The sequence below is a fragment of the Acinonyx jubatus genome, chromosome C1 (assembly GCF_027475565.1).
Source record: "Acinonyx jubatus isolate Ajub_Pintada_27869175 chromosome C1, VMU_Ajub_asm_v1.0, whole genome shotgun sequence".
NCBI lineage: Eukaryota > Metazoa > Chordata > Mammalia > Carnivora > Felidae > Acinonyx > Acinonyx jubatus.
Window position 1 is genome coordinate 37262245 of NC_069381.1, and position 70838 is coordinate 37333082.

The 70838-nt window shown below is 50.4% G+C and overlaps 1 protein-coding gene and 1 long non-coding RNA gene across 2 annotated transcripts; one reads left to right on the forward strand and one right to left on the reverse strand.

Annotated features, from left to right (window-relative positions):
• The first annotated feature begins 35288 nt into the window (after nt 1-35288).
• LOC128312022 (uncharacterized) lies at nt 35289-42223 on the forward strand. The gene is made up of 3 exons (XR_008290782.1): nt 35289-36092; nt 40656-40738; nt 41433-42223. It is a non-coding gene; the product is annotated as an uncharacterized LOC128312022 (long non-coding RNA).
• Nucleotides 42224-54924: 12701 nt separating this feature from the next.
• LOC113599103 (uncharacterized) lies at nt 54925-57842 on the reverse strand. The gene is made up of 2 exons (XM_027058178.2): nt 56541-57842; nt 54925-56155 (listed from the first exon to the last, which is right to left on the reverse strand). The coding sequence occupies exons 1-2, from the start codon at nt 56893-56895 to the stop codon at nt 55614-55616; spliced, it is 897 nt and encodes a 298-aa protein (XP_026913979.2). The 5' UTR covers nt 56896-57842; the 3' UTR covers nt 54925-55613.
• Between the last annotated feature and the right edge of the window lie 12996 nt (nt 57843-70838).

A 70838-nucleotide genomic window follows, 5' to 3' on the forward strand; every position in this document is an offset into this window, starting at 1 on the left:
GTCATTATTCATGTGTCCTTGTTGCTTATAGGGAAGCAGACTGGGAGAGGAGAGGTGACTTGCCCAACTTCTCACAGCTAGGGAGTATATTTGAGGCATCGATAATCCCCAGTGCCTGTACTGGGAAGTGGGAGAAAGGGAAGAATAACCAGAATGGGGACCGGCCCAAGGGAGGTCTGCTGCCCTACCTGCTCGGCCCCTCAGTGCCTCCACACTGGGCACGCCGGTGGGGCTGAGCTTGGTAGGCAGGCTGAGGCTGTCCTCCGAGTTCTTGCCGCCTACAGGTGCAACCCACATGAGCAGGTGAAAATGCAGAGGTGCTGACAGCTCTCAACCCTGCACGCCCGGGGGCATCTGGTTTGGATTTGGTCAGGGTTTTTACTAGTTGTTTTAGAGACACTTAAGCCTGCACATTACACCTTTAGTCCACCACATGGCTCCTCCAGGGCCTCTCTGAGCCACCCAGGGGCAGGGAGAGGGCATCCCATAGATCTGCCACAGGGAGAGTAGAGGTCCCTGCCAGTGCCCTGTTGGGGATCACTGATCAGCAATCCCTGCTGGCCTCTGGCTGTGCCACAGGCCACTCCATCACTCCATGCAGAGATATGGCGGACATGTGCAGGGGCCAGCCCCGACTCACTGGGACCTCTGTCATTTGATCCTAACATCACATTCCAGCATTATCTCTCTCTCTCCCTCTCTCTCTCTCTCTCTCTCTCTCTCTCTCTCTCTCTCTCCCTCCCTCCCTCCCAGTGTCCCTCTAGGTCCTTGACGCCTGAGGTGTCCACCCTGTGCAAACATGCCCTGTGTCTCCAGCTTCTCTGCCTTTGCTACATATTTGTCCCTGTCAGGAGTGGCCTCACCAGTGTGGGACAAAGAATCAGGAATCCTCTTTTGTTAGTGAGGCGCTTGCAGAAGGCAGGGTGGGGACTTGGATTTCAGCTCCATCCAAGCAAATTCTTGCTGTTAGAGCCACCTAGCAATGGGCCAACCTACCTCAGATTCACCCACGGCCAGGAAAGCCTCCATCAGTAGGAAGCAGGGCCAGTCTGGAAGGCCTGCTTCCAGCTGTGGCCCCTTCGGATCCCATCAGGACCCCTTTTGCCCTTGGTCTGTGTTTCAGGGGGAGATTCGTGCCTCACCTGAGCTCCTGCCATTTGCCCCAGTTCTCATTCTTCTGGCCGAGTTCCTCTCCCTGGCACATGCTGTCACTGCCCGCCCTGACATTATAGTGGGAACGTCATCCCTCCTCTGGACCTGGTTGCCGGCCACAGGGCTGGGCTGGCCTGGCTTCACCAGAGCATGAGATTTGGAAACTTCCAACAACTCCTGTTGTGTCTGTGGAACCTTCAGCTTCTGGGTTTCCAAGGGCCTCTGATTCTAGATTTCATTTATCCAGTGCCATATGACTCTATTATTCGATACTTTTAAGGATTCTAGCATCCCAAGAATCCATGACACTACGTTTGTAGGATTCTCTGACTCGAGATTGCCCTGAACTTACAAGTCTCCAGGGCCAACCCCGGCCCTCGTACACATTCCGTGAATGTTTGCTGGATGATTCTCTTATTCTGAAATTCTGTGTATTTCCAAATGTCCAGGACTCCCTGAGTCTGTAATTGATCACTCCATCCAGCACTGACAGAGCCTGAACTTCCCCCTTTCTAATCAACTGTGGCAGAGACAGCTTAGAAGAGTCAGTGTTTGGGGGTGAGAAGGAGAGGGGGTGCATGGCACACAGTTGGGCCAGTTTCCTTTAGAGCTCATTTCCTCTACTTAGATGGTGGGAGTCAGCATTTATGGCTCGACATCACATATACACCATCCCATGCAGCCTGTGTCTTGTGTAGGGCACAACTTGAATGCATTTGGTGCCAGCACAGGCCTTGGGAGAGTGGCTAGGTACTCACCACACCCTTTGGGACTCTTGGAAAAGGAAATGGGAGACTTCAGGGTCTCTAGCCCCTCAAGGGATGGGATCCCTGGGTGTTTCAGGGCAAAAGGGATTTTATTGCTTTCTCTAGGGAAAAGGCATGAGTGGCTTCTAGGTTGTCCATTCCTTCTCCTGCAGCAGAGGTGAGCTATGCCCTGGACAGGTAGAATGTTTTCTTAAGGTTCAAGGTGCATCTGGTGTGGCTTGAGGCTGAGCATCCATGAAGGAAGACAAGGCCTATCTCTGAGGAGTAATCCCCCAGGGCAAGAGTGATGGGGTCGGCATCCTGAGGACGACAAACAGACTCTGCCTGATATTCATGGAGACACCCTTGGAAGGAAGATGGTAGCCTGAAAATTAGAGCCATTGAATCATGGCCACATGCAGAGAGCATGGAAGGGGCTGCAGGAATCCCAGATTGCTTCGGAAGGGAGGTTGGTCACATGACTTCAAAGGTCCCTTTCTGGCGAAGAGTCTATAGTCAGATTCAGGATGTCAGAGCAAGAAGGAGCCTTCAGTATAACTCAGGGCCACCTCCCTCATTGTACATGTGGAGAAACTGAGGCCCCAAAGAGGAAATGACTCACTGTGTGAGTTGATTGCAGGGGTGAGACTAGATGCCTGTGATTCTGTCTCTCATCACTGTGGGCTTTTTGTTATTAGCAACACACTGAAGTCGGATATGTGACTCTCTTGGCCTCTGGATTAGAATGATGGTAAGTAACAGGCCTTCAAAGTAAGTAGGACCTGGGTTGGAGGACCAGCTAGGCCACTTGGATCTGTGGGCTTGGGCAAATTACTCACCCTGAACCTCAACTTGTCATGTATAAAATGGTAATAATAAGACCCATCTTAGAAGCGACTGTGCCCCCTCTCCTCAAACTATTTGTGGTGAAACACTATTTTTTATTTTCAGTCTTTTGCTGATCAGTGATACTTTTGTGGAATATTGTCATGCCAATGCCAACTATCTGTAAACATTTCTAATTGCTCTCTTTCAATTTCTGTAAACTCAAACTGGTAACCAGTCAGAGGCTGGCTGGTACCAGACCCTGGGGTGCACCTGTAGTGGAGCAGATCTAAGGTGCTTAGAGAATTTCTTGAATACATTCAAGGCAGAGAAATGAATCAGCATGATTCACAACATTATCATGTATTAAACACCTGCTCAGCACCTGGTGAGCTACATACATTATTTTGTGTGAAATCCCTCCCGCCTGCCTGGGTAGCATGATGACTTCATTCTGCAGGCTTCTCTTGATCTCTCTGTTCCTTCCCCTGAGAGAAATGCCCTGGATGATGATCAGATTGTATATTCTCTGTTCTGCTCTGCTCTGGAAGTGGCCTTGCGAGGGTTATTCAGGTTGACAAGATGAACATTTCCTGTTGCTGCTTGGGAAAATGCCTGTCTGGCCCTGCTGAGAAGCTCTGGCCCCATCAGAGCAGATGGCACGGGCCGGGCATCTCCCCCAGCATCTCTGGTGAGGGGGCCTGGCATGCAAGAGGCTTCCGGGTACTCATCCCTTGGGTGGTTGGGCGTAAGACTCTTCAGGTTGGCAGGAGCAACAAGTCTATGTCTTGCCGTGCCATTCCGAGCACATGTTGGAAAGGAGATTTATGGCGGCAATCTGGGGGAAGGGATAGTTTATCTTCTAAACGAAAACTTTGGGAAGCCTCTGCTTGGGACCCAGACCTCACAAGGATCTAATTAAAGGCCTATTAGTCAAACTAATTCCTGACATGACATCGGTTTGCATTAGACAAACATCTTTGACTTTTCAAACACTCTCTTGGGAGCCAGGACTTGATCGTGTGACATCTATTGATACATAATCGGGGAAATGGCTGACAAGGAATTGGGCTGTCTGATGCCAGGGGGGTTGAGTGCTGGAAAATCACAAGGGCTGGTTTTATTTGGTTGGCAGGTGTTCAGCTCCTAAACCCCGTGGGGCACCATTTCTCTGCAAGATGATCCCTCGTATTGGTTTGTTGGTTAAGTAAATAATTAAAGATCTAATAGGGCCTTTGCTGGTATCTGTGCCAGGCCATAGGCCATTGGTCCCTGGGTTCCTGTGACCAGACCAGGACCCAGCACACGGTAGGTTTTCAGGAGTTGGGGCCAAAGGAAGGTTCGATTACAGCAGCCTGGTCACAGCAAATCAACATAGTCTCCATCCTCTGGGAGAGCAGAGGCCAGTGCGGTGTGTGTGCACATACAGTGACGTGGTGACCGAGTGCTGGGACAGGGCGAGCATGGGCTGTGACGGCGTGTGGGGGGAGTGTCTACGCAGGCTTCCAAAGGCAGAGGCCGTGCCTCACGCAGTTCTGTGTCTGAAGTATGTCTGCCTCAAGCGTCAAGGATTTGGGCGTTGTTCAAGCGATGCTGGCCCATTTATACTTTCTCATCTGCCTTCTCCCTTGTTCCATAATAATAGGTACCTGTGTGTGAGGCCATGGGCCGGAATCAGGGCCCAGGTGTGACCAGGAGCGGGACTCAGGCTCTGAAAGCAGCAGGACCCAGCCTGCATCCAGGCCCCGTCTGAGCTGGGCCTAGGACTTAATCTACAACTAGGTTCAGGGCTTACTTTCCTATTCATGATTATGGCTGAGTCTGTAAGAGGATTGGGGCTCAGTCAATAGCCAGGGTCAGGGCTCACTCCGTGGTCAGGGCCAGGGCACAGTCTGTTTTCCCTCCTAAGAGTTCCTGGAGGCGGGAGCCAGCTTTTCACAATCTCTCATCTCATAATCTTGTTGCACAGTGAGCTCTCAGACAGTGTTTATGGAACTGAACCTTGCTGATTTAAATCAAGAACGATCACAGTCTTTGGGATTGTCCTGTGGCGAAACAGACAAAGGGCATTTTCTGAGGGGCCCCCTGTGGAGTGCTGCCCCATAGCCCTAACAGGTAGTGAGCTTCTCGTTATTGGAGGTGTGCAAGCACAGTGCCACATCAAGCTGAGGGAGCAGGGGGTTCTTGTCTCGGCAAGGGATGAGCCACAGTTCAGAGATTTGGACTGTGGGCATCCGGCCCCGGGACACCAAGTGTTATGACAAAGAATCTGCACAGACAGCAGCTGCCCAATCCGCAGCTGGGGGCCAGTCCCCAGCTTCCGATTGTTCCCCATGTCTTCAGCTCGTTGGGGTCAGCCTCATCCATCAGCGATGCTGCCTGTCCTCGGCCCTCTGACAGGCCTCTGGCCGCCAGGGTCTGCTGCTTGGTGAAAGCCCTTATTAAAATTAATCTCATTTTTACGACGGCACCATCTATCTTCCGTCTAGTGGGAACTCAGGGGTCACTGTATTTTTGTTTACTGTCAACCGACTTCCTTTGGCCATAAATTGCTTTCCTTCCCAGCTGAGCTGGAGCCCTAGAGAATAACGCTTTTTTCTTTTTCTTTTTTTAAAAGTCAGCCCTGCTTGGGCTGCCTCGTTTCTCTGGCCTCTCTGCCGCTGCCCTCCATCTGCTCTCTATTTAGGGAGTCTATTTCAGTTTTTCCTGTCTCTAGGTGGCAGCCACCCACACTCCGTCTCCTCTTCCTCTCTTCTTGTCTAGGGAGTACAGTGTTTCTGCAAGTTTAAGAGATAGCCGCTAAGCGTCTGTCAAAGGCAGAGAGCCTTGCGCCGAGGCCACCGGGGAGCACAATCGGGCAGGAGAGACCGAGGGGGTACACACGTGGTTCTGCTCTTCCTTCTGTCTAGACTGCTCTTTCTCCCAGAGAACTCTTACTCACCCTTCAAAACCCAACTTTCATGGTGCCTGCTCTGGGAAGCCTATCCCGATCCCCTTCCAGGACTGACTTACTTGCCTTGTTCTCTGTGTTTGCACAGAAGGACTTTTTTTCCCTAGGGCAATCCCATGCTGTTTCATAATTACCTGTTGATGTATTGTTCCTTGAAAGTGGACAACATTTCTGTATTAGTTTCTTAGGGAAGCCATAACAAAGAACCACAAACTGGGTGGCTTGAAACAACGGGAATTTATTCTGTCACGGATCTAGAGGCTGGAAGTCTGAAATCAGAGTATTGGCAGGGCCACACTCTCTCTGAGGCTTCGAGGAGAAAACCTTCCCCTGCCTGGTAGTCCCAGGCGTTCTTGGCTCGTGGCAGCCTATCTCCAGTCTCCGTCTCTGTTGCTACATGGCGTTCTTCCTGTGCGTCCGTGTCTCCGTTCTTGCAAGGACACCAGTCATGTCAGATTAGGGGCCCACCCCACTCCACCATGACCTCATCTTAACTAACTACATCTGCAATGACTCTGTTTCCAAATAAGGTCATATTCTGAGGCACTGGGGGTTAGGCCTTTAACTTGTCTTTTCTGGGGGACACAATTCAGCCCATAACAATCTCTTATTCATTACATTCCCAGCACCTCGCCCAACCCTCGGCTTGTAGGAGGTGCTCAGGAGATTACGTCAAATAAATTACCACTTTCTTAAGTGATTAAATGAATATGTAAAAAACAAGGTAGCAAAAGATGTAAGCCCCAGCGAGAGAGGTTAAGAAGTGCGCTCCCCATACTGCGCAGAAGAGAGGCTGACTCTACCTGGGGGCCCCCGGGAGGGCATTTCGGTGGGCTTTGAGGACTAAGTGGAAGTTCAGCTGATGCAGAACCTGGGGCAGCACAATGAAGGAGCAAAGCCGTGGACACAGAGTGAGGACTATTCACCCGGACCTGATGGGCCAAGTGAAGCTCGGCAGGTAGACTGTTCTGCAGTCATATGGCTAGGAAGCGGAAGAGCCGGCACCAAATCCGTATCCCTCAATTTCTAGGTTTTCTCCCCTATGGTGTTTCTCTCTTGCGTTAAAAATCAAGTTCCCTTTGTGACCCCGGAAAGACCTGTGACTCCTTTCTTGGGAAGACCTGACTCACCTCAAATAGGCAGATCGCTGGTGCCTCTCTTCGACCCTTGTTTAATTTGTGTTCTTATTGTGGGTCTGGGGGCCTATGTTAATTCCCACAGTGGAAGCCCATTCTTCAGACTGGCACGTAGAGGCAGAGAGCGCATCAGTGTCTGGTCCCTTCAAGCGGTTGTGGGGTTTAGGGAGCAGACGGACCACAGAGAGCTGCTACTTACCTGCCCTCCAGAAGTGCCTCACAATTCGACAATTCCTCCAGCGTTTAAAAACAAAATAAAATATGTATCCATTGGGCTATGGCAGGCATGTAAACACACCCATTTCCCTTTTCCTCGTGAAAGCCTCGCGGGCGGTTAACCCCACCCATGCGGCCACACATCAGTGAGAGCGTGTGAAGGAAAGAGCTAGACCTCAGATGACGGGCAGGCAGGAGGAGGGTTGAGAACACGGGCTCCAAGGGTGGACGTCCGGGCTTCTACCTTGGCTTCTCCGTTCACCGGCCAAGGGCTGTGCTTCCGTTCCACGATCTGTAAGTGAGAGATCTGGGGTACCTGCCCCCACGGGGATTTCTAGGAGCACTGAAGGAGTTCATATGTGCGCGGTTCTCAGAGCGGGTACCGCCAGGAATGGGAGCGCTGTGGTTGTTCCTGTGTTGCATGGAGCTTCCAGGATGGCGGCTCCAGGCGACGGTGGGGCTGGAAGCTTCGTACTGCACTGCCTGATCCGTGACCCCGCTAACTGCTGGCCGGAGGCCTTTAGAAAACTCCACTGCAGGGGAAGGCTGCTTCATGAAAGCAGCTGTTGAGAAGGAGGGGTAAGGCTTCAGAGCCTCATCTTCACGAACAAAGGCCTTGAGGCGGCAAGGGGAGGGCGCTCGGGTCTCGGAGAAAACTAGACTCAAGAAGACTCAATCCCTGAACACCCATGAGACTGGGAGAAAAGCACCACCTTGCACCTATCCGTGTATTTATTTCAGTCTTGCTAATCTTCTTACCGCCTTTTATGTATTCTTATAACCGAGCGTGATTTAATCTTTAATTTTGTTTTTAACTTTTTATATATATATATTTTTTGTTTTTATTTTTTTTAGAATAAAGAATCATTTTCATTTGTCACATGCATTTTCGGCATTTGTTTTTTTTTAACTTGTTTTATTTTTTATTTTTAAAAATTTACATCCAAATTAGTTAACGTACCGTGCAACAATGATTTCAGGAGTAGATTCCTTAGTGCCTCTTACCCATTTAGCCTGTCCCCCCCTCCCACACCCCCTCCAGTAACCTCAGTTTGTTCTCCATATTTATGAGTCTCTTCTGTTTTGTCCCCCTCCCTGTTTTTATATTATTTTTGTTGCCCTTCCCTTATGTTCATCTGTTTTGTCTCTTAAAGTCCTCAGATGAGTGAAGTCATATGATTTTTGTCTTTCTCTGACCGACTAATTTCACTTAGCATAATACCCTCCAGTTCCATCCACGTAATTGCAAATGGCAAGATTTCATTCTCTTTGCCGAGTAATACTCCATTGTGTATATATATACCACATCTTCTTTATCCATTCATCCGTCGATGGACATTTGGGCTCTTTCCATACTTTGGCTATTGTGGATAGTGCTGCTATAAACATGGGGGTGCATGTGTCCCTTCGAAACAGCACGCCTGTATCCCTTGGATAAATGCCTAGTAGTGCAATTGCTGGGTCGTAGGGTAGTTCTATTTTGGGTGTTTTGAGGAACCTCCATACTGTTTTCCAGAGTGGCTGCACCAGCTTGCATTCCCATGATTTAATCTTTTAAAATTTACTGTTATTTGAATCTAAAAACTTGCCGGTGAGTCAGGCTGGGGAAAATCAGAGGATCCTCGGAGGACAACTCCTTCCCCAGCAGCCCCCATGTGAGCTCCCTTGCCCTGCTTGTTCCCCTTCCTGCCCTCACGTCTGTCTCCTTCCTCCAGCTGCACCTCAGCCGATCTCCGCGGGAGCCCTGTGATGGGGAGGCCGTCCCTTCTCCCTCTCGTCCTGGGGCTGAGCTGCTCTGTTGCTTCAGGACTGGAGATTGGCATTCGGGGCCCCCCAGGATGTGACCCAGCCTCTCTTTCCAAACCTCTTTCCCACCCCTGCCTCGAACATATCCTTCCCTCTCGCCAAACTGGACAGCTTGTATGGGAAAAGAAAGGAAAAACCGTTAGGCCCTTAATGCAAAACCACAGTTAAAAAAATGTCCATGTGTCTACAAAGTTTGTGATTCCTTTTTTTCATCATGTTTCCTGACATGACTTCCCAGTTGTTCTATGTGCTGGGCTCCCCGGCATTGCCAGAGAGACTCAGGTCTGCACAGAGCCCCTCCTGGCCTTCACTTTCCCATCCCTTTTGTCCTCTATCATTTTATGCTTCCTTTTTCTCCATCTCATCTACTGGGCTCTGGATTCTTTGAAGGAGTAAGCCATTTGCCATCCATCCATCCATTCATTCATCCATTCCATTGAATGTCCAACACACTGGGCCTTTTCCTGTGCTATGACAACACCAAGATGAATAAGACAGGCCCTTGCCCCCAGAGAGTTCAACTCTCAGTGGAAGAGTTAAATCAAAAAGCCAGTGGTTCTTAGCCTCTTGGGGTCTTTGACCCATTGGAGATTTTAGTGAGTGCTTTTGCCAGCGAGGGAGGGCACACAAAATATCATCTGCCACGCGGGGTGCTTCCAGACCTTCCAAAGCCGTAGAGTGGGTTCAGAAACTCCAGATCTAAGGGAGCAGAGGTGAACAGAGCACCCACTGTGCATCAGTCCCCGTAGAAGTTGCTTTACCTGTTATGTCTGTCGACCCTCACACCCACCAGCCTCCCTTGCTGCCTGGCATATGGGCTGGCACAGCCGGAGACTTGGGATGGGCAAGCCAGTGCCTGTGTGAGGGGCCCTGACTTGCCCAGAGCATTTGGCCACTGCTCGGGCCACTCCAGCCTTCCTGTCCTTGCCAGGCTGAGGGATGGAGGAGCAGAGTAGAGGCTGTTCTCAAAGGTTTTGTGTTTCTCTAAGAAATAGTTTCCTATTTTAGACTTGTCACTGGAACAGAATGGCCTCTGGCCAGCCAGCCTCACTTCGGGACGCAACTGTATTTGGGAGTTAAAATGTCACAGGCCTTTCACGTGAGAGCCTCTGTCTGGGCGCCCCCCTGACATTTATGCCTGTGTCTGCCCAATAGAGCACCGGAGCAACTGGAGTGGGTGAGGATAGTCGCTCAGATTCACCCTTCCAGAGCCTAGAAGTAAGGAGAAGGGACAGCTCAGAGAGTGGGGAAGAGAGAACTCTAGTCTCCAGGGGATGTTGCCCCTAGGTCTCCCCACTACAGCACGAAGGCTGGACGCTGGTCCTTGAATGCAGCCATCTTGGGGTGTGTTTGCATGAAAGAACAATCTAGAAGTCTCTTCTTGGTCGCTTTTTCTTTTTTCTCCCTCCAGCAGAAGATTTGTGGTATCTGGGAAAAAAAAGAAAGGAAAAACTATTAGGTCTTGAATGCAAAACCACAGGACTTTTAAAAAAAGTGTTTATTTTTCTGCAAAGTTTGTTTTTCTTCCAATGGGAGCCAAGACGCTCTCTAAGGCCGGCCTCTGCTGGCAGCTGGGAGCAGTGGAAAAGATTGCTCTGTGTGGAAGAAGTTTGCTGACTGGGGAACAGCAGGCCCAAGTTGACCGGGGGTCTGACTCACACATCTTCCTGAGAGTAGCTTGTGTGTGGGAGAAGAGGTTGTGTCTGAGGGGGGGGGGGGGGGACCAGAAGGGACGATGCAAGCCATGTGTGGCCCATCATCACTGGAAAGAGAGCTTTCTGGACTTGAGGGCAAAAGTGATGGCTGCTGGTTCCTGAGTCCCTGCTGTGCACCAAGCACTGAGATAGGTGCTTTCCATGTATATCCTCTGCTTCTCACCACAAAGCTTTGAAGTTGTTACTATTACTATTTCACAGATGGGAAAAGTTGAGGCTAGAGAATATAAGTCCCGATCCCGCGGGGGCTAAGTGACACAGCTAGGATTTGACTCTGGGTCTGGTCTGATTGCACGCCTTTGCTCTGAAGTTCGGTTCGGCAGTGTGTCTCTCAAGTGACCTTGGGCAAGTTACTTAACCTTTCTGTGCCTCAGTTTTCCAATCTGTGAAATGAATATAATGGGATTTTTTTGAGGGTTCAGTGAAAGGTTTCTGCAAAGCTCGCAGGGGTCGTGCTTTCCAGCCAATCATTATGTGTATGCTATACTAATAGTAATGGTTATTATTGCAACGTTCACAGGCTTGTGCTTGGCAACTCAGTGTTGGAGGACAGGAAGGAGAAGGAGATTGGCCCCTGTCCTCAGCAGGTGCACAGTCCGGTTGCACAGACAGGCCCACCCTGGGGAGTTGCCTCACCTGGTGAGGTCCCGAGTGCCGAGTCCTCCATGATGGAGACTTCCGGCCATCAACACTGTCATTCACAGGTGTGTACTGGGCCAAATGTCCTGTCATTGAGGGGTTCACGGGGGAGGGTCACATGTACTTGCTACCCTGGGGGTGTAGGTACCTCATCGGGGAGAACAGATGGGTCAGCAGATGATGACCACACGGTGTGATCAGAACCATGATGAGGGGACACACTGTGACCGTGTCCACCCTGCCCTCACACCCACCCTGCATTCCACCTGGGCTCTGACCTCGGCTGTTTCCTCTTCTTAGAATGCTCCTCCACCCCTTCTTTCCCCCCCGGAGCCCCCTCCATCTCTCAGGACTGAGTCAGCTACCATCTTGCGGTTGGGGACCCCCTCTGCTCTCCGTGTTCCTCGTGCTCATTCCTGGCAGCCAGGATCTCCATCGTAGCCTTGCCCTGGTCTACTCCTGGGCCACGCCCTACACGGTCTGGCCTGGAGGGCCTCACCCAGTGCCTGGCACATGCTCCGAGGTCTTCGCTGAACTTTTAGGACACTGATCTGTTCCCCTCGAGACTTTTTGTCGGTCATGCCGAAGGAACTTCCAGAACTGGGTGATTTCCGGCTCTGACTGGAGGAAAGACGGAAGGGTTGGGTGGGCCCTTGCTGTGGCAGCGAGCCCAGGCACAGTGTGTACTTCTCGGAGGCTGACAAACATAGGTCAGAGACCAGGCTCATCGACACTTTCACTGATGCCTTACCAGAGTTATTTAACCCCAGTTTCCACATCTGTAAAAGAGGTAACAATTGTATCTACTTCATAGGCTTGCCAGGAACTTAAAGGAGATTTTATTTTATTTTTTTAATTTTTTTTTAACGTTTATTTATTTTTGACAGAGAGAGACAGAGCATGAACAGGGGAGGGGCAGAGAGAGAGGGAGACACAGAATCTGAAACAGGCTCCAGGCTCTGAGCTGTCAGCACAGAGCCCGACGCGGGGCTCGAACTCACGGACTGTGAGATCATGACCTGAGCCGAAGTCGGACGCTTAACCGACCGAGCCACCCAGGCGCCCCAAAGGAGATTTTAAATAGAAGGCACTTAGCACAAGGTGTCTGGCACGTGGTCAGAGCCCAATAAATGTCAGTTGTTGTTGCTGTTGTTACCATGGCAATGATGAGGCCGGCTCACCCCTGCTGGCCTGGTTGAACCGGCAGAGGTCAACTAGTTTATCTCTCCAAGACTGATTTCCTGCAGAGGTGGTAAGAGAGCCATTGAGGGAGCCTCTTCCTTGCTGGGGGAAGAGAATGTGTGTCCCTATGTAATAGGCACATTTTAGACACACAGCCCCTGTGGGGGGCTCCTCCTCCAAGAAGCTTTCCCTGACCACGCCCGCGCGGCTCTTCTCTCCCCTTTTTGAGCTCTCCCGGCACGTAGCATCCGAGCTGCCCAGTTAGCACTTGATTACAGACTGTCTGGGTTGCTCTCTAATTGCTTTCTCTGTGTATGGGCTTGTCTGCCCGGCGAAATCACAAGATGTGTAAGAATAATTATTGCATCTCATTTGTGGCTCTCAAACACCTAGCTCCACACTTTCCACGTTGCAGGAATTTAACAAGTGATATGCCGATTTGACCTGCCTAAAAACATTTGGTGTTTACCCGTCATAAGAGAAGCACTAATAGTAGAAAGGCAGAATTCACAGAAACAGAAATGCAAATGGCCGAGAATATGAAAAATAATGTTTCATCCGGCTTATTAGAAATCAAAGACATGTAAATGAAATTGGAATCCCATTTTCCTTATTAATCGGCACTCATTTAAAAATTGTAACAGTGCTGGGGAGGGGAGGCGGAGCTCTCTCAAACATCACTGGTGGGAGGACAATGTCATCCTTTTGGTGATAATTTGCAGTATACAGCAAGAGTCTAAAAAAAAAGGCCCATGCTCTCTGACTCAGTAATACCACTTTAAGAACTATTTCCCAGGAAATACTAAGAGATATGGACAAAGCCTTATGTGCAACGATGGTTATTACACTGTTATTTTTATTTATTTATTTTTATTTAGTTTTTAATGTTTATTTTTTGAGACAGAGAGATAGAGCGGAGCTGGGGAGGGGCCGAGAGAGGGAGACACAGAATCTGAAGCAGGCTCCAGGCTCCGAGCTGTGAGCACAGAGCCCGATGCAGGGCTCGAATGGACAAACTGCGAGATTATGACCTGAGCCGAAACAGGATGCTTAACTGACTGAGCCACCCCAGGCGCCCCTCACACTGTTATGTGAGGGGTAAATAGGGTAAATAAATTACAGCGTAGTGGGGAGTAGTAAGGCTCAATAGAATAAGGTTTTTATTTGAAAAGATGTCAACTCTTCTCCTCATGAAAACAATGAAGTTTAAAATATGATACTATCTTTAACTACAAAAATTTAAGAGTAAAAAATGTGATAAAACACAACCTCATAGAACGGACTTTTCAAAATACTGTTGAGGATTTTTGAGGCGATCATCATCAACAACAATTTTGCAAAAGCAGAATTTAAGAACTTTCATGCAAATTTTAAAAATGCGCATACCTTTGACCAAGAAATTGTGCCCCTAGGAATCTAATCCATAGATATGCCCACCTGGATCCTCACAGATATTTGCACAAGGTTATTTATTGTGGGGTTGTTTGTAATAGCAAAAATCTGAAACCAATTCAAATGCAGATCAGTAGAAGACTAAAGAATGAGGTGGAACTTAGTTGTGCATAAGGAAAGCACTTAAAGTAGGTTAAGGGGAAGAAAAAACAATGTGCAAGGGAAGATCTGTAAGCTACATTGCTAAATGAATAGTCACGATTGGTACATACGACATACTTCCATTTGTGTAAGATTAACGGAAAGTCTGAGAAGAAGATATACACATAAATATTAATGAAGGGCTCTGGGAGAGGCAGTAGGTGTAGCGTTTAAAAGCACAGATTCATGGGATGCCTGGTGGCTTAGTCAGTTAAGCGTCTGACTTCAGCTCAGGTCATGACCTCACAGTTTGTGGGTTCGAGCCCTGCATCAGCCTCTGTGTTGACAGCTCAGAGCCTGGAGCCTGCTTCAGATTCTGTCTCCCTCTCTCCTCTGCCCCTCCCCCATTCACGCTCTGTCTTTCTCTCTCTCTCAAAAATAAATAAACATTAAAAAAAAAAAAGCACAGATTCATTAGCCAGATTATCGGAGTTCAGTTCCCGGCTCTGCCACTTTTGAGCTGTGTGACCATGTGTGAGTTGCTTAACCTCTCTGTGCGTCAGTTCCTTCATCTTTAAAAACACTGGATGTGTGAGCAATTCTTATGATTTTTTTAAACAAAAAAGTAAACTTTTGAGGGTGGTCACCTTGAGGCAGTGAAGCTGGGAGTCTAATTTTCATTGTATAACTTAGGAAGCGCACATGAGTTTTTATCCATGTACATGTGCTGGCAGGAAACAGATGGCATAGTCCACCTGGGTAATTTGATGAGAGGTGGACGAAAGACTTTTATGCTCATGTGGGCAGGGCTTAGGGGGCAGCACTCCAGGATTAGCAACAGCAGGGAGCTTCAGCACCTCGAGGCCTGCAGGGCCAAGGGAAGGGCTTGGTTAGTCAGAGCTGGAGAGCCAGCTGTGGGAAGAGGGCTTCCGACAGGGGCTGTGGCTCTGGGGAATAGGAGGTAGCCAACCTGTCCCAGCCCCAGCAGGAAGGGACCCCGGGGGATTAAAACTGATCCCCTGCCATGCCTCCCATTGGCAGGACCCAGACAGATGCCCGAGGGCGAAGGAACAGGTGCATGCATCCATACCCATCAGCCCACTGAGGCCTGGGGCAGGGAGAGGAGGGGAGGAGAGCGCATCTGGACAGAGTCCAGCCCCTGGGGTAATACACATGACCCCTACCTCCAAGAGTGTGAGAATGAAAGAAGTTAATACGTAGAAACTCCTGGAACATGGTAACTGTCCTGTAAATGTAAATACCAGTCCTGGCATTATTCTCTGGGTAGCAAAGCCTAATGAAGACATCCCACACACGCATATTATTTCCATAGTAGTTTATAAAAATTCTGTTTTTGAAGAATTTTTAGTGACATGGGAAAATTCTTATGGTATGACATTAAGAGAAAAAATACAAAATTGTATATTGGGTATGATTTCAAATTTGTGGAAACAAACCACAGGCAAGCAAACCATACTTGCACAGGATAGAGAGACTGGGAAAATATCTGCACATGTCCATCATGGTTGTTCCTGAGTGGTGGGACTGTGGGTAATTCAAAAATGTTCTTCTTCATACTTTCTATATTTTAGTAATTTTCTACAATGAGCTTGTTTACTTTACCAAAAAAGAAGAAAAAGAAGGAGGAGGAGGTGGTGGAAGAGGAGGAGGAGGAGGAGGAAGGGGAAGGGGAGGGGCAGGGAGAGGGGAAGGGGATGAGGAAGAAGAAGGAGGAGGAGGAGGAGGAGGAGGAGAAGGAAGGGGAGGGGAAGGGGCAGGGGGAGGAAGAAGAAGAAGAGGAAGAGGAAGAGGAAGAAGAAGAAGAAGAAGAAGAAGAAGAAGAAGAAGAAGAAGAGGAGGAAGGGGAAGGGGAAGGAGGGGAGGAAGAAGAAAGGAACATTTGACAAAGAAAGCATGAGACAGCCCATACCCTTCAACGGCTCATCATGGATAAATATTATCTGTGCTTTAACAAGCTTATGTTAGGTTCTTCCATTACTCATCCTGTTTGAATATGAGGAAACTGAGGCACAACAGGGTAAGTGACTTGCAACTGTTCGCCTGGGGAAGAAATGACCCAGCTGGGATTCAGATCGAAGAGTCTGATTGCCCGTGCTGCCCTCTGAAAAACCTTACCACGTTGTCACCTCCTTAGACAATGAAGTCCAAACTTTCACCGAAGCCATTCACCATTCCAGCCTCACCTCTGGCCACTCTGACTGCTCCTTCCCCTTAAGGCACAGGGATCCCCTAAGACATCAGCACTGCCACACTAGCCCTCAGGAAGGCTGTTCCCTCTTTGGGGAATGTCTTTCTCTCCTTGTTACCTGGCTTATGTGTCTTCCTTCTTCAAGACCCAATCCCGATGTTACCTGCCTTAAGGAGCCCTCCCTGACCTCCTCTGGCTGCACTGGGCGCCTCTCCGGGCGCCTGTAGCTCCTGTGCCTAACCTTCTCTGCATTTAAGTCCCTCTTTAAAAATTATTATTATCATAGTCAGTGTTGTTGCTTTGTTTAAAGTACAGTTGATGCTTGGACGACCCAGGGGTTAGGGATGCTGACACACCATGCAGTCAAAATTCTACACATAATTTTGACTCCCTCCAAACTTAATGCCAGTAAGAGCCCGCTGTTGACTGAAAGTCTTACTGATAATATAAACCATAGATTAATACATATTCTGTAGGTTATACACATTATATATATACATATATATATACTTACAATAAAAAAAGCTAGAGAAAAGATGTTATTAAGAAAATCATAAGGAAGAGAAAATACATTTACAATATTATACTGTATTTATGGAAAAAATTTGCATATAAGTGGATCCGTGCAGTTCAAACCTGTGTTGTTCAAGGGTCACCTCTATTCCCTTTCTTCCATCAAACTGGAAGTTGATATATGCTGGCTGGATTAGGTCTGCAGATTCTTAAATTACATGGTGTTAAAGACAATGAAATTGTCTTTAAATTTAAACATTGGGAGATCTTGCATAAATCTCTTCATTATTGACTACTTTAAAAAATTTTTTTGATGTTTATTTTTGAGAGAGAGAGACAACAAATGGGGGAGGGGCAGAGAGAGAGGGAGACGGAGAATCTGAAGGAGGGTCCAGGCTCTGAGCTGTCAGCACAGAGCCTGACACGGGGCTTAAACCCATGAACCACGAGATCATGACCTGAGCTGAAGGTGGACGCTTACCTGAGCCACCCAGGCGCCCCTATTTTTGATCTCTTTTTAAAACTATCTGGCAACACTGGGTACACACTCTTGAATGGTAGCAATTAGAAGGAGCTGGTCGAGGCTGTTTCCTTTAGGTGAGGACAGTTGGCCATCTTCTTCACGACTCCCTGTTGTCTTACGTCAAGCTAGTTCCACTGACTTGCTTACTGGCCTGGCTTCTGGGATTGAGAGCCCTTTTTGAGCTTAGTGTCTTAAATAACCATTTACCTATCTCATGATTCTGTGAGTCAGCAACTTGGGCTGGGCTCATCTGAGTGGTTCCTCTGCTGGTGTCATTTGTCTGAGGCCGGCTGGCTGTTGGCTGCAGCCAACGTGAGCCTCATCAGGCTAGCCTGAGCTGCTTCACATGGTGTGGTAGCAGGGTTCCCCCAGAGCAAGCAGAAAGAAGGCTGGGCTCAATGTCCACGTGCTTCTCAAGCCAGGGGCTTTCAAGGCCCGTGTACTAATGTTCCACTGGTCAAAGCAGATCCCAGGGGCAAGCCAGAGTCAAGGGGTAGAGAAATGAACTCCCTTCTTGGATTGGGAGAGCTGCAAAGTGACATTGCAAGGATGTAGGCATGCAGAGGCGAGAATTTGTGCTCATTTTTGCAGTCTGCCATAAGCAAGGACCTCGTCTTACTCACTGCCACTCATGGCAAAACACAGGACCGGACCTGTGGAAGGATAATCAGTAAAAGTTTGTTTAATTAAGTGGAAACGAATGCAAATGAACTTATTTATCTCTGGCTTTGGAGTCTTTCCTCAACTGACTCTTCTAGCCTTCATAAACTTACCTTGCAGCTTCAGAGGCCCCTTGTGCTGAGGAAAAGCAGGGTGGGTGGGGCCTCTCAGGACCCCAGAGGTGCTGGCTGGGGCCCGCGTTGGGTTAAGGCGCCATCCCAGGCCGAGTTATCTGGAGCAAGAAGCCACCGTTGGATCTGTGGCCATTCTCAGCAAATACCAATGAAGACACAGCGGAAATTCTGGTTTATTGGAGTGGTCCCCTGTGATTTTGAAATCGTGGCAAGATCATCTAAAGATGATCTTAGTTTTGGGTGGGGAAGTGTGTGAGAAACCTCATGCTGATGGGCTGCGCCTATCATAGAGTTCTGCCCTTGCTCCTGGCATGGCCCTGGCCACAGCCAAGACCACGGCCACCTTCAGGCAGTGCCAGAGATAGAGGTATGGATGATGACAAAGTGGCTCAGCCCTGGTAATACAGGATGACTTGGACCCCTGCTCTTGAGGTGGCCAGCTAGTGAGCCCTGGGCCAGTGAGTTCTAGTTCCTGCCACTGCCTAGCTCTCTCTCTGAGCTCAGCCTCCTGCAGTATCCTGGGAGGTGGACAGGTGCAATGCCTCCGAGGCATCCTTCCAATGCTGAGGCATCAAGAACTTGTACACATGTAAGATGCCCTTTGCATCCTGTCCGGGATGTTCACAGGCCCCTGTCAAGTCCCCACTCTCCTCTGGCTTTCTCATCGGCTCCCATGATTCAGTTACCCACCTCCTTTGAGCCTTTGCTCAGATGTCACCTTCTCAGTGAGTCTTAGCCTGACCACTCCACTCCCCTTCAGGACCATCCTACTCACCCTGCTCTCCTCTTTCTTTTTTGCATCGTCCTTATGATCTTCCGCCCATCATCTACTCCACTCATGTAGTGTTTATTGTAGTGTGTGTCTCCCACTCCTAGAACGCAAGTGCTATTGGGTAGAGATCTAGGAGCAGTGCCTGGGACGATGTCTGGTACATCAGTAATCAGCACAAATGTGCTTCATTACTGTCGGTTAGAGCCGAGAGTGCCCTACTGAATGCCCGAGGTCAAGCTTGGAGGAAATCAAAGAAACTCAACCTACTGACATCCAAACAAGGAAATTAAATCTGTGCAGTTCAACCATATGCAGATTCCAGCATAAACAAGATCCACCCCAGTATACCTCATAGGTGCTGTTCCCACCCCTGGGCCTCCTGTTTCTGAGTCAATGTGGCACCAAAGGAGCCCTGGCTGACCTGCCCGTGGGTCTTGGATGTGTTGTTCCCTGTCGATGGTGCTTGGCTTCCTGTTGGCCACTTGAAGTTAATATACATCAGGTCTGAAAGGATCCAATGAGAAAACAGATGGGGGCAAAATGAACAAAGTTGAAGGGGTTCCCCAGCATCAAGGGTAATGACCCTGAAGTCCTTTTCTGCATCCTAAGGCTCCCTGCCACTCTCTCTAGGGGCTGCCTAGTACTCACTGAAGAAGAAAGCCAAGAAATCTTCTGAGTTTTGCTAGAGCTGTGGCTGGAGGCAGAATAAGGTAGCAAGACTAGCCGCACCTGTGTCTTGCCTCCACCCCCGTCTTAGTGGCGTGACCTTGGGTATGCTGTTCACCCTCGCTAAGCCCCAGTTCCTTCCCTGAAAAATGGGAGTTGATAATTGTAACAACTTGCTAGGACTGTAAGGATTTAGAGATATGGTGCTCAGTGCTATGTTTGACAATGGAAAGTACTCAAATGATTTTTGCTATCGAAATGACTGCTGGCATTCATACAGCATTTTGCATTTCTTAAAGGGCTTATACAAACATCATTTTAGTTCATTTTAACCACACCAGTTTGAGAAAGAATTGAAATCGCCCTTATATATTGGAGGATACTGAGATTCAGAGGCAAGTAGGGACTTACCCCAGGTCACAAAGTTGGTGAGTGACAGAGCCCAGACAAACCTGGGACATAGCTCACCAGAGCCCAGCCCAACACTTGCTGCTCTAGATTTCTATCTTCTATGAACTAAAAGGAAGTAAGGATTTATTTGTTTTTGGTTGTTGTTTGTTTTTAGGTGACACTGCTGACTGAAGCTTGAATTAGGGCTGTGCTCTGCTCTGAGACACATGCACTGAATCAACAAGCTTTTAATGAGGATCTAAAGACCATCTGGGTGCCCCGCCTGGTACTGTGGTCAGGGTGGGGAGAAGAGAAGGTGGGGGTGAGGGGAGGTCCCTCAAGGTGAACCTTATTTGGGATAGCCCCTCATCCTTCAAAGCCCAGCACAAACCCAGCCCTAGGACTCCGTTCCCAGGGTGGGAAAGGGAGGGAGCTAGGTCCTGTTGAACACCTAGCATGTATCAGGCATTTACATATGTCATCATATTCAGTCCTCAAAAGAACCTTTGGCAGAATTCCCATTTTACTGATGAAGAATCTGAGGATAGAGAGTTTAAGGAACTTGCCCAAGGTCACAGCTAGGGTGTGGTAGAGCCAGTCATGCCCCAGGTCTGCCTCGTGCCAAACCATCTTCTCCTTCTTGTACTGACAACAGTCCCCTCAGCAGGAGCTTGGAACTCGCCAAACACTTCCACATCTCATATTATTCTTTACTTGGTTCCCCTTTAGACAAAACTCCTTGAGGACAGGGACTGTATTGTCTGTCTCGTAACTCTCCTGCCTGGGATTTTCCTTATGAATAGTGCCTTTGTGTCCTGTTTAAGAAATCTCTCCCTGCTCCCAGTTCATGGGGATGTCCTCCCATGTTATATTCTAGGAGCTTTGTGGTTTCCTGTTTCACTTTAAATTTACAACTCATTTTGAATTGATTTTGTATGGTGTGAGGAAGAGATTAGTTTTAATATTTTCCCATATTGTAAGCATTTGATTGAGTCCTATCTATGAAAAGGTCCATTCTTTCTCCAGTGCCCTGGGGTGCCATCTTTGTCTTTAATCAAGCGCCCATAAAAGCATGAGTCTATTTCTGATATTTTTTCCCATCAACCTATTCACCTATCCTTGTATCCAATACCAACTTCCTTTAGTAACTGTATCTTGGTAAGTTTTGTACCTGGTAGAGTAGGTCTTCCCATCTTCTTCTTTCTTTCAGGAGTGTCTTGGCTGCTCTTGGCTCTTTGCATTTCTATATATAAATTTTAGAATCAGCTTGTCGATTACCATAAGCTTACCATTGGGATTTTGATTGAAATTGCACTGGATCTATAAATCAAATTGAGGGGAACTGACATCTTTGCAATATCGAGTCTTTCAATCTATAAATTTGGACTATCCTTCCATTTTTTAAGTGCTTCTTTAATTTTTCTCAATAATTTTTATGGTTTTAAAAAATGTTTTTTTCTGAGAGAGAGAGAATGTGTGGGTGCACACATGTGTGCACATGAACATGAGCAGGGGAGGGGCAGAGAGAGAGAGGGTGAGAGAGATTCCTAACTAGTCTCCATACTCCGTGTGGAGTCTGACAGGGGGCTCGATCTCACAATTGTGAGATCATGACCGTGAGATCACGACCTGAGCCAAAATCAAGAGTCGGATGCTTAACCTACTGAGTCAACCCTTATTCTTAGATATTTAAAATTTTTTAGTGCTGTTGTAGTTGCCATTTTTAAATTGTTTGGTACAAATTTATAGAAATAAAATGGAATTTTAGATTATTGATCTTATGTCTGTCAGCCTTGCTAAAATTTTACCTTTAAGTCTGCATAGTCTGATATTAACATAGCTATACCAGCTTTAAAAAAATTAGTTTGTATGTTATAATTTTTTCCATTCTTTTTTTTTTTTAAATATATCGCCAAATTGGTTTCCATACAATACCCAGTGATCATCCCAATAAGTGCCCTCCTCAATGCCCATCACCCACTTTCCCCTCTCCCCCACCCCCCCATCTACTTTTAGTTTGTTCTCAGTCCTTAAGGGTTTCTTATGGTTTGTCTCCCTCCCTCTCTGTAACTTTCTTTTTCCCCTTTCCCTCCCCCATGGTTTTCTCTTCAGTTTCTCAAGATCCACATATGAGTGAAAACATATGGTATCTGTCTTTCTCTGCCTGACTTATTTCACTTAGCATAACACTCTCCAGTTCCATCCACGTTGCTACAAATGGCCAGATTTCATTCTTTCGCATTGCCAAGTAGTATTCCATTGTGTATATACACCACATCTTTATCTGTTCGTCAGTTGATGGACATTTAGGCTCTTTCCATAATTTGGCTATTGTTGAAAATGCTGCTATAAACATTGGGGTACAAGTGCCCCTATGCATTCAGATGGCCAACAGACACATGAAACGATGCTCAACGTCACTCCTCATCAGGGAAATACAAATCAAAACCACACTGAGATACCACTTCACGCCGGTCAGAGTGGCTACAATGAACAAATCAGGAGACTATAGACGCTGGAGAGGATGTGGAGAAACAGGAAACCTCTTGCACTATTGGTGGGAATGCAAACTGGTGCAGCCGCTCTGGAAACCAGTGTGCAGGTTCCTCAAAAACAGATCTACCCTATGACCCAGCAATAACACTGCTAGGAATCTTTCCATTCTTTTATTTTCAGTCTTTCAGTATAATTGTATTTTAGGCATTTTTCTTATAAGCAGCGTATAGTTCGGTTCATTTTTAATATAGCCTGGCAATTTTTAAATCTATTTATTGGAAGTCATTAGGTCATTAATAGTTTAATGTAACTACTAAAATATTTGGGTTTAAATCTACATCTTACCATTTTTTTTCTATTTGTCCTGCCTGTTCTATGTTTCTCCTTCCTTGTTTGCTTTTTTTTTCTGAATTTATCGAGCATCTTTATTGTGTAATTTATCTCCTTAATTAGCTTTGTTGTTATACCTTCTGGTACCCTCCTTTAAGTGATTCATCTAGAGTTTTAAAAATATGCTGCTGACTATCAAACATTACGTAGAATTTAAACTTATACTTTTATTTCATCCTGAAAATACAAGGATCTTAGAGCACTTTAATTGCATTTCTCAAATTTAATGCTATTGTTTTCATGTGTCTTAATGCCCCGTATTTCTAAACCACACAAGATATTACTATTATCATTTTATACCATCAATATTCTTTTATATTTAGCCATATATTCAGTCTTTTTGTTGTTCTTCATTTCTTCCTGCTTATGCAAATTTCCACCTGGAATCATTTTCTTTTCTTTCTTTTTTTTTGAGAGAGAGAGAGAGAGAGAGAGAGAGAGAGAGCGAGCATGTCTGGGCACGCACCTGCACACGTACCCATGAGTGGGGAGGGACAGAGGGAGAGGGAAAGAGAGAGAATCCCAGGCTGCACTGAGTGCAGAGCCTGATGCAGGGCTCAACTCATGAACTGTGAGATCGTGACCTGAGCCCAAATCAAGAGTCACATGCTTAACCAACTGAGCCACCCAGGTGCCCCAAGAAGTAAACGATTAATCCAATTGCTGCTCCTTTGATGGCAAAATGTCCTTCTTCTCTGGTTGTTTTGAAGATTTTCTGTTTTTGTTTTTCAGCAGCTTAACTATTATATGGCACAGTTTACTTTGAATTAATCCTTCTTTGGTTTTGCCATGTTTATTGATCCTGTGGCTTGCTTCTGTTGCATTTTCTCTCTTCTCTCTATCTGGGACTCTAATTACAGGCCTGTCATATATTCTTTTTGTATTTTACAATCCTCTGTCTCTCTCTACGTTGTTGTTCTGGATATTTTCTTTGAACCTCCTAGCTCATTCATTCGGTCTTCAGCTACATCTAATGTGCCGTTAAACTGATCCGCTAAATTCTTGATCTCACATATTTTGATTTTCAGTTCTGGAATTTCCACTTCATTCTTTTTCCTTGCTTTATTTTCTCTGTTGCCATTCTTCACCTTGCCTTATAATTCCTTAAACATATTAGGCCTGGTTATTTTAAAGTCTATGTCTAACTAACAAAATAAGCTGGCTCTCCCTTGGGTCTGTCTCTATTACTTCATGTCTTTTAATTCACATAATCTCATGTGGCTGGTTATTTAGATTGCGTTCTGAGCATTGCCTGTAAAAAACTGTAGAGATAAGCAGTGTCCTGGGCTGATACTATCTTTGACCAGAGGAGATTTACATTTGCTTCCTGCAGGTGGTTATGGCCATGACACTATCTATTCTGGATCACATTCATCCTGTAAGTGATTGAGATCATTTAAAGCTGGGCTACCATCCCTTTGGTGCAATGTATTTTCTTTTCTCTCTTTCTCCTGGGGATAGCCCATTAGAGTCTCAGCCAAAAGCCTTCTTGGCAGGCCCTGGGCTCCCAGTTTTGTCCCCTTGGTTTTGTGAGTCTGTTGAAAGCTCTGTTCAGCATCTCAGCCTCTCAACTGCCTCTACTGGAATCAGCAGATACATCCAGGGATAAAGCAACCTCAAATGCCAAGCACAGCTGTCTGAGTTTCCTTCTCTCAGTTTGTTCCCATAAGTCTTCACTGTCCTGTTGGTTTGCCAATGCCTTCGAACAGATGGGTTTTGTTATAATTGTTCGACTCTTCTAGTTGTTCTTATCAGGGGAGTTTGGTCTGAATTAACTAGCCTGCCAATACCAGAGACCATATTGAATTATGAATCATAGCAACAATGATAAAATTATGATGACCACAGAGATGTGTTGATAAGTGCTTAAAACCATCTCTCAAAATTGTGTGTGTATATAAAATAAATTTTATAGACATACAGAATGTGTAGCACACAATTTATAAATAATACTAAAATACAAAGCACATTTTATTATTAACTCCACATAGCCAATTCATTCTTACAGGATGCTTTTTTTTGATTTCCTATTTGTGGTCAACCTATGGTTGCAACTGAAAAATGAGCATGGTTCTGACATAGATGTTGGTTGATAATTTTGTTTCTATTAACAAGTAAGATGAAAGTAAAACAAGAAAGATGTATGTCAGAACTTTACTCATTCATCAGTGATGTGAACGGATTCTTTGCTGATTCAACGTGATAGTTTTTTTTTTAATTTTTAACATTTATTCATTTTTTGGGAGACAGAGTGAGACACAGAGTATGAATGGGAGAGGGGCAGACAGAGAGGGAGACATAGAATCTAAAGCAGGCTCCAGGCTCTGAGATGTCAGCACAGAGCCCGATGCAGGGCCCAAACTCACGAACTGTGAGATCATGACCTGAGCCGAAGTCGGACGCTTAACTGACTGAGCCACCCAGGCGCCCCATCAACATAATAGTTTTTGAGCACTGGAAGAGTATTCCCTCAATTTTTTGTGTTATAGACATGACAATTTTTAGGTTTATTTGCATTGTGAATATCTTCTCCATCACTTGCTTAAATCTAGATGATCAAGAAAACAATAAATCAAGCCCTGATTTGTAGCTTTGTCAAGTTCTGAGGTGTAAATACTCCTGTCATGGCTGATTTCAAGCTATGAAGATGACATCACTAAACACAGAGCTGGGGAGGGAAGCACGAAAGCACATCACTCTACAGTATTTCCACCGTCCGGAAATAATAGATGTAAATAACCTCAAGACAATAGATAATCATAGTAAAATGTAAATAATTAGGAAATGGTGGGCTTTGAGTGTTACAGTTTTTTAAATATAATTTCTTTTACTTAAACATTTTAAAAATTTATTTTGCGAGAGAGCATGAGTAGGGAAGGGGCAGAGAGAGGTAGAGAGAATCGCAAGCTGGCTTCACGTTATCAGAGTGGAGCCCGATGTGGGGCTCAAACACATGAACCAGGAGATCATGACCTAAGCCGAACCAAGAGTCAGACGCCTAACTGACTGAGCCACCCAGGCATCTCAAATATAATTTCTTTAATTGTTTAAGTTTATATATTTAAATTTTTTATAAACTTGTTTTATTCTTTATTTTTTAAAATTTACATCCAAATTAGTTAGCATATAGTGCAACAATGATTTCAGGCGTAGATTCCTTAGTGCTTCTTACCCATTTAGCCCATCCCCCTCCCACACCCCCTCCAGTAACCCTCTGTTTGTTCTCCATCTTTATGAGTCTCTTCTGTTTTGTCCCCCTCCCTGTTTTTATATTATTTTTGTTGCCCTTCCCTTATGTTCATCTATTTTAAATTTTTTTAAATAATTTTTTAAAGTAGGCTTCACACCCAATATGGAGCCCAAAGCCACACTTGAACTTAAGATCTGAAATCAAGACCTGAGCTGAGGTCAAGAGTCATACGCTCAGTGACTAAGCCACCCAGGTGCTCCTATATATTTTAATTAAAAAAAAAAACTTAAAAAAATGTTTATTTATTTTTGAGAGAGAGAGAGAGAGACGACAGAGACAGAGACAGAGCATGAGCGGGGGAAGGGCAGAGACAGAGAGGGAGACACAGAATCTGAAACGGTCTCCAGGCTCTGAGCTGTCAGCATAGAGTCTGACAGCGGGCTCGAACTCAGGAACAGTGAGATCATGACCTGGGCTGAAGTCGGATGCTTAACCGACTGAGCCACCTAGATGCCCCCTATATATTTTAATTTTTTTTTTTTAATATTTTAATCCTTAGTGGCCGCTGTTTCAATAACTGGCTTGTACAATTCCTGAAGACTTATAATCAGCTCCCAAGGTGGTATGAGCTGACTCCAATACGCCACTTGAGCACCAATCACTACATTTCCTCTGTGTCAGGTGCCATGCCAGTCTACACATTCAGTGTGACGTTTAGTCATGACGATATAAGGGAAGTTGAGGTATGCCCTGTTTTTGTTGGTATAGACTCTGAAACTCAGAGAAGTTAAATACTTTGTCCAAGGACACAACTTGAATCCAGACCCTTCTGACTTGATCACTGATGATGACGATAAAGACAATGGTAATAATAGTGATAATAATGATAATGTAACATGTATTGAATAGTAGCTTAGTGGCAGGGTTTTATGTAGATTAGTTCTTGTAATGCCCTTAACTCTTTTAACTATCACCTGTGTTCTCTTTAGCCAATGTGGCCAGTACTTCAAGAAATAGGGAGAAATAGGAAATTCTCCCACGGGAGATGGGACGGGGACCAGGAGTCAGTGGAGGTCAGACGGCAGGGCAAGGCCAGTCTCTCCTGCATAGTCCCAGCTCCTTGGGGCTCTCTGGATGGTCTGCAGGGAATCTTTGAGGCTCTCTGTCATCGCCGGCCCAGGTGTGTGCCTGCTGAAACACACCGGTGGGCCCTTCTGGATGGCGGGTCTGAGCACCCCCCGAGGAAGCAGTGTCTCTGTGGCAGGGCTGTCCCGAGAAGAGTCGGTGCCCGGGAAGGGTGGTAGGTGCTCTGCCCCGGGAGGTTAGAAAGAGCAGAGGCAAGAGCCTTTGCAGGGACGCCGTGACTCCGGTCTTTCTCGCCCCACACCCTCTTGTAATTCTTCTGCTAATCCTGTTGGCTCTGCCTTCAGGGGTCTAGAACCTGACCATTTCTCACCACCTCCCCTGGTACCACCCCAGTCCAAGCTACCACCAGCTCTTGCTGAGACTAGGGCAGGCAGTCGCCACCTCAGTGAACTAAGTCAGTTTGTGTCACTCCTCTGCTCAAACCCTCCGCCACGCCCCCATCGCGTTTGGAGTGGACCTGGCCCCTCTTCCCACCCTGCCTCCATCTCCCGCCTCACCCCTGTGTCCCCTCTGCCCGGGCCCTGCCATTCTGCCTGCTGTTCCACAGACGCTCCAGCCTCTTTCCTCTAGACATCCTCACAGCTCACTCGTTCAGGGCTTCCCTGTGGGTCTTCGCTGGCCACCCCCTTCCAAATCACCAGCCCCCTCGCTCCTTTCCTCCTTCCTTGCTCTGTTTTTATTCACAGCACATACCTCTGCCTGACATGCCATCAGTTCACATCATTGTTTTGTCTATCGCCGTTTTCCCCCCAGAAGGTAAGCTCCAACAAGGTATGCTCTCTGTCTCTTGTTCACTGTGGTGTCCCCAGACGCAGGAAGAGGTCCTTGGCACTCAGGGCGTACTCGTCACCGAGCGAGGGATTCCTGTCCTAGATGGAGGCTCAGCTGCCTGGCTTTTGAACTCAAGTCTGATTCTATGAAAACTGCAGTGGCCTTGGGCCCTGAGAAAGTGGAGATCCAATTCTCCCTCTCTTCCTCCCGTTTGGCCATCCTGAATGCCTGATGCTTCTGTCTCCTCACTGTCCCTCAATCGTCAGCCACCACTGTAGCCTCCGAAGTGTTCCTGCCTCCACCATCCCTGGACCCAGCCCCCCCAAACCCCAGGCCTTCCACCTGGCCTCTGGGGGCCCCACTGACCTGTGCCCCTACTCCCCAGCCAGAGGTCCAGGGACCCACAGCTGACCAGGAAGGCAAGGAGCAGGCAGGTTTGCCTGACAGGCCCTGGGATTTGTTCTAAGTCAATGTGGAACCAACCCATGACCTTTGTTTGGGGTCATGGAAATGTGCTTCTGCCTCGGTGGGACTCCCATCTGCCCCCTCCCCCCATCTGGACTCCCCCCTCCGTGGTTCTGCTCTTCTCTCTCCCGGGTCCCTCTCCTTCGCTTCTACTCAGGGCCTCCGCTCGCCTCTCTCTAATCATCTTCCTGCTTCTTGTCAGTCCATCTCACTCTCTCTTGTTCTCTCTCCCCAACCCTCTGCCTCTCCACCATCCCTGTCCCTGCACCGAGGCCTTGGCTGCCCTGTGCTTGCCTCTCTTCCTCACCCTCTGTCTCTGTCTCTCTGTCTTGTCGTGTCTCTGAGACTCTCCACCCCACCATGTCTTTGCTCCTAAGTTCTTGCTCTATCCCGTTCTGTCCCAGTCTCTGTGTGTCTGTCTCAGTTTTCCTGTCTGACTCTCTGTGTCTCTCTGCCTCTGTCCCCCGCGTCTCTGCCTCTCTTTGACTCTGCATCTCTGTCTCTGTGGCTCACCCCCTGTCTTTGTGCCTCTCTCATCCCCTCTGCAACCCCCAAGACTGACAGGGTCTGAGTGGAATCGGAGGAAAGCCTGCGAAGCTTCCCTTCCAGCACCCAGGAGCCCCGTCGCCCCTCGGCACCTGCACGGCCTCTGCCCGCTGGAATGTGCTCGGGCTGAGGCCCGGAGCGGAGGAAATCCATTTGTTATTTCTGATGGAGACGGCCCCTTCCCAGGAGGCCTTGGGCCCCCTCAACTCCCCCTTGCCTGCCCATGAACTCTGGGAGCACCTGAGGGAGAGCTGCTTGCCGGGAAGAGGGTTCCACGCGGGAGCAACTTTCCAAGGAAAACATTGCCTTGATAGATCATGTGTTGGAAGGGAGCTGGTTCCACACGCCATAAATTGCCAGCCTGACCTCCCCCGTGGGGCCCCGCGGCCCCCAAGTTGAGCTTCTCCTGCAGGGCCAAGCCAGGGTTGGTGCAGCTAGACTTGGTGCCACGACCAGGCTGGGAGGCCTGGGTGCCAGTGAAGCTTGAGGGCACCAGGCAGCCAGCCCAAGACCCCTGGGCAGAGACCGAGGTCGGGGTAGGCCAGGAACAGGGAATTGAAGCAAGCTCCATGTTTGTAGCGTGTGTTCGGAGCTAGCTCCTTTTTGCTCTCAAATCAAGGGGAGTGTCTTAGCTCCATTTTAGGTTAAAAAAAAAAAAAGCATTAAGATTCAGACAGGGGTGTGACTGCGAAGGGCCCACAGTACCTCAGGGACAGAATTGAGTATGTGTGACTCGGGATCCCGTCTCTGTTCCCCTGCCACCTACTCTTTATGCTCAGAGAAGATTCCTGGAGGAGAAAGGCATTATGTTGGGCCTGAATGGTGAGCGACACCATTCATTCATTCATTCATCAAACATTTATTAGGTCTCTATTCTGTGCTAGGTGTTAGGGGCCACAGGGATGAATCCCTTACATTAAAGAAGCTCACAATCTTAGGGTTGACACTCCCAGGGTAAAAAAGTGATAGAGCCATGTGGAAAGTACCTGTGGGAACTGGGGAAACCTGAAGAAAACTCCAGGGAAATCTAAGGACTCCTTATGGGTGGGAGGAGAACAGTTAGGGAAGGCTTCCTGGAGGAAGCAGTCTGTGACCTTCATTTGGAGGAAGGTCCTACAGGCAGGGTGGCATGGAGGCATAAAATCAGGAAAGCAGGGTTTGTCCAGAAGGCATGGGGCCAGCTTTTGGCTGGGGGCAGAGGACGGGGAGATGAAGAGGAAAGGAATGGACACTCGTCCAGGTCCGGGGGGAGGCCCTGAGGAAGGAGGCCGGGCTTTATCTAGGGGACGGGGACATCATGAGAGAGGGTTGGGGTCAGATTTGCATTTAGACGTGGAGTGGATGGGACGGACTGGCGGGGAGGCTGGTTGGGAAGAGCCCGTGGCATGGCGTGGTGATCAAGGTGGACAGTGCAGGGCAGCGGTGGGGCCTGTTGGCTGCCCTGTACTCAGGTTCTCGGTCTCTACGGGGGTACCAGTCACGGCACTCACCTCTCAGAGCCACCTCTGAGAGGAGATGAGCTCATACAAAGGCCCACGGTGGCTGTGAATACTACGCCGGGTGTGGCTGTCAGTCCACGGCGCAGGTGTGAGTGACAGAGCGAGTCCCCGTGTCGCCTCGACAGGGACGGAACCGTTGAGTCCACTCCTCACTGAGCCAGTAGGAAACGTGACCTCAGTCGCTCTTGGATTACAGGATATTGTGCGTTCCCTGAAGAGTAGGACAGATGCACACGAATGCGAGTGCACACTCAGATGCACAGACACCGGGCTAGGGCCCACACACCTGGACACAGGGACGTAGTTCACACACCCACACACACACACTCATGCACACGTACACATACTTCCTCAACAAATACCTACTAAGAGCCTAAGCATGGGTGAGTACGCTGGGAGGCCTGGGGAACGAGACAGGGGCCTTCAGGGAGCGTAGGAGGTGGCTCAGGCCGCCATAATAAGGGACCACAGACTGAGAGGCTTGAACAAAAGAAATTTGTTTGCTCACAATTCTGGAGGTGGGAAGTCCGAAATCAAGGTGTTGACGGGGCTGGTTTCCCCTGAGACTGCTCATCTTGGCTCGGGGAAGGCCATCTTCCCTCTGTCTTCACACGGTCTTCCCTTTGTGCAGGTCTGCGTCCTAATCTCGTAAGGACATCAGTCATTTTGGGTTGGTTAGGGCTGTTCCTAGTGACCTCGTTTTAACTTATCTCTTTGAGGAGATTCCATCTCCAAATACAGTCACATTCTAAGACACAGGGGGTCAGGGCTTCAACATGTGATTTTTGAGGGGACACGATCGAGCCCATGACAGGGAAATTACTTCTAATGTGGAAGGCAGACATCACAAACAGAAGCACAAAACGTTCAACTCTGATAAGAGCGATGAAAAAACAGAAAGGGGCTGAGGGAGCGACAGAGACAAACGCAGTGGCACGTTTAGACAGACTGGTGGGTAGGAGTCTGCAGGCACAAGGCCGCCCTCCCTGTCCTGGGCTGTGCACTTGGCAGAGGCCGGGTCTGTTCCGATCTGTATTCCTGGTCCCACATAGGGCCTGGCCTGGAGTGTGGCTCAGCAAGCGTGTTGTGGGTGGAAGACGGGTGAGTATGGGTCTCTTCAGTTGCAGAGACCCTGCTCTTGTGTAGGAAAGCATTGAGGGAGAGGCAGGCAAGGGAACATTCCATGCCTGAGTGCCTGGGTGGTCGGACAGGGTGTGGATGGCCTGGCGGGGGCCCAGAGCCTGAGCCTGAGAGAAAAGCGGGAGGCATAGAAGAATGGAAACACTGAGAGCTGCCCTGATTGCCAGCCCTGGGTCTGCTGTGTGTCTTTGAGAAAATTACCTAACCTTTCTGAGCCAGTTTCCTCATCCATAAAATGGGAGAGAAACGGTAGCTACCTTGCAAAATTGCTGGATTAAAAGAGATCATGTGTGTAGAATGCTCAGCACGTTGCCTAGCATATAATTAAGAAGTGCTAGCTAATATTGCCACAATTGTCCATATTCCTTCTGGAAAATGAACACGCCACATACCTGAGTCACTCTTGGCTCCATCTCTCCCCTACCACACACAGCCACCAACCATTAAGCTTTTGTTGATTCTGCCTCCTCTATGAGCCTTCGGTCTGGCCATGCCCCTCCTCCGTCCCCCTTGGTGACAGCCTCAACTTCTCTCACCTGGACATCCCATCAGCCTCCTTCTCGATTTCCCAGCCTCCAGCCTCTCATTCACCAGTCCAGCCCCCACACTGGCCTCCAGAGAAGCTCTCCACACTGCACATCTGATTGTATGACTTTCAGGCTTAAAATCCTCCAGAGCTCAGTCTCACCCACATGATAAAGGACATCCAAGGCCTTTCAGTCTCTGGCCTCAGATTCCAGCCACAGCCAACATGCACCATACCCACTGGCATATGGGGCTACTTCCCAGGCCTGGAACATCTCAGGTTTGCTCAGACTTCAGGGCCTTCGCACCTACCATTCCCTCAGCTTAGAAGGCCCTTCCCATCTTCTCTGCCCTGACAACTCGTATTAACCTTTCTTCAAGACTGAGCTCAAGGGAAAAGAGAAGACAGACGGGGCCCAGCCCCCAAGGAGCATGTGTTATGACGGGGATAAATAGAGGCTCGAGGACCTATGAAAACCCAGAGGAAGGAACCATCTTACACCACGACCACAATGATGTCTTCCAAGGCCAAGCACGACCCTCCAGTGCTGTCCACTAGAACCTTATACAACGGAAGAAATGTCTTACCTCTGCGCTACCCAATGTGGTAGCTCTCAAAGCATTGCTAGCAGACTGAGTTTTTGATTCGATAGGTCTATGCGATGAGTGCCTACTACAGTGGGCAGCATTGCTCCTGAGGGTTATAACAGGCAGCGCCATGATCCTGAGACCCAGAAGAGGCCTCTGACCCTGGGGACCCTCATTTTCCTTCCCTCGGCTTTTTTTTTTCTTTTAAAATAAAGATTTGGTGGGTCTGGGACTTAGAGATTCCTTATTTTCTCCTTTCAGGAGAGAAAAGGAAGCCTTCACTCCTTATTCCTCCTTCCCCGCCTTTCTTTCCCCTGACCCCAACTTTCCACCACCCAGACCTCAGCCCCAGCCACCCGAAGAACTTTTGTATTTGCCGCTTAGCACTTGCTGTACGGGTCTATGACCTTCTTTAGAAACTTTTTCTTTACGAGTTTATTTTGGCTTGTGTTGAGCATTCATAAAATTCCTAGGGAACTGGAGGTTTAAAAGTCGGGCTTGTAAAAGGAGTAGGTGGGAGGGGGTGGGAATGGGCCGAGAGGGGAACGGACAGCGGCCAGCCCCGGGAAGCTGGGGGAAAAGGATAAGCCTTCCATTCTCTACTCGAGGCCTCAGAGCCTGTGAGGTTTGGGTCTTTTGGGTCACGAAAGAGGAGAAGAAATGGAGGAAGGGGTGTGGGGGGTGGATGTCAGGAGGAGGGACTAGGAGGGAGGCACAGAGGCTGAGATTTTCCCCTGGGGCAAGCAGAGCCGGGCCCCGTTCTGATAAGGGGTCCCCCTGGCTTGTCTCGGGTTTTTCTTGTCATTCATCTCTTTTTCTTTGGCCTGGCCGCTCCTCAGCAGGTTGGAGGCACTGGTGAATGGCTCAGAGAGCACCGGGCATATGAAACAAATTAGGTCTCCGTTACAGCCACCCAGAGGCGGGTGATGGATGGGGCCCTGCGTTCACGGCAAAGCTAATTGGCAACACACAGAGACATCCAAGAAAGTATATTATTTTGCCAGACTTCGAAGTCATTGTTTTTTTTTTTTTTTATTGTAGAACATTATACAGCCAGAGATAAAAAGCACAGTGAAAGTTTTAAATCTAATAAAAGCAGTTGACTGCAGAGTAAAAATAACATACACAGAGAAGTTTGATTTGGATTCAGGTTTTATTAATGTTCTTTCATTGCAAAATGTTTCCAATTAAAAAACAATTCTGAGAGCACCACATTAATAAGCTGCTTGTCTCTAGGAAGGACCAGAGATTTTGAAAGGCAACAGTGGACACATACACACACATACATGCACAGCACTACTGGCAATAGATTCCGAATTGGGGCTTATGTAGCTCGCCCCTGGATAGAGGGGGAGAACTTCGTGGCTGAGCTGGGAGAAAAAGTATCTGAAGTTTACTCAGCATCACTTGATCTGAGGACCCCCAAATCATACACAACCTGGCGCCCATGGCATCAGCGGGGATCAGCAAAGATTGGAATATGCTAGGCTTCCTTTTCCCTGTTTGTAAGACAAAGCTGCCGGGTTCAGTGGTCATTTAGGATTGCAGGGTTCCTCCTTATTGTTCCCAAAGACTTCTTTATCCTTGCTTTGGGAAAAGTTAGCTAAATATGAAACCGATGAGCAACAAGGAGACCAGATCACAGTCGGAACCCGTCACACCAGGCACTGGTGCTTGTACCTAGTTGTCTGTAAAGTGTGACTTGCCTTCCCTGAAGGCAAGAAGCAAAGTCTTTATTCTGGGGAGGGTGTCAGAGAGCGTTGGGTTCAGGTTTCCCCGCTGCGGATTTAGAAGCTGAATGCAGTCCTCAACCACACGCCTGAACCCCAACAAGTCTTCTCTCCCATTCAGCCCCCCAGCCCGGGCCCTGATGGAGAGCTCCCCCGAGCGGCACAAAGACAGCCCTGAAAACGCACAGAGCCACTCAGTCAAGGCAGGTACTCGGAGCCAGGTTTCCAGCGCTTTTACTCCTCAAGGGCCCAGTGCAGCCAGCTCAGCACCAGCTGAAAAGCCCTTCTTGGGTCAGCTTTCGGAACGGAAGAGAGGAAGGGAATTAGCTCGTTTTTCTTTGCGGTGGCCCCTGAGCTTATTCCAGCTTGGCCTTCCCACACCTTCGGTGTCTCATGCTGTCTTCCGGGGTCCTGCAGAAAGGACACCGACCGCCAGCATCGGGTCTGGGCCTCGTTTCCCACCTCTCTGTCCAACCGCATGACCCCATGACCTGTCCCATGCCCTTGTCTTGGCCCTGCACCCCCAGCACCTTGGAAGGTTGGCTTGGTCTGGCGGTGACCACTGCCCCGGGCTCTGTCCTCTCCACCTTCCCAGGGCCTGGACGGCCTTTGAGTAAACAGATAGCCCAGTGAGGTATGTGATCAATTAGCTTTGCTGAAAATACAATCATTTTGTTATTCCAAGCTGATGAGAAGGCCTCTTCGGCCTGCTCTCCCAGCCTCCACATGCCAATCAGCCCGTGTCACCGATATAATTTTCCACATAAACACAACCTTTGTGCAACATCTACTCTTGTAAATAGATGTAATTCCCAAACCAAATAACGCACTTGGAGGGGAAATGATATTATGCATGCAAAAAGAAAAGCCAGCGATTTTTACACTTTCCAGGCAACAAAAGATTACCCCTAATTGCGACGGGGGGTGGGGGGTGGGGGGAGGGGGGCTGAGGCGGGGCGAGGGAGGCGGCTTCTGCTGGGAAGCAGGGAGGCCGGCTTCCAGGCGGGGTTTTTTTCTCCCTCTGCACATGTGTGAGAGCGGACCACCAGGAACTGCTTAACCCGGGATTTGTCCTGTTTAGGCAACGGGGAGGACGTGGTGGTTGTTGTTGATGCCTTGAAGGAAACGGCAAGTTACTTAATTACAAGGTTTGGTCTCCCTTGCCAGGAGAGACCCCCTCCAAACCCGAAACTGTACACATCCTGCGGCAGAATTGTCCCCCTAAATTCCTGGACACGAATGGCCTTGGTGGGCTGTGGAGTGTGAGTTCCTCTGAAATGCACCGGTGTGCCTTTCTCAATGTTCTGCTCACTTAAGTGGATCCCTAAATTAGACCTTAAAAGCAGCGGAAGTCCCCCAGCAGCCGGGAGGGAGAACGTCACAGAACCCACTGTGTAATCCTGGCCAGGTTCTGGGCACAGGCTGCTTCCTGGGCTTTCCGAATGCCATGGAAGTGAACACCGGGATGCCTCTTCCTGTGCCTCTGGTCTCCCCATGCCCCCCGGTGCTAGTGGGGAAAAAGCCCCTTGGGGTCACAGTGGGCCCCTGAGGGGTCCCAGGCCAGGCCAACCGCGGGGACAGGAGCACCCCAAAGGGAGAGAGCCGTGCTAGGAAGAAGCTGCAGGCTGGCCGAGGTGCCCCTATGCGGTGCCAGTGGGCCCAGGGTGGCATCCCCCACAGCCAGCCCCACCCCAGGTCAGACGGCACCAGAGTGAGCCTCCGGGCTTCACCGCCCCCCACCCCCCGTCCCCCCTGCCGTGCATCTGGACAACGACCGTCACAGAAGACGTGGATTCTGACAAGGATTATTTCTGTTGATGGCAGAGGTGCTTCTATTAGGTGAGTAATGGCATCTTGGCCTTAGGAAGGCCTTGATGCTTTCACATAATGCTTCTGGGTCTTTATACCATCCAAGTTTGAGGCAGTGAGCGATGAGTTAGAGAGAGAGGATGGTGGAGTGACCACGGGCTCCCTTCTAGGTTCTGACTCCAGGCCTGGATGGGAGGGCTGGGGGCCCATAGCACTTCAGCTACAAAAGATTTTCTTTCTGACCCCCGCCCCCACCCCTCCCCCCTGCCCACGAAACTCGGCCTAAGAATCCTTACCCCCCAGCTTCCATCCGTCCCAGGCTCCTGAAGGCCATCTGAAACTCATTAGCTGCTTGAAATGATTGTCATGGGAGCCCTTGATGGAGAACAAGAAAGGGAGAGGGATACTTTTAAAGGACAGCAATCGGGACCCAAATGCTGGCAGATGTTTGGAAACCTGGCTGTTGAGGAGGGGCCTCCGGGAGGCGTGGGGGCCACCTCCTCAGCCTGACCCCGGGCCTGGGCCCCCACCTCCTCACGCCTTTGTCTGCCGGCAGCTCTGGAGTCCAGGCTGAATAAACCAGCCGTTCTCTGGTCCCCTTCACAGCCGAGGAAGGCTCGGCGGCCCCGGGACACGCTACAGCCCGATTCAGGGGACAGCTGTGGTAGTCGCACGATTCTTTGCCAGTTGTGGCTTAAGTCCTGTACTTTGTAATTGAAACGACTTTCTGTTTGCAATAACGAAATCATAAAATAAGGAAAATGTTAGAATTATGTGAGCATACAGCATTAAAAATCACGGAGCTAAGAATATTAGAATTCTAGACTCTTCAAAATATAGAACTTGGAATAAAAATATCTTTGCATTGCAGGATCTTAGAAACCCAGAATATGAGAATCCTAGACTATGAGAATTCTTGAAAAACTGATTTATAGAACCATAGACATGCTTTAGGTTTTTAGCAGCATAGAACATTAGAATTATGGATTTTTAGGATTAGGGAATCAGAATTCTAGACTACTAGAATTGTAGAGCATTAGAAATACAGAAAAGTTTATAGAAACCCAGAATCATGGTCTCTTAGAATCATAGGACTCAAGAGTGGTGGAACATTAGAATATTAAATTAAGGAAATTTTGAATGATATAATCTTAGAATCACAGAATATTGGCATCGTGGAATGGTAGAACTAAAGAATTGTAGACTTCTATAATCATAGCAGTTTATAATTACAGACTCATTGGATTATAGACTCTTAGAATCACAGAACATTTGAATCAAAGAGTGTCTGTTGCATTAGAGAAGTATAGGATCTATGAATTAAAGAATTTTGGGATTACAGGCTTTTAGACATATCCTTAAAGAATTTCAGAGGCAAAGAAGGATTTAGAGGTCATTTGGCCCCAGTCCTGGCCCAGCCCACATCCTCACCTAACTCCACACACGCACACAGAGCTAGCCCCTTGGCATCCTTGTGTTTATGTCTAGACAACACAGTTCGATTTGACTGTTCTCTGCCCCTCCTCGAACTGAGGATCTCCTTTTCTGCCTCTCTCTGCTCTGCTTCTCATCACTCTAAGTTCCTACCACTCTTTGCTTTTTTGAGGGACAGCTTTGCTTTTGTCTCAGCAAGCCATCCACCCTCTGAATTCCCCACACTGGTGCCTTGCAGGACAAGACTATTCCAGGGATTAGCGTATTTGTAAAATGGAGCTTCTGCCCCTTTGAGGCATGGGCGGGGGAGCAGGAGGGACAGGGCAGTTTTGTGTGTCTGGTGTGTGTGCCTGTGGCCTCTGTCTCAGAAACGGCAGCGAACAGGTCCGGATTGAAACCTAAGCTGCGTATTCCCCTGGAAGGACACGGAGCCACGGTCGCGCCTGGGACCAGGCAGCCTGGCCTATCAGGTGAGAGGAGATTGGAAACTACAAACCATTTCATGCTTATTTATTTTATGATCTTCACGGGCTGGGGTTTACACAATCCGGACAACATGTGGATTAGATAATTGGCTGGGAATTACCAGCCTCTGATGGTTATCACACTTGGAGGGGGTGATAGAAGCCGGCTTGAGGAGGATGGCTCGGTGATGAGTTGATGACGTTATCAAGTGCTCGTTGGGGGCTCAGAGAGATGTGGGGACTCATTACAGGCCATAAATCCCAGGGAGGGGGAAGTATACCACAAGGAGACAGATAGTGAGACTCAGGATTCTATTACAATGTTGAGGATTAAACCAGAAAGCAAATCAGCCAGCTTCAGAGTCACCCTGCTACTTTAGAAAACGTTCATTTCCTAGTGAGTTCATCCCAAAACTCTGTCAAAGGACTAGCCAGAGATAACTTAAATACAAAACCTCCTACTTTTTATTCAAGCATCATAAAGACAGAATCTATGCAGGGGCTGCTTAAATTTGAAACTATCTTCTTCAAAAGATCATTTCTCTAGCTCAGCTTATACTCAGCATCTCCTGGTCCGGTGTTCACCTTAACCCCCCCAAAACTCCTCAGGGTGGGGGAGCTGCTCAAGTTAGAAATGTTAAGAGATCTTGCAATTTCCCCCCGTGGGCCAAACTTTGGAAACAGCCTCTTTTGCCAATTTCAAATCTTCCCTTAAAAACCAGCTTAGTTTAGAAACTGCAAAGTCCCCAAACCAAACTGCAGTGCCCAACTAGTTCCAAGAATACCATTCTGATGTTGCCGAGATTTCTCCCAAACTGCAACGCCTGCCTGAGAGGCAGCGCATGGTCTGTTCCACGTAGGCTAGCCCAGCCCTGCCTGTGATGCTGTGTGCCTTTAGGCAAGTAGACCTCCTCTCTGGGCCACCGTAGGCCCACCTACAGATAGGAAGTTGGATTAAATAATCTAAATGTGGGAGCACGAATATTAGAAACAGGAAAAGAACAATTTGGCTTTGTTTCCTTTTTGTGAGTTGAATTTCAAATTAGTCAGGCCCGTGTTTCTATTTATTTTTGAAGTAGTTCAACCAAGAATTGCTGTTTTCATGGCTCTAGCTTTTGATTTCAGATGCTAAACAACAAAACCACGACCCCAAACTTCCTCAACTACTGACTGCAGCTTTTATACACATTTTCAATGGTGCGGCATATTGGATTAACGCAAATGATAAATGCCGCTGCCTTTTCACTACTGGAAGACACAGTGGAAATGAGCTAATGGAACGGCAGACTGGGTGTCAAGGGTCTTACTACGTGACCCTTCGTTTCCCCATCTGTAAGATCGGGAGAGGAGGGAGGCAGTGGGAAATCTGTGCCTTGTCTTCCTGCTCTGAAGCACAGCCCAAGTTTCTGAGGCCCCAGCCCTGATTCTAAGCAAGAGTGTTGGGTATGCTGTGCCCTATTACACCCGCCAGCCCTCCGGGGCCACCCCTGCTGATCCCAGTGATGGGAGGGGTGGGGCCGAGGCCGATGGAGAGCCTTTACAAAGGGGACAATGGCAAATCTCCAGTTTGTGGACCCGTCTCTTTCACCGGGAGCCTGAAAGGCCAAGGAGGGTGGGCAGGGTGAATGGGGCAGCGGGGATGAGGAACCTCTTGCCCTGGCCCCATTGAAAGTCCACGGACCGGTCGGCAAAGAAAGGAAGTGAGTTAAAGAGGCAAATGAGGGGGCTGTGCTGACGGTGCAACGATCCCCTAACTCCAACTAGGGACAGGACCGAGGGCTCAGGCCGCGGTGACAGCCGGGCAGGCAGGGCTGACCCACAAGCCCAAGGGGAATAGGCAGCGGGGTGATGTGTCAGGTCCTCAATTGTGCTCTCTCCTTTTTTTTTTTTTTCTTTTAAATTTCAGAGAAAGCATACTCGTGCATGAGAGGGGGAGGGGCAGAGGGAGAGAGAAAGAGAGAGAGAGAAAGAGAAAGAGAGGGAGAGAAGGAGATTCCACGCTGAGTGTGGAGCCTCACACGGGGTTCAATCCATGACCCGGGATCATGACCTGAGCCGGAATCAAGAGTTGGATGCTCAACCCACTGAGCCACCCAGGCGCCCTGGGCTTTCTCCTTTCTTGACGTGAAACCTAATTATTAACGTACGGCAGCACTACACATCCTCTCACGGTGGACGGGGTGGGGTTTATGGCTGGAACGTTTGAGATGGGATCACTGGAAAGGCCAGTGCGGGCAAGAAGGTTGAGGGGTGGGGTTGGCATTGGCCGGTTCGACTGCAGGCCCCAGACCAGTTTATTTAGCTAAAATATCCTGTCAGGACAGCCCCCAACCAACCCCCTGGGTCCCACAGCTGGTCACTATAGACAAACAGCCACTCAGTTCCTCCACCAATGGGTCCATTTAGACAAACAATAGGTCAGTCCAACCAAAACAGTCAGTTCAGCTATAAAAACGGTGGGGGGAAAAGGCGACAGAAAAACAACAACAGTATCAGTTCAGTTTTTAAAAAGTAACCATGCGACCTCCTTGGCTATTATATAAGGACACAACCGATCAGTTCACCAGCGTAATTGCCCAGTCTTGTCTAAACAGTCCATGATTTGATAGCTCCGGAGGTGGAAACATTGAGAACTAGACCTTTGGTCCAGTCCGGCAACATTGTGACTCCGATTTCTCGCTGCTCCACTTCACAGGCACCCAGCCAGACGTGCCCCAGCAGGGAGAATATTCCAGACTCTTTTAGAAGGCTGCCTGAGGGGATTTGGATGCTTTACGGGTATTTCCCTGTGCCCCCCGCCCCCACCTTCCTACACCCACTGTATTAACTGCATTAAAAAATTCTCAACCCAAACAAAACAAAAACCTCTCAATTTGTAAACCATGTTTCTCAGTTAACTGGCTAGGTAGAGAAAGGGGCACATTAACTTTCCCTTTTAGGGAAGCAAAGAAGGAGAGGAGGAAGGGTCAAAAGAAGCTGGAGGAGGGAGGAGAGAGAAGGAGGAAGCAGTAAGGCAGGAAGACTGGCAATAATAAGTCCATTTCGCCCATGTAGAGCACTTCATGGTTAGGACTTATTATAGTGGATTTTGTATCCATTAACTCATAACTACCCTTTGATAATTATGCCCATTTTAAGGACTGGGAGGCCGAGGTCCAGAGCAGCGAAGTAACTGTGCCCATGTTCCGGCAGTCAGTCGCTGGTGGAGCCGGGATGGAGCCAGGGTCTCCTGCCTCTTATCCGCTCCTGTGAGGCCCTGAGTCATAGCATTGTCAGAACTGGTAGGGATGGGGGCTTGGGAATCATGCAGTCTCATCGTAGGGGTGAGGGAAGGAAACTCAGACGCAACTGCCCAGAGTCCTTACCAACAGAGCTCAGTACTTCAAGAGGGTCCCCTTCTTTTCTGAGCCGAATGTCCCCTCAGGGGCAGGAAGTTCTTCCTTGTGTCTAACCAGACTCTCTCTTGCTGCAGGGCCAGCTTGGATGCTCCTCCTTGTGGCCATTCTCTGGAGGTGAGTGTGCCAGGTTTGCTGAGCCTAGGAGTGGGCTGGAAAGCCCTCTTCCCCAGAGGTAGCGGAGGGTCTGGATGGCGGAGGAGAGCCCAGAGGGCCGGCTCTGTGTTTGGTGAATAAACATGGGAGTCGGGTTTCTGGCCTGTCACTCTGCAGCTTTTCAGCGAGTGAGGGGCCAGGTGGGCCGGAGGGAGTTCCCGCGGCGGCACATGAAGAGGCCAGGGCCTGCGGGGGCTGGGGCCCGGGCAGGGCCCGCTCTGGGCAGCCAGCGGAGCGGGCCTTTGCAGGCCACGGAACTTCACACCTTTGAAAGGCTCCAGAGCGGCACGCAGAGAAAATAAACCGTTCCTCCCATCCGTGGCAGGTCTGCCATCCTCAGGGGCTCCCCGTCATGCACACGGAAACCCTGTAAAAGGGCCCAGTGTTTCCTTTTCCACTCCCCAAAAGGATGCGTGCTGAGCCCTGAGGACTGTCGGGGGTGGGTGACAGGGCTCTATCCCGGCCAGGGAAGCCTGGTTCCAGCGCCGCTCCTGCTGGGATAAGCCACCCCAGCTCTCCGAGTGTTGCTTTGCACATCTGGAAAACAGGAAGAAAAATACCTCCCTTTGAGTGTTATTCTGCGTGTGTCCGACGGCAAAATAGGGCATATATGTGAACGCACCTAGCCCACAGTGGATGCTTCATCAATGTGTCCCTCCTTTCCCCTCCCCATAACCTAAAGCAAGTCTGAGTTCACCTCAGAGCCTCGGTTCCCTGCTCTGTAAAGTGGGGTTCGTGCCTCCCTCATGTGGCTTCCATGAGACAAAGGGCCTGGCTTGCAGGGGCTCTCCAGCAGAAATTTCTTCCTTGCTTCTTTCCTCCCATTCGCCCTCCCCTCTGGGTGTCGGGGCATCGCTTTGCAAATGGGAATAGCCATGCCCCTGTAGGTCGAGAACACTCTAAGGATGAGCGTAATGCCACAGCACTGATGGGCATCGCTGTGCCACAGGGCTGTAGGAGAGGCTAGATCTCAAAAGACTTTAGAAGGCAGCAGATAGAATACAAGGATCGGGGAGTCCAAGGGATACGAGAATCCATCTGATACTCGGGCCTTGTCTCATCGAGCGAGGGTTAGGGCAGGAATGGTGGGAGCCTTGGGAAGAAAGGGAGTCCAAGGAGGGCTTCCTGGAGGAGTGCTCTGTCCAAAGCTGTGGAGCTTAGTCTTTCTTCCCAGGTCTAGTCCATTGCCAATGCTCGAGGCCCAGACTACTGCTAGCCCACAGCAAGTTGACAGATACCCCCAGAAGTGCCCTTTTTCTCCCACCTAGGTTTTTCAGGGCCGGGAGGAGAAGACCTAGGACCAAGAGGTGGGCAAATGTGAGAGCAGATCCCAGTGAGCTCTCTAAGAAGAGAGCCAGTTGTCTCCAGAGATCGTGAGCTCCCTGTCACAGCAGGTGTCCAACAGTGGCTGGAAGGCCCTGTGATGGTACAGAAGGGGGACCGTGGCACGAGGTGAAGGTGGGAATATCTGGGAGACAGGCTTTGGAGTCAGGTACACATGGGCTCCAGTTCCAGCTTTACAGTTCACCCCTGTGTGACCTTGGGTTAGTCTCCTTCCTAAACTTTGTAAAATCCCAATTTCCTCATATGTAAATAGGCAGTAATTCCTACTTCAAAGAGTTGTTTTCAGAGAGTAAACGAGATAATGCATGAAAAGCATTTAGCACGGTCAGAAACATGTGGGTTCCCCTGCCCCAGCTGAGAGTCTAAGATCAGAGGGGCTGAAGTTTGTGGGGGTTTAAGATCCTATACTTTGGGATTCTGAAATTCTAGGAGACTGAACACTTACATAAGGCTTCCCCTGTGCTAAATACTTTCTTAGGGACATTACAAATATTCACTTGCTTAATCTTCACAATAACCCTATACGATAGGTACTGTTATTACCCATAATCTATAGATGAGGATGTATAGACAGAAGGCTAAGTAGCCTGCCCACATCACACAGCTGTGGAAGGGGTGGGGCTGGGCCTGGATTCTGGTTCCACTGTCTGTGCGATAGGATTCTAAGATCACAAGATTCTAAAACCACTCCATGTTTCTTAGAGCCCAGAGAATTCAATATTATGGGGCTTTTTATTAATAATAATGAACATCCAGGGTGAGAAGGGAAGGTTCTAGAGCAGGAGTTGTTGAACTTTCTCTGTAAAGGGCCGATATCTTAGGTTTTGCAGGCCACAAGTTCTCTGGCAAGAGTACCCACCTCCACAGTTGTAGCCAGTAGCTAAATGAAGGGTCTGACTGTGTTTCAATAAAACTTTATTCACAAAAACAAGTGGCAGACAGACTGTAGTTTGCCGACTGCTGTTCTCAAGACACAGATAATACATCTTCTGCTCTGCTGAGCACCCTGCTGAAGGCTCCCTTCAGGGCTGATCCTCAGGAGATCCCTGCTCTGCCCTGCTTTGGAGAGACAGAGGGGCCTGGGACGACCAGGCAGACTCCTGAGGGCGTGGGTGCCTCGAATGTGGCTCTCTCTTTCTGTCCTAGAGAGGCTGTTAAAAAGGCTCCTCTCTCCAGTAGCGGAGCCTCATTACTCATGGGCTAGAAAACAATGCTAACTTCCCCCAAAGCGGGAAGCAGTTGCACTTGTGAGCCAGGGCTCATTTTGCTACATGAATATTTATGGCATGTCCCCTAATTAAGCCCAGAAATAAAATTTACCCTGCTCACGGGGGCCAGGGAAGACTGGAAAGCCATGTCAGGAACCAGCTTCTTGTGCCTGTGAAGTAGGGTTGTCATCGAAACATTTGTGTCCACAGACACTTGGCCTGGGTCAGTGTCCATAGGAGTAGTGGGGGTGGGCGTTCCCAGGAAGGTCAAGGTCCCGTGGTGTGGTCTGCTGGTGTGGGGGCCACCTGGTGGGTGACCATTGCCCCAGATCTGCATGGGGTGACACAGAGGGGCCCTAGCCTTAGCAATATTATTTTTCTTTAGTCGGGATGACTCAGGTATTTTGTGACTGGGCTTCCGAGGTCACTCTGGTGGCAAGAGCTCAGAAAGGGAGGCCCTGGCTGGGTCTGAGTTCCTCCTCTGACGCTGATTGTGTGCAACCTGGGTTGCCCCACCAGCCTCCTCAGCCTCGTGTCCCCCGTTATCTCTGTGAAGGAGGAAATCCTCGGGCCACAGGATCCTGGAGTTCTTGCTGAGAACCACGGGAGGTGACAGCAGGGAAAGCATTATGGGGAATTGTTCCCACCACGGTTCTGGGGTTTCTTTTACCTAAAGGCACTCCTTCTCTCAAACCTGGGAAAGGAGGAAAGCTGGCTCTGCCCAGCCTTGAGTAACCTTGAGGGTTTCCGGAAACCATAAATCTCGGCTTTTCCTTCAGGGGTCCTATCTCCAGAGAGCTGCCTGGGCCTCATATCCTTTTCCGAGGAGCCAATAAACCAAGCAAATACCATAAAGCTCTTCGCTCCAGCCTGAGCTCTGCTTGGAGTCAGACCTGTAGTCCAGAAGCCGGCTTCAGAACACAACCATCAGGTTGACCAGGAGTCCTCCCCCCTTCCCTTCCAGAATGTAGCTTGCCTTTGACTTCTCTCTTCTGTCAGCTTTTCAATAATTTCCCTCTTATAATTGTTCACAGCAGCGGAGAGGTCCCACCTTGTGCCCCTGCCTCCACCTCCAGGCCACTGGTGTATACTGGGATAAGGAGGGAGGATGCTTTCCTAAGGTGGGTCCAGGAATGTAATAGTCCCAGGGCCTTGGCAATTGGCACACCTCATAAATTCCAAAGTCAACAAGATGTGGAAGCGGAGGGGACCCCCAGGCTGGAGAGAAAGATGTGGCAGGGGTCATAGGGTGGCTCAAGGGTAGCTTTGGTGCCTTCCATCTCCCACACGAGGCCTGCCCCACCCCGGGGAGCCCCGGGACTTCCTGCTCTCACTCTCCACCTTCACATCCTGAGCTCTGATCTGGTTGCAACAGCCCAGACCCTGAAAGGGACCTAGAGGCCTTCTTTTTCACACTTTCTCACTGCAGAGAGGGAGGCTGCCAGTGTAGACAGGGTCTTGCCCAGGTCAGTATCAGGGCAGGTATGGTGGCAGTGACACCGGGCCGGGGTTGGGAGTACTGGACTCAGGTTGAACCCAGATCCTCATCAAACACTGAGCCCTGATCCCCACACTGTGACACCCTGACCCCGCTGCAGATTGTTGCCTCAGCTTGTAACCCACAGGTCACAGGACAGTGGGAGGAAAGATCACAGCTTCCTCTGGCCCACCGCAACTACAGGAACTGCCATTCACATCTGCCACGCTGTCTTCACTGAGCAAGGATGCCGTGTTCTTCTTACTGGTTCGGAGGTTCAGTGCAGAACACTTAAGCAGACGTGTGCCTTTGAGAAAAGTCACTTTACTTCTCTGGGCTTCAGTTCTCTCATCTTTAAAACGGGAGTTATCACGCTCCCCACTCACCTATCCCCTCTGCTCCTTGCTAGGATCCAATGAGATGATGATTAAGAAGGGGCTTTGTCAGTGAATGCTTTCGCATCTGAGAGAGTAAGCGTTAAAGTCATCCCTACCGTGTCATCATTATTTGATGTTTCCTTTCCCTCCGCCCAGCCAGAGGATCTCCCGTGCCCTCAGAGACCTAAGTCCAGGAGCAAATCTGTTGGTTAGGGGCCCCGAGGGAGGCCAGGAGCTCTGCTGGGAGACTGGAGAGGAACTAGAGGCTGAGTACACTTTGTTCTTGTTCAGGTCCAAGCCTGCTGGCCGGAGCCGGGCACCACGCAGTCCACACCTCCTCGTTTAGTGGTCAAACGGGCTCCCAGGTGAGTTCACGGGCCCTGGGTGTCCAGGCTTGGGCTCTGCCTACCCATGCTTACACAGAAACCCCCACTCCACCTGAGAGGACACAGGAGGTTCTGGTGGGTGCAGACACCCAGCTCTCTGCCCTAAGCACTCTCTTGATTTCCACCAGCTCTCGTGTTTGAGGAGGGAAATGTGGTCTACACACTTTGGTTGAACTGCACAAAAGCTATCACGAAACTTTGTAAGATCCAATTGTGCTGCGTGTCCCGTTGGGGAATCTTAGGCCTCTTTTGAAGGCCTTTTTCTCCCCTTCGGGAAAACAGGGAATCATGCCGCCCCAGGAGCAACCAACTTGAAATCTTTAGTGCTTTCTTGTCCTCCCCCCCGCCCCCCACAATTGGAAAAGGCCCAAGTCGGTCTCCCCCAGAGCACAGCAAACCCTTACGCCTGGCAATTAAAGCCCTCCATGATTTGCCCCAAGCTATCTTGATAGCAGGCAGCCCCTAGCATCCAATGAGGCGGGGGCCATTTGCAGTCAGAACCCACCCGACTATGAGCTTTCTTGCAGCCTCTGTTTACACTGTTCCCTCTCCCTGACTGCATTTCATCCCCACCAGTCCTGGAATTTTATCCATTCTTTAAGATCCAGCTCCAGCCCAGTCTCCGCCTTCCCTTGATCGTTCTAAATGAACGCATTTCTGGCTGAGGATTTGGTCCTGAGTGATGACAGTAAATGTTACGGAAGAACGAGTAAATGAACGGATGGATAGGATGGATGGTGACGAGTTCAGATAAGTTGTTAGCTCTATATTCTCTTTTTGCTTATCTCTCTGCTAAAATGTGCCAGGCTGAGATTCTGGCACATGCGGAGGTTTGACAACACACGAAGGAATGAATGTGCGGTGAACGGGTGGATATGGGCGTCCATTTACAAAGCACGTACTATGGGCCAGGCGGGGCCCCAGAGGCTGATGTGAGCTGTGAATAAGACGTGCTTTCTGTCCTCATGCTGAGGAGCTTTGAGCTGAGGAGTCAGAGAGGTGCACAATCCATTACCTTTTTAGTTAGCCTTGTGATAAAATGCCATGAGGGAGGAAAATTAATAAGTAAATGAGTGAATGTGTGAGGAATGAGTGAAGACAGGAATAAGCAAACAGAATAAGGGAGGGAATGAATGTGCAAATGGATCCTGAGGAGCATAAATGAAGGAATGAAGGCATGATGGATGAAGGTTAATCTTACCAGGGCAAGAATCCATGCCACGTGACCTGGTGTTTATGGGCCCGAGGCCTAGAGGCCAGGGTTGCCCAAAGTCAGCCCCTCTCCTGCTTCCCTGGGGGTGGGGACAGCAGGCAATGAGAGGGGGAGCCAGGCCTTGTGCCTCCCCAGGTAGCACCATTTTTGCTATCTAAGCACCTCCAGAATGGAAAGTCCGTCTTGGAAAGGGCCGAAGACTTCAGCATGTGGAATCTAGGGCCTTCAGGAAGGTCTGATTTTTGCTCAGTGCATGGAATGAACCTCAAAGCTTTTGCAGTCACACCCAATGCCGCAGTACCCTCTGTGGTGAGAAATCAGGGTCGGGAGGGGGGAGGGGTCCGCCCAAGGCACACCATCAGGGCCCTGACTGCAAGGCGCCTTAAGGAGTCTTTGCCGGGACCATCAAAGGCCCTTTTTCATCTCTGACCTTGCCTAATCCTGTCTCCCGTGAGCCCCCCTCCAGCTCCCTGGCCCCCTCCCTGTCCGACACATGCAGCCTCTGCTCAGCTTGGAGCCTTTGGGCTCCTCGTTCCCTCTGCCTGGGATGTGCTCCCAGACATCTGTCATCTGGCCCTCTCACTTCCTTCAGGACTATTCTCAAAAGTGGCCCTAAGTCCTTCTGTGGCCATCGTATCTGTAATTTTACCCCTGGCTGCTTCCTTCTGCATCATCTTCCCTAACTTTGATTTTTCTTTATAGCATTGATCCTTACCTGACACACTCTACATTTTTCTTATTTATTTTGTCTTGCATCTCTTTATCCTCCCAGAGGGCAGGGACCTTGCATCGCTCTGTCCACTACTGTATCCCAGCAGCAGGAATGGAGGCTGCCGCTAAACATGTTCTGCCTGGGGAAATGAAGCAAAGGCTCAGATCCAGCCTTGCCTCTCCATCCAGAACCCACGGCCACTGTCTTTTCTTGCCTGGACACTGCGACAGCCTCCTCCCTGACCCCTCCCTCAGCCTCTTCCCAGACCCTGGCCTCCTCCTGACCCCTAGCTGCCTCTTTGGCCCAGAGTGATCTTTCCTCTGTGACAAATATGACCATATCATTCCCCTTCTGGAAACTCTTTACTGTTCCCCTCTCTTCTTTCTTCTTGACTCTGTCTTTCCCGACCTTGAAAACTAAAGATCCAAGATAACATAGGAGAAGCGTCTGACGCATGGCACTGAATAAGTGGTAGTTGCCATCATCCCCCAAATACTTGGGCACCCAGGTGGAGGGTGCAACGAGGGGGCAGTGGACTGTTTTAAGGTGTAGTGTGTGGAACAGCATGGACAAGCACATGGGAGTGGCAGCCGTGTGTCACGAGCAGAGGAACTGTCGGTAGGCCGGGCTTGTTGGCACAGTGATTTCAGTAGAAGCATCTTGACCACTGGGAGGGAGAACGGGTTGGGTCAGATCCCAGAAGGTATTGACTGCAAAACTGAGGAGCTCTGCTTATGCTGCAGACTGTAGGACACCTCTGTGAGCATCTTCAACAAAATTCAACACGTTGCCCAGCACTGGTTAGGAGTCAAGTGTTACAGTGGGCACTTTCACAGGGAGTCTTCAGTAGGATATAACAATCCTGTGAAATCTGTATCAGTGTTCTCATTTTACATATGGAGAAACCAAAATCCAGAAAGGTTGGCTAACTTTCCCGAGGCAACCTACAGCGGAGGTTTGAACCCAGGCCTAGGTGACCCGAGATCTTAGTATCTATTTTTATCATTCAGAGGCCTCGCACTTGTCAAGTGTTTGTTGGTTGAATGCAAGCCTTGCCACAGGGTGACCCCAATAACCCGGGGGCTGGTGACACTTAACCCCAACAGCCTTTCTGGTTCCCACAACAGCCTCCATAGCTCCAAGCCGCGGATCGGGCCTTCATACAGCCTTTTGTGGACTTGGGAGTCAAGAAGAGAATTCACAGTACTTTGGAAAACACATTTTCTTTTAAAGAAGAATTTTTTGTTTTCATTTCAAACAGCCCTGGCTGGTGATGAGTGGTGAGGAGAGGTGCCCTGTTTTCCATCCTAACACCTATTTCCAGGTGGGGGCAGGGAGGGCTCCAGCCCGAAATGTTATTTCAAAACCTTTCCGGGCCTTGCAGCTCCATTTCCAGGCCACGTGCTACAAAGAAAAGCACGATTTCCCATTACGTCGTGTTGCCCTTTCTGGTCTGAGCACCTTTCAAAGCGGGAAGAGCCGGTCCGCCCCAGCGCACCCCCTCCCGTCCCCGTACATGGAGTTTCACCGCCTGATGGAGGGCTCGGATAAAGGGCCTTGCCGGGCAGCCGATGGCCACACTCCTAATAGGCCTGACTGCCAAGAGCAGCAAACTCCCAGCCCTTGAAGAGATAGCTAGAAGCCGAGACCCGGTGTGATGTGAGAGCTCCCTGCCTGCTCCCTGCCATCTGAGGCGCATTCCAAAGGAAGCAGGCCAGCGAGGTCTTGTCTTCTGACGAGTGCCGACAGAGACGGATGCCGCGCTCCCTGCCAGGGAGGGCCACGTTCAGACACTCCCAGATAGCCAGCTGCCACTTTGTTAGCGGCAAACATCCCCATCTGAACCAGGCTGGGAAAGAAAATATTTATGCTTGCCTGTCAGGAAGACCTTCATTTTTCTTCCGAGGGAGCCAGCCAGGGTGCTGGTCCAGAGCTGAAAGAATGTGACATGTCTGTAGGGCTGCTCCAGGCCCTTCTCCGCACAGGCTCGATGAAGACTCCAGAATATTCTCAGGGCAGCTCTGGACAGGCACGAGAGGGGCTTCAGAAGGGAGGGGCGGGGGAGCCCAGGAGAGGTGGGACCGTGCAGCCGGAACCCTCCCCGGGCCCCGTTGACCTGGAAATGAGGGAACCTGGGTGTGGGGTGTGGCGGCTACAGTTAGAGATCAGGCCCAAACGCACCACTAAATGATCTCATTATTAATTCAAAACATGTAGCTGTATTAATATGAAAAGTGACTTTGTACTGAGAGTCAAATAATCTTGTATTCCAGAAAACGCTAATGCTGGCGCTAAGCCTTGTCGTTTAGCTGGGCATATATTAAAATCAGTTTATGTTATTACAGTATCGTGGTCATTATTTTGAACAAAAGTCACAAGCCAATTCTTCAACGGCTTCAGAGATGCCTGTGGAGCGGTGGCTCTGGGAGACAGCTGTACCCAATTACAGTAACTGGGTTATAAGGTGCAAGGCTGAACAAGTCAGGTGGCCCTGGGGAATGGAAGCTCTGGTCTCACGGGCGTAGCAGGATTGTTCTCCCCGGACCCTGGTCAGGCTTCCCTCCCCCAACTCTGAGTGCTAGATCACTATTATCCCTGCAGACCATGAAAGCGTGCACACTGGAATCAGGAGACCTGGGTTCAAACCCTGACTCTCTCGTTTATTAAAAAAAATTTTTTTTAATGTTTATTTATTTTTGAGAGAGAGAGAGAGAGAGAGAGAGACAGCACGAGCAGGGGAGGGGCAGAGAGAGGGGGACACAAAATCTGAAGCAGACTCCAGGCTCTGAGCTGTCAGCACAGAGCCCAACCTGGGGCTTGAACTCACGAACAGGACATGTGATCTTGACCCGAGCCGAAGTTGGATGCTTAACCCACTGAGCCACCCAGTCACGCCCTGCCTCTCTCATTTAGCAGTTGTGCGACGAACCTTGAGCAGCCTATTCAAGATTTAATCTTTTTGGTAAAATGGAGCCAGTAAATGTGTGCTTCTCTGGGCTATCTTGAGAATAAGGTAAGGGAAAGTCTGTGAAACACCCAGCACAGTGTAACCAACAGTAATGGTGGGAGTGGTACACATGACATTACTCTCTCTAGAGGGGCATGTCAGTAATTTGTACTCAGACGTGAATCAATGTTTGCAAATATGCACAAGTATAATTCCTAGTCTGTATCTGTATTAGTCGGCTTGGATGCCATAACGAAATACCATAGACCGGGTGGCTTAAACAACAGAATTTTCTTTTCTGGAGGCTGAGAAATCCAAGATCAAGGTGCTGACAGCTCTGGTCCCTGGTGAGGGCCCTTTTCCTAGCTCGCCATGGCCACCTTCTCACTGTGTCCTCACATGGCACAGAAAGAGGGAGAGCTCTGGTCTCTCTTCCTCTTCTTATAAGGACAATAATTCCATCAAGAGGACCTCACCCTCATGATTTCATCTAAACCTAATTACTTCCCAAAGGCCCCACCTCCTAATACTATCACATGGGAGGTTAGGGCTTCAACGTATGTGTAGGAGTACTGACAATACTGACTCCATCTCCGGTCCTCCATCGTGTTCATGTTTGTTCAATGACCTTTCTTGAGGCCATGTGTTCCAGCTCCCTTAGAGATTAACATGTATGCCTTAGAAATGTCTGCCAAGGCCAGGATGCGGGGAGGCTTGCTTTGGCCTCCCCCCATCTGTTACAGTCTCTTCCCATCCTGACGCACAGGTGGCTCCAAGAGATCTAATTAAAGGTTAGCTGTCAATTTGGTGTATGCAAAGCCTTTGAACCATGCACAGGAGAGCCTAGCACAGGTTAAAGTCGTGGGCCCTGGCTGCGAGTGTGAATGTATCCATGTGTGGCGTGTGTATACATATGTGTGCACTAGCGTGGGAAGGGCATGACTCCAACCGCAGTAGATGGCTGTCGCTCAGCCCGGCCTGGCAAGTCTCCTGCTCTCACCGGCCCATAGTGGCTGCTGAAGGGAGCCGGGTAGAGGGGTCCCGAGGCTCTCTGGGACTGGGGAGCTGTTCAGCTGTATGTACTGGAGGATGTGTTTTGTGCTGCAGAGGCTCTCCAGTCTCTGAGAGCACAGTTTTCCTGGCGAGGGGACATGGTACCTGTCCTTGATGTTGTGGGGAACTTTATTAGCTCATCTTCATCCAGCATGGGACCCATCTTCATCTGTTCAAATGGATCATTTATCTCATTTATAGCCTTCTGTGCTTCAGCCCAAATGACATTTGCTTAGCAATTGGCCTGTTTGAAAAAGCCGATGTATTAGAGTGAAACACTGCATGATCTTTCTGAGCTGGGAGTGCAGGGAGATAGACCCATGGGAGAGGGTAGGAGGGAGGTGGGGGGCATTCAGGTGGTCAAGGATCCCACGGAAACAGGCAAACACATTATCCACTCCAACACAGGCAATTTTGTCCCCAGGGTAGCTAATTAGCAGGCGGCTGCCCGGGCTTTCTACTTGACTTGCTGAATTAGAATGCTCAGCACAGAGATCTGTGTTTATGCTCGAAATCTGTCGTTCCTCTTCCCCAACCAGGAAAGGAACTCTGGCTGCTAGCTCTGGAGCCTGGAGACTGCTCCACTGGCATTTCAGGAGCCTGCATGGGGCACCTTCTCTGTAGAAACTTCTGCCCTGTTGGAGGCCTCTTAAAATGGTAGGCTCATCAGTGCAGGCATACAGGACATGTCTACCTACAGGCACAAATATCTCCCCTCTTATGTAAACATGACACAAAATCACAGGCACACAGATTCGCCCAGAGGCACAGGCACCCACCTTCGGAGACACACACATGGGAACAGAGAGATGCAGGCCCTCACCCAGCAAACACATCTGCTCACATGAATACCCAGAGATACCCTGAGACCTATACCCATAGACACACACACACACACACACACACACACACACACTCACACACATACACATGCCTGCATGGGTGTGTGTACACACACATACCTAGATTTACATGTTTAGAATAGATACACCTTCAAGGCCTCCCTGGAACACGTAGGTGGGTAAGACAGCACATGGAGACACAGAAGCTCTCAAATAAATCTATAGAAACAAGAATTCTCAGAACCCAGCCTCAGTGATTCTCAATCACAATCTTGTATCAGAATCAGATTTGAGAATAACATATCAGATGAGATTTCAGGTATCTGATATCAGATTTGGAAACCAAATTAAAATTCTTCTATCAGAATCACCAGTGTAAATACTCATACTGGGATACTCCAGAATTGGATAAGCCATTGGTAAGGCTTGTGGTATAGTGGTAGCCAGGAGAGTTTGGGAAGACTTCCTTGTATAAGGAACACAAAACCCTTTTATAATTAAAACTAAAAATAAAAGTAAATGGCTCACTGCTATTAGGATGAAGAACAGTTTGGCTGGATACTCATAGGGCTTTTTAAAATCTTGGCTTTTTTGTTTTGTTTTGTTGTTGCAAGAACATAGTGTAACTGGGAGTCAACTTTTGCCTGGTTGGCTTGCTTGTGGCTTCATTAGACAGGAACAGTGACAACAAATACACCTTGTCCAGATTTCGACTCAACCACAGATGTTTCAGACTCACGATCCAACCTGGAAGGTCCCACCCCTTCCTGCTCCAGATAGGGAAGCTGAGGCCCAGGTAGGGCATCCTACTGCTCAAAGTCACGTAGCTGTTAGTGATTTCTTTGAGCCAAAGTACGGACAGCACACAGCAGCAGCTCCGTAAGTGTAAAAGCTGCTGTGCTGTTATGATTACTGCTCTATCGTAGTCATTACCATTAGCTGAGCAAGGCTAAGAATCCAGATCTTCCTCCCATCTGGTTTATGGTAAGGGTTTCCTTCCCAGTTGAGAAGACACTGAGGGGGCAGTGGAAATCTGGGCACCCCGCCCAGTCCCATCCTTTCTAATTATACCCTGATTGTTGGACTCCAATCCCTCCACTTTCCAGGGAAAGGGGCAAAGGAAGCTTGCAGAGAGTGGTCTGGGTGGCAGCAGGGTGAACCTTAAGGGAGAGGGGAGTACCCCCTCTTGATGAGGGGCTTCAAAGCACAGCATCCTATTTCTGTTACCTCTGGGAGAGGCCTTCAGAGATACAACTCTCATCAGCATCTGGCAGGACAGAGCAGTGGCAGGTAGTGGGACTGGGAATGCCCTTTCTGTGTGCAGCTCCCTAGAGAGTCTCTTCAGGCCAAGGAAAGTTTTGTTCTAACCACTCTCCTGAGCCAGGGCTGCTGGGTGGTCTAGGGGCAGGAGGGCAGAAGGGGGGTGGGGCAAGGGCAAGGCCAGAAGGAATATGGGGTGGAAGACTGGCGGGGTAGGGGGGAGGGTGGATCTGCCCACGGGGTTGGGGTGGGCTGGTGCAAAGGGAGAGTTGGGGGTCAGCATGGGAAGGTTTGGAGGCACTGTGGGAGCAGGAGGGACCAGCAGATGCCAGAACCACCCTGAAGGTCTAGTGAACCAGGTGGGAGTCCTTGAGGGTGAGGGCAGAGGCAAGTCCCCTTCCTCAGACACTGCCATCTCAGGTGGCTAGTGGGAGGGGTCCACCGCCAGGCGCTGAGCCCCTCTACACTTTGTGTCTGAGGCTCCAGAACATGTGGCCGACTGGCCCCCCCAGCCCCCCTTTCCACCCCTGCCGAAGGACTGCCATTTGGAACGCATTTGCAGACACATGGATTGTTTTTAAGTTAATGCTTTTTAATTCACTCTGTTTCCCAGTTGTCGTTTTTTATTGAAAAGGCGGATTCTGCCGGTGTGTGTTCCTTTGCAGGGGCGGTGGAGGGGGGGGGTGTGCTTCATGGGCAGGCGGAGATCCTCGAGATCCGATGAGAGGCAGAGACAGAGACAAAGGCGAGACACCGTGGAACGAGTAAATTGGGTCAGAGAGCAAGAAAGAGACTGGGAGAGGGAGGCACAAGAGGCTGGGACTGAGCCACAGAGAACCTGGAAGGGAAAGGGAGGGACACAAGGTCCTAGTGGCAGGGCGTGTGCGCTAAGAAATCCTGCTTGGGGGGGGGGAGGGGGACCCTGGAGGATACCCCTACCTCCAGCTAAGGCACCTGGGGCTGATTCCCTTGAGCGTAGACAAGGGAACTGTCCACAGGGAGAGGGATGGAGGGACCGGGCAGGCCGCGGACCCCGTACTGTACGCAGGATCGGGGTCGCCGAGGGCTAGAGATCCGAGATCCGAGATCCGAGAGAAGAGGACACGGGAGTCAGGGGTGTTCCCTCCCCGTCCCCCAGACCTCCTGTTTCCGAGCCCAGCCGATCGAGTCCTGCACCTTGGCTCTCGAGGGTGGCGCCCCCGGCCTGCCGCCGCCCACAGCGAGTGGCCTACCCTCTCCGGGCTCTGGCTGGGCCACTTGTAGAAGGAGCGCTGGTGGCTCGCTCAGGCATGAGGTGGTGGAGGCTCCAGACGGCTGGTGGGCCGGGGAACTGAGCTCGGTCGACGACACCTCGGCTGGACGGGCACAGCAGAGGTCCCGGGGATTTTTGGCCAGGCCACTGCCCCGGGGGGGCTCATGTTTATGCAGCAGTCGCAGCAGACAGGGAGAGCGAGACTCCAGAGCTTCCTTCTTTCGCAGCTGAGAATCATTTCGCTCTCCCCCTCCGCCCCCGCCCCCGTCGCCGTCCCGTGTCGGGACCCCTCCTCTCCACATCTGCTCCGGGTCCCTGCGCACCTTCCCCCGCCTCGTCCTCCAACTTGCCAGTATAGACACAGCCGCGGACACACAAAGGCGCTCACACGCCAGCACGTGGTGGTCGTGTAGACAGTCGTCGTCGCACACAGACACACGACGCAAGGTGTTGGGGACTCGGAGGCAGCCTTTCCCCGGCCCGGGCGAAGAGGCTCGCGCCGAGCGTCCGTGGTTCGATGGCCGAGTTCCCCGCGGCCGCGGCTCTCAGGCCCGGAGTCCGCGAACTGAAAGCCTGGGTAATGAGAGCTAAATTAGATGTGCGCAAACAGCCGCAGCAAAAGGCGCGGCCGTGCGTCCGGGAGGGCCCCCCACCCCCGCGGCCTGAGCCCCGCCATCCCCCCCCCCAGCGGATGGGCTTTGCTGACGCAGCTCGGGCTGAGCGCGCGGAAGGGCGCGCGGGCTGGGAGCCGGGCCCCGGGGTCCGCTGAACCCTCTGCCTCCAGCGGCGGCCCCGAGCACACACGCGGGCGCCAGCGGTCCCGGAAGCCCGCGGCTGGCGGGTCGCGGCCGGGTTAGAAGCAGGACCGGAACTGGGTCCGAGCACCCCGTCCCTGGCCTTGGCTGAGCGGGCCCGGGCGAGGTGGGTCCGAGCACTGGGGTCCCTGGGTTTCTCTTACTGTCGCGGCCTCCTCCTGAGCATCCCCGTCTCTGTGGAAGATCGAGGCGGCTCTCCATACTCTGTCGCCCGAGGTCAGTGCTCCCAGGGAGTGTCGGCGGGAAGAGAAAGGGACAGAGTCTGGGGCTGGCGTCGGGAGACCAGTCTGCCCCTGCCCGATGCTCCACGCGACCCCCGAAAGAGCGACCTCTCTCAGCCTTCATTTGCTCATCCACAAAATGGGAATGCGGCGACCAGGCAAGCCTTGACTGAGGGGCTTCAGACACCAGTCCAAGGCGAAGGAGAAAGAACGCGAATTCCTCCCGTATGAATGGGGCTTTACAGTTTGCACTGCTAGCCTGAATCAGCGATCTCATTTTGTAGCTTTAGGAGCCTTTGGCCGCCTGGGTTGGAGTGGCAGAGGGGGAGGGAATTATATTTCTGTATTTATAGATGAAGCTCCAAGAGGTCAAATGTTTCATTAGAGGTCACACAGCGGGGAGAGGCAGCTGGTTTTCCGGACTTCACATTTCAAGTTCAGTCTCTGTGCATTCTCTTCCACCGCTCCCGGGCGCCCCTGGAACCCCAGGCACCTCCGGCGCTCTTCGAAGCCTGGGAGCTGAGAGCCGGTGTGCCGATCTCGAACAGCTGTCGCTGAGCCGCCGGGGCTCGCGGTGGGCCCATGGCGCCTCCTTGCGCTGGTGGTCGGAGGCGCACCCGGCTCCTGGCCTGGCCGGCCCCCACCACCTTGCCTGACTCGAGGCGAGGCATCCGATTCCTCTGCTTCGGTTTGCCATTGTGCAGGAGAGGGTTGGTGAGCTGAGGCAGGGGTGACATGGGGTGACATGAGGTGACAGAGGGACGTGCTTTCTATGCTGTATACCTTGTGAACTGTTAAAGCACGATGCGCGCTAGCTCCCAACGGTTGGGACATCTCCGTTTTCTCTGCGCTTCCACCTGTATTCTTGTCCTTTATAGGAGTCCAGGGAGGCTGGCAGGACAGGAATTGTTATTCCCAGTTATACAGATGGGGCAACCGAGGCAGACCCAAAGCCACTCACTGGCGAGTACTGGAGTCGGCACCCGGACTGGACCTGCTTTCCCTCCCTGTGTTGCACCTCACTGCACAGGTGTTCTTGCTCTCTCCGGGAATAAGGCTAAGGAATAGAGCCTTGGAATCAGCCGTGGATTCGAATTTCAGTCTTGTGCTGGCTGTGGGATCTTAGGAAAACCACAGAACCTCTCTGGGCCTCAGTTCTGAATCTGAAAAACTGGGGAGATGGCGCCCTTCAAGATTGCTGGGGAAGGGGTGGATGAATGGGCCTGGGCGGGGTGGGGTGGGGGAGGGGCTTGGTGGCTCAGTAGGTTGCATGTCAGACTTCCTTGCAGGTCATGATCTCATGGTTTGTAGGTTTGAGCCCCGCATCAGGCTCTGTGCTGACAGCTCAGCTGTCCTCTCCTGCTCACGCTCTTTCTCTGTCTCAAAGAAATAAATAACATTAAAAAAATTTTTTTTAAATGGGGCTGTGTGGGGTGTACAGAGAGTTGAGTACAGTGACTGCACAGTACCTGCACATCAGGGAAGGTGGCAGCTGCTGCGACTACCCTTGCTGGGGGGGGGGGGGGTGAGGGGTGGAGCTATGCACCCCTTCCGGGGCACCTAGGGGTCTGGCCGCTGCTGGGACTTGAGTAGCAGCTGGTTGCCTATGCCCACTGCCCTGAAATCCGGTGACCTTATCCCAGGCCTTGGACAGATCCAGGGAGGCCTCTTCCTCCTCATAGGTGGAGATGGACAGGCCCTGAGACAGAAGCCACTTTCTTGGGGCCACATAGGAGAGATGTGGGCCTTGCTCCAGAGATGGGAGTGCCAGGGCAAGGAGGAGAGACGGCGAGGGCCAGGTCTTGGTAAGGAAAAGAGATATGGGGGAAGTGGCAGGTAGGATCCTTGCTCTAGAGAGATAAGACTCGAGAGGCTTGCAGGGAGACAGGGTGTCAAGGGCACCTAGTAGGGACGCAGTGGAAGAGCTGAGGACAGGAAACATATCTGGGGCAGACTGATGAGAACAGAAGAGAAAACTGTACCCCTCCCCCTCTGCAGGACTGTGGATCTGACAGGAGCCCTACCCAGGGTGAACCCAAACCTGTATGGGGAAGGTGGGGCTTCCTGAGACCTGGCTGGGTCAGGTGCCTGGGTGCAAATGCAAGGAGGCTCTCAACCTTCTGTAGCATCAGAGTCACCTGGAGGGCTTCCCTAAACGCAGATTGTTGCCCCACCTCCCGGGGTTTCCGATGCACATCTGAGGTTAGAGGTGGCATTTCCAACAAGTTCCCAGGTGGTGCTGATGCTGCTGGTCTGGGGACCAAACTTTGAGAATCACTGCTCTGACCCTTCAGAGAACTTTCCCTGAGACTCCCAAGGCTTACCAGGTCCACATTTATAGCACATCTCTCTGGGTTACTCTTATTCTGAGCAATTTTAGAGAACATTTCCTGGCCTTGCCCGCAACACCCTAGGTGCAACGTGTCTGGGCCTCCAAGCCCCTTCTCCAGGACCTATCACTCCAATGGCTTAAAGAAGAATAGGTTCTCTATCTGCCAGTTGGGGCAATCAGGCAAGCTTCCTGTAAGAGGTGGACTGAACTTGAAGGACCGCTAGAGGGAAGTTAGGGCAACAGCTGGCCAGAGGTTGAAAGGTGGAGATTGAGGATAGAGTACAACCCTCCAATGGCTGTATGTGACATGGAAGGGACCTGGGGCCCTGCTCTAATCATCTACCCCATCTTCACCGCTCACCCCCGTGACAGGGGGCGGGGGGAACTCCAGTAAGTGCTCAGATGAATGTAAACGAACGTACCACTGCCAGCTGGTCTGGCTGGGGCCAGCCCAGGGGGCTGCAGAATCCTTTGGATGGTGGTTCCAAAAGGGGCAGGGCAGGAGTGGGCTCAGCGGCCACCCTGCCTGCCTTGATTTCTCCATCCGAGGAACACGCCTCGTGTGTGTGCCGTTTCCCTGACCTTCCCAAGCTGCCAGCAGGATAATATATGGAAATTGCTTTGACCTCCTGAGAAAAGAGGGTCTCCAGGAATAGAAAGTTCAGCCACTAATCCCGTCCCCCCAGACTTCCCACTAATTCCTGCTTCCGATGTCAGCCTGGCAGGTTGAATTTAGCAAAAGAAAGAACAACTTAGAGGGATGATGGTTTTTCTAACGGCCCCAGTTCTCCAAACACATCCACACACAATACACATGCACACACAGCCTGGTCACAGGCGCACCCTCACGCACGGCTCTTCTCCACTCTCGCGCACACACGTGCCTCCCGCAGAGCAGTCATAATTGTGGGGAATAATTAGAACTAACATTTGCACAGTGCGCCACCATTGACAGAGCAGCTCCACCATGCACTCTTACTGAATCCTCACAACAACCTGAGAGGCAGAGATTAGTGCCATTATTAACTGAGGCTCAGAGAGGTTAAGTGACTTGCCCAAGGTCACTCAGCTAGTAAGTGAGCCATGGCTCCAATTTGGGTCTCCTGACTCCACATGCTGTCCTCTTTCTGCGGTCCCATGCTCCTTCTTCCAGGGAGTGAGCTATGCACGTTCCTTTGTTCATTCACTCATTCACTCAACAGTTATCTATTGAGCATCGGTCATAGGCCAGGCTCTGTCAGGTGCTGGCTGCTTTACTGCACCTTCTCGCTTAATTCTCACGACTAATGAGCGGGGCACTTTCCCCATCCCCATTTTATAGTAGAGGAAATGAGGACAGAGAGACTAGGTCAAGCGGACCTCTGTCAAGCTGAAGTGACAGAGTTGAGATCTGAACCCACAGTAGGATTTGGGAGCTCCGGCCACGTTATCCTGGTCCCATGTGCACGCACACCCACCATCACACAAACCTCTGCCTGTGTGCTATGTGCGTGCACTCCTCCAGGCCCTACTCTCCTAGGCCAAGCCAACTGCCCAGGCCCCGCATATCAGAGCCCCCAGCCTGTCCCTGTCACCCAGACATTTCAACTGAATAGGCCCAGAAAATCAAGGATAGGATTTTCTCCAAAATGCCATTGGCATCTCTTGGGACAGAGTCACATTTTCCTACTGATTACACAACACCGTAGCATTTACAATAGTCACTCCGTCCGTCAATACCAGTTGGAGGTGGCAAGAAACGTCCCCCCCATCCCCCACCCTATGCTGACCCGGGCTGAGCGCAGAGGCAGGATGCAGGGAAGAGGGGATACGGCCCCTGCCCTTCACAGAACCCAGGGACAAAGGAGAGAGGTACCCCCTCAGGGATGGCCTGGGGGTTTCTGTCACTAATCCCCACGGACCTTAGAGCCACATAGACTTAGATTCTGATCCATGCTTTGTGCTCTCTAGCCATGTGACTTGGGAAATTTAATTACTTCTTCTTTAAGAGCCTCAGTTTCCTTATGTGCAAAATGGGGACAATGACACCTCCATCGCAGGGCTGGCTGTGCAAACTGAAGGGGCTCTGTTTTGAGCACCGGGTGAGCAGGAAGACTTGTAGGCTGCTGGACCTGAGCTGGGACATAGTCTTGGACCGCGTCCTGTCCTCTCTTGGAAGGGCAAGCCCGATTTCCAAATGGAGTTGCCTGGTGTCCCCTTTGCTCTGTGCTCCGAAAGAGAGGCTAAGTGAAGGCAGGTGATGAAGTGGGTTGACATCCGCCGTGCAGCTATCATGCCAGTACGGCGCCAGGCACGCCTGGAAGTCTGAGTCCAGAGGCCTCCTTTCTCTTAACACTGAGCCTGTGCGTCTGTGCATGAATCCATGACCTCATCCAGGGAGCAGAGACGGAAAAGACCTCAGAGAACAAGGGGCCCCTGTCACGGGAGTTGTGTGTGTGTGTGTGTGCACACGCGTGAGTGTGTGTGTGTGTGTGTGTGTGCGTGTGTGTGTGTATCGTTGCGGAAAGAACATGGTTTCTGAGGCTTGGGTTTTTCTCCTCATTTATTTAGTAAATGTGTATTGAACACCTGCTATGTGCTAGGATTGTTCTAGATGCTGGGGCTATAACCATGAACAAGATGGGAAAAACTGCAAACCTCATGGAGGCTGGATTCTAGTCAAGGAGACAGATAAGTTTCATGTAAACAAAAAGTCATGAATCCTAGTTCTGCTGTGGGGTTTCGAGCAAGCCGCTTGGCCTCTCTGAGCGTGAGCATCTCCATTTGGGATATTACATAATGGCCCCTGCCTCAGAGCGCGATTCTGAGAGAATATGCATAAACTGAAAATGTGTTGCAAACTGGAAAGCCCTGTGCTCATGTGCATTACTCTGGGTGTGTGTAAACATGTGTGCTTGCCAGTACCTGTTTTCCTTGGCTCGGTGAATAGAGCACCTGTGGGACTCCGGAACTGGTCCTGAATTCCATGAAACCCACAACTCCTCCCACCAGAAACGAAGGGAGGAAACCACATGGCTCTGATACACTGACTTTGGGTTTGGTTTTGCCCTGGGACAACATATCCTGCGAGCTTCTCTGCTGGGAGTGTATTTCTCAAGCCCCTTGCTCTAACAGATTTTGCTTTAAGGAGGGCAGAGGGGGTCAAGCTGAATTCTGGAAATGCCCTGTGCCTGGGGAGAGGGGATTCAAGGCTGGTCCCAGATGCTGGAGAGAAAGCCCAGTGAGGGGCACGGACAGAGGAGCCCCTGAGCAAAACTGTCATCCTCCAAGTGTTCCTTACCTATCTCTGGCTTTTAAAGCCCTCACGCTCCACTGGATGCAAAGAACATGGCACCGGTGTCCAAACATAGGTACCATAGGGGCTCCCAGTAGAAATCAACCATCTCAGTCCACCCCCTGCCCACTCCGCCCAGCCCAGCTCAGTCTGGCTCAGCCACACACATTCCAAATCTTCCAATGCAAGCCAGGCCAACCCCTCTACCCAACCCAGGCCAACCTCGCCCATCCCACTCATTCCAACTCTTCCCCACCTAGCTCAGTGTTGGTAGATACTGTGGACTGGCTTGTTCACCTTCTATTCCTCTCTCCTTCTGGTGTGCCTTTTTGTTCTGCTGAAAAGCTAAAATCTACATTTCCCAGGCTGCCCTATGGTTCAAGGACTGGATGTGATGTAGGTTTCACCCAATGCCATGCGCTCATGCAAGGCAATTCATTCAGAAATGAATCAAATGGACAGAAAGGCAGGAAATGAGATATCCACTCTAATAATACCTGCAAACACAACATATGCAAAACCAGAGAGAACAGTATGGTGTACCCCATGTCCCTATCACACAGCTTCAACAGTTATGAACACTTTCCCGCTTTGGCTGTTATCTTCCCAAGGAATTTTCTGGTCACATTTTTTTTTTTTTTTTCTGAAGAAAGAACTTATCTATGCTTTCATACTGAGGTGTGCATTTAGCTGGTGTGGACATAGAGAAGAGCGTGTTTCTGGAGCCAGAAGCTCAGCGGGCGGCTCCTGATTCGGCAGATGGCTTCCTGATGGTTGTGAAAGAAGAGGTTGCCTTGGGGGTCCAATCCTGCATGGAAGCTGGTCCTGAGGATGCAGCCTAGAATCTGTTTCTTCAGCTCTCCAAGTATTTCCATAAGCCATTAAAAACCCATTCATACATTTATTTCTGCTTAAGCTGTCTAGAGTGGATACTGTCTCTGCAACTAAACACTAACCAATCCCCAACCTAACCTGTCCCAGCCCGCCCAAGTCAGTCCATCCCCAAACCATCCCACTCCACCCAAGACTGTTCGATCCAGCCTGCCCCTGATCAGTGCAGCCCAGCCGAACCCAGTCTGCCAGTGTACCCCCACTCACTTCTTTCCACCTCAGCCCATCTAGACACGATGCAATCTGTCCCACTTAGCCTATGCTAACTCTCTTCTGTCTAAACAGGCCATTTATTTCCAACTCAACCTGTATGATCCCACCAAACTCATCCCAACTCCGTCCTTCCCAGCCCTAATCCTACCTATCTAATGATTCTCACCCCAACCCATTCCTTGGGAAGTGGGCAGCACAGCCTTTTACTTCCACACATGCTTACTGAGTATCTTTTGGGAGCCACCTCAATGATGCAGAACGAACTTGAACTTCTCTACAGATAAAAGGCTGCATTCTTTTTTAGCATTTCTCTTCTGTATCCCTCTTTCCTGTTTTTCCTGTTTTTCCTCTTTCCTGTTTTTTCCCCTCACCCACACTCCCCGCTGCTGATACTGCCTCCTTGTCTGTGTCCACCACTTTGGCCACTCTGTGCCCCCATAGTACTTTTTGGGTGTTCTAGCCCCCAGGGGAAGCTTCTGTCCATCCCATTCCTGCTTTCCTGGAGAGTGCCCTCCACTTCTATAAAGCCTATCCGTTGTCGTAGGCAGAACTTCGAAAATGGTTTCCCAAAGATGTCCTGTCCTAATCCTGGAACTTGGGAATATGATGCCACATGACTCCTGTGATCACACTAGGTTGTGTGGTCCAGTTGACCTTAAGGTGGGGAAGTTATCCCGGATAGGACAATTTTAATACACGACCATCAACTCAACACAGAGGAAGAGCTAATCATGGTGTTTAGGTCACTCTGATGGAGAGGGTCCTCTGCACAGATCACTGGCTCTGCCTGTGTTCCATTTTGGGCCTTGGAGCAGTTAACTGGCAGTACTGGGAGAACAGGCCACAGGAGGAAGGAAACGCAGAGCAAAGGACCCAGTGTTAAACAGATAAATAGATCAGTGCAGGTACTCACAAAGCGATCCATCTGGTCTGCTTGTCTGGACCAAGGGAAAGCCCAGCCCAGCCAAGGCTCTCTTCCCTCAGGGACTGTGAAGCAAGCCGCAGTGCTCACGGAGCAGCATCTTGTAATAATCCAGGTGGTTGAGAGGAACCATTTCCCTCCCTGCCTGCCCCACCAAGTCTGAACTTTACAAGGCATCGGTTAGTGTGCGGAAAGAGCAACTTTTGCTCCGGAGAAGGATATGTAGGCTAATCCCAAAGTCCTGCTGTGCTTTAAAAGGACCACGACTACCTGAGCACGTGCAGAAGAAAGACCCTGGGGAATCTTTGAGAGGTCTCCGGGGTTCTGTGTTTTGTCCACCTCTCTTTCGTCCTACAGCCACGGCCTGTGCCCCACCCCCGCTGTCCCCAGGCTCCTTGGGGAGACTGGGCACTAGCCAGCCATGCGCTGGAGCTGATTTGCACCTGCTCTCCAGAGCCGATGTGATTATCTCTGTCTAGGTCCGCTATTCAGCGACCTCACTTTGGTAGCTTTAAGTCAGCCATGGTGAGTCTTTGCTCTGCAGAAACTGGCAAAGGCTGCACCTGGGGCCTTATCCTGTCTGAAGCTGGGGGTAAACACTCATCAACACACCGGTGCCTCTAGCTTTGGTGGACAGGGGGGCTGGGATTCCCACCTCTTCCTTGGCCTCAGTTTCTTCCTTAATCAAATTTGGACTGCCTTAGTTACCCTCTACTGGATTTCCTTTTTCTTTTTTCTTTCTTTCTTTGTTTTTCTTCTCTCTCTCTCTCTCTTTTAGCTCATTAGCCACCGAGGCAAAGACAGGAAGTGCTGATAACAAAATTACTGTTTTTGTAGTAACACTTAAACAACAAAATTAGTGCTCGTAATAATCACATTCAGAAAGTACTTTCTCTGTGCCAAGCACCACGCCACATACTCTATCTCAGTCCTCTCTCTTATTTAAACCACACACGCATCTCATTCAATCAGCCAGTGAGCCACTTGGGGCAGAGAACATTTTTCCCCTCGGCTCTGAAATTTGAGTAGCCGGATATAAATCTGATTTCTACTCTCTTTGCAAGTTATTTTGACTAAGGTACTTAATTTCTCAGTTTCCTGATTTATAAAATGGGAATAATAATAACAGTTTCTACTTCTTAGGGGTGCTCCGTGAGAAAATCCATGTAGAATGCTTGGACTACTGCCAACCACATGGTAGCGTTAAATCAATGTTAAACATTATCATCCTTGCGTCTGTAGAGCCCACACAGGCCTGGTCCAGGGTAGGAGCCCATCAGTGTTGGAAGAGCAAAAGGTAGGTAAAAGATGATAGGAATACTTTCTATTAATAACTAAATGCGTCCTTCCCATTAATTCCCTCCGTCTTCCCATTTACTTTTACTTACTTATCCCACCGTCTATCTTTCTAGAGAGAGTTGGAAATTCATTCGTTTAGTCACTCAACAAATCTGGTGGCAGGCCCCGGCTAGATCTTCAGAAATGAGCTCTGGGCTTAGCTCTTGAGTCATGGAGCCTTCTGGACTTCCAGTGAGGGGTGCAGTGAGCTGCTGGACCTGCTGGAGGCCATGACCTTCACATTTGCTAGAGGAAGGGGTAGTGGCAAGTTGAGAAGTTGGGATGCCAACCCCCAGAAACTGCTATGTTCCCGCTGCCACCTGCCGCTGTGGGCCCGAGAATCTGGTGGCCCTTTGTTCGAACCCTGGTTTGGCTACTTAGGAGCTGTGTCACTTGTTCTCGGACAGGGTCTCTCTAAGCCACGGTTTCTTCTTAAGTCAGATGGGCATAAACCATCTGCTGTGCTGTGCTTAAGATTTGAGTCTCTGTGTGTGTCCTTCCTCCAGGCCCGTTATGAACTATGCACGTTAATTATGTAAGAATCTAATCCCTCAGCGACCTACCTGGTCGGTCCCCCACTCTGCAAATAAACTGAGGCCCAGAGAGGTGAAGAAACGCCCCAGTGTCTCAGACTTGCCCATTGTGTGTAGTGGGGGAGCAGGATTCCAGCCCAGCTGTGGAGTCCATGTTCTGCCCAGGGTGTGGGGCCCCTGCCCAGGATGGCAGAGGAGCCACTAGGGACCTCTGGTTGGAGGAGGCCACCAGCTCTTGCTGGGTCCAGGCAGGCACAGGGCAGGGAGGCCTCAGCTGTGAGATTCAGCTAATCCCACACAAACAAACCTGGGTGTGGGGCCAGGCCTGGGGCTCGTGGGGATGGCTCCAGGGCAAGAATTGAATTTCACTTTTGCCCAGCTCAGATGGAAAGTGGCAGGGCTGGGGGCTGCCTGAAGGGCAAAGAGGTTATGTGGCTTGGAGGTGGTGGCTCGGCTGAGATGTTGCTCTCAGTGCCCTCGGCTGGGAAAACATGTTGGAGCTTCTCCCCTCTCCTGGGATCCTCCTCCCCTCCTCTTGTCCCCTCCACCGCACTGCCACGGGAGGGGGCACTTGGGACCTACTGAAGCTGGCTGCAGCCCCTCCGCCTGCAGGAAGTCTACCCTGCGGTCTCCTGCCCCTACCAAGCTCTTCAGCCCCATCACTATGATGTCAGTGAGCCCCTCCTCTGTGCCGGGGCCCAGGCCCGGTGTCGGTGATGCCATGGATAAAACTGGCAGGTAAAAGAGCTCAGGGGCTGGGCAGGAGCAACAGACAAGAGCAGATAATGTCAGTATAAGGTGGTAAGAGCTAAGATGGCAGCTTCTGTTCGGGGAGGGCTTATTATGAGCCACAGGTTTTATATGCATTTGATCGTTCGACCTTCACAGGGAATAGAGCCCTTTGCAGTACTTCTCATTCCATTTGTAGCCGGGGACACTGGCATTTGGAGAGCAGCCTGCCTGTGTCTCATGGAAGAAGCTGGGCTGTCCAGCTCCACTCGCTCCAGCACCTCTTCCTGCCCAGTGGATCCTGGGAAGCCTGAGACCTTGTGCGGCTCCGGAGAGGACGGGTTAGGGATGCTTTTTTGGCAGACAGTGCACCTGGGCTGTGCTCGGACACAGCGGACGCGGGCCGGGTGGCCGAGGATGGACCTCTGACAGGTGCAGGGTTTGTACAGCAGCCTGAAGAACTGATGCCTGTCCTCTCTTTGGGGCCATGCCTTGTTATTCTGGCTGCTTTCTCTTGGGTCTTTTGCGGGCTCGTCCTCTTCCCCCAGGCCTTTACCTTTATCCTGCTTCTCATTCTACTCAACCCCCTCTCCCTGCACGACTTCACCAGGCCCTTGGCTGCAACTGCCATTTCTCTGCCAAATGACATGTCTCCCTGCTCGGCTAAGAACTGCGCACCTTACTGCCGACTCGACCTCTTCACTTCAGGGGCTCGAAGGGACTAGAAATGCGGGTGGGTCCCGAACAGAACACCGGTCCCAGGGCTCCATCTCTGTGCCTGGCACTGGCAGCCAGCCAGCGGCCCATCCCCAGGGCAGTGGGCCTGACATGTCCTCCTCCCTCGCCTCCTCAGCCTGGTGGTCACCAAAGCCTGCCGGTCCTCTCTGCATGCACGTCACCATCTCGTCTGAGCCATTGTTTGTGCCTCATCGTACCAACAGCCTCCTCACTGGGCACCCTCCCCACTCTTGCTCACGGTGCAACTCATTCCCAACACTGTCACCAAAGGGCTTTAAATATATTTTTTTTAATGTTTATTTATTTTTGAGAGACAGAGTGCAAGCAGGGGAGGGGCAAGGAAGGGGCAGAGAGAGAGGGAGACACAGAATCTGAAGCAGGCTCCAGGCTCTGAGGTGTCAGCACACAGCCTGACGCGGGGCTCAAACCTATGAAGCGCAGGATCCTGACCTGGGCCAAAGTCAGAGGCTCAACCGACTGAGCCACCCAGGCGCCCCCACCAACGGGCTTTTTAAAAAACACAGCCCATTCTGTTGCTTACATCTGTGGCTTGCCATTGCTTTTATGATCAGATTCCAGTTCCTTCCCGTGGCTCCCAGGGGCCTGCTGACTTCTCCAGGTTTATCTTTCCCTGTGGGACCCATGGAACCATCACACTGACCACAGTGGTCCCTGTCTAGTTATCTGAATGGTCCAGGCTGCTTCCCACCCAAGAGCCTCCGAGTGCACAGATTCTACTGCTGGGAGTGTCATCCCCCCTCCCAGCCAGCGCCTGCAGAGTCAGTTCCTGCTTCCAGCAGATATCATCTCAGACATCACCTCCTCAGGGGAGCGTGTCCTACCCTCAGAGTACATTGCCTTGGCCTGTTAGGTGCACTCGTCCCCTGAGCTGTTTCTTGGTAGCTCTTATCCTTTTGTAATTACATATTAGATTAAAAATGACATCGTTTCTCCATGAGACAGGACCCTGTATGTTGCCCGCTACTGTGCCTATCCCCAGCGCCGAGCACAGTAACTATTTCTTTAGCGAAGTCCCCTTTCTTTTTGGTCACGTTCTCTCCCCCATTAGACTGCGGGCTCCTCCAGGGCAGGGCCATGTGTGGTTCATCCCTGTCCTGTCCATGGTGCCCAGCCCGTCGGCCAGGACCTGCATGGCAGATCCCCGGGACCTGGTCTGGCTTGGGGATGGTAGCTGTGGGTGCAGGCTGAGGCCGAGACCGACAGGGAGGTGCCAACGGCATCTGACAACAGCACTGCATCTGTAACAGACCCTTATATCTCAGGGAGTAGATACACTCAGGCCTCCCCACTGGCTTAGTGTGTCAGGTCAAGATCTCTCTGGGCTTTAAATGACTCAGGGGATTGGACTCATGACCTTGTTCTTCAGCCTAAGATTCCAAACTGATAAGCTCCATGGTCCTGGTGGAAAAGGGGTTGGGGGTGTCGAGGCTCGTTTGTAGAAGCCTCTGGAGAGAGGAGAATAATTCTGAGGCTGTGGGAGATGTGGGGGTTCAGGGTCCAAGGAGCTCCTTGTCCTGTTCCCACTGCACATGAGGGGGCAGCCACTGATAGATCTCCCCTTCCTCCCCCCCCCCCCCCACTCTTCTGTGACTGCTGGCACTTACCCAGACACCTTTAAGGTCATTTTAGGACACAGAATGTCACATCTTGTGTTAAAAGGTTAGTGGCAGTGACTGATGGGAACGTTGGTCTCCCAGAGAGGTGAGCAATGCCGATAATGTGCCTTTATTTTTATCTCAGGTAACTGGCTTAACATCTTTATTCTCCATGTGGGTAAACTAAGGCCTGGAGAGGGAAACTGCTCCTCTAGGGTCACACAGCCAGGTGATGAATAGCAGAGCTGAGAGTGGCCCCCTGAGGGCAGTGCTAAGGAAGATGCTGGTGGGTAAAGCAGGGCTGTGGGTGCCCAGGGGCAGGTACACCCGACAGAGACCTGGGCAGAGAGTTAGGGACCCTGGTTCTAGATCCACTGACTCTGGGCAGTGACTTGGTCAGTCACCCTCCTTCTCTAGGCCCTGGTGGGAGAAGAGCAAAGGGTTAGGACGAGATGGCAGAGAAGGTGAGAGCGTTGGTGGTGAACCCTCAGCTCCTAGAGCCCTGACAGGGTGTGGTGGGCCCTCTGGGTGGCATGGCCTTGCCACGGTAACCGGATGGGGCTCAGGGCCAAGCCCCTTTCCTGCACACTCAAACATTTGTCACTCATTTACCAGGGCGGAGTTACCATGGGAAGAAGCCTAGGTCTCTTAGATCTTATCTAATCAAGATAGTGGCAGCTGGGAGGTTGGGGGGAGTGAAAGGAAGGAGGCCACCCCAGTCTTTGAAGGCCACCCACTTCCCTGACTCTTCAGGACTGCTGGTCAGGTCCTTCTGGATGTAGCTGGCATTTTGGGCAGGCAAGGCTTTTATGCAGGGAATTAGCGTCCTGGGGTCATCCACTGTGACAAAATGTCCCCACACGTTCCCTAAAGCCCTGAGGGTAGGACGCAAACCCCTCTGGCCCATCCCGTCACCTCTTCTGCTCAGCGCCCAGGAGTCCATGTGCCGTGGTGTACTGCTTAGAGTACACCAGGGTCTTGAGGCCAGGGTCTTGTCCAAGGGAGAGCAAGGCATCTTTCCTGGTGGGGAGACTGACTGGGTCTCTTTCTCCTCCAGCCTCCTCCCCGCTCATGACCCTGTCACACTCACTGTAATGGCTGCCACCTGGAACCAGAGCCCCCTCCCAGAGGACACCCACCACAGGCTGCAGGGCAAGCAGCACAGGGCTGGGCCCTGGCCTCTTGGGTGTTAATCCCTGTGCTGATGCTAATTTGCTAAAGGAGCCCCAGCAACTGCCTTTCCCACCCTCAGAGCCTCTCTGCTCAGCTGCAAGGTGGGAGATAAACAGGATCTCAAAATGGAGCAGCAGACATTACCTAACCGTCCAGGTGGGTTCACACAGCCCTCCCCTCACCCCTACCTCCGAGGATCCGGCATTTTAGGTCACCTGTCCTGAGGGGGCCAGCAGCAGCAGCAGCAGCAGCAGCAGCAGCAGCAGGGTGCAGTGGGGAGAGCACGGTTTGAATCCCAGTCCTGCCACTTGCTGACTTTGTGGTTCTGGGCAAGTCACTTCTCTCTGTGCCTCAGTTTTCTCATTTGTAAAAAAGCAGAGAAAAGAATAGTTCTGAGGATGAATGTGATCTCACAGCAGCACTGGGCACTTCCAGGCATTCGTTGAATATGTTCCTTGACA

Excerpts from the sequence above, each read along its gene's own strand:
- LOC113599103 (XM_027058178.2), bottom strand. The coding sequence starts at position 56,895 with ATGAGATCGCTGATTCAGGCTAGCAGTGCAAACTGTAAAGCCCCATTC. Across the intron at positions 56,156-56,540 it reads CTCAGGAGGAGGCCGCGACA|GCTTTCAGTTCGCGGACTCC; the intron begins GTAAGAGAAACC and ends CTCATTACCCAG.